At 53.6% G+C, this 55412-nt stretch overlaps 4 protein-coding genes across 4 annotated transcripts; all 4 read right to left on the bottom strand.

The window, feature by feature from the left end:
• Nucleotides 1–23782: 23782 nt before the first annotated feature.
• On the bottom strand, nt 23783–24733 carry LOC128147333 (olfactory receptor 10K2-like). The gene has a single exon (XM_052799798.1). The coding sequence runs from the start codon at nt 24731–24733 to the stop codon at nt 23783–23785; it is 951 nt and encodes a 316-aa protein (XP_052655758.1).
• A 5176-nt stretch (nt 24734–29909) lies between these two features.
• On the bottom strand, nt 29910–30845 carry LOC128147216 (olfactory receptor 14C36-like). The gene has a single exon (XM_052799624.1). It carries the CDS (start codon nt 30834–30836, stop codon nt 29910–29912), a length of 927 nt encoding a protein of 308 aa, XP_052655584.1. The 5' UTR covers nt 30837–30845.
• Nucleotides 30846–48640: 17795 nt separating this feature from the next.
• Nucleotides 48641–49591, bottom strand: LOC128147331 (olfactory receptor 10K2-like). Its single transcript, XM_052799794.1, has one exon. The coding sequence runs from the start codon at nt 49589–49591 to the stop codon at nt 48641–48643; it is 951 nt and encodes a 316-aa protein (XP_052655754.1).
• A 4003-nt stretch (nt 49592–53594) lies between these two features.
• Nucleotides 53595–54530, bottom strand: LOC128147215 (olfactory receptor 14C36-like). The gene has a single exon (XM_052799623.1). The coding sequence runs from the start codon at nt 54519–54521 to the stop codon at nt 53595–53597; it is 927 nt and encodes a 308-aa protein (XP_052655583.1). The 5' UTR covers nt 54522–54530.
• Between the last annotated feature and the right edge of the window lie 882 nt (nt 54531–55412).

The raw sequence follows: 55412 nt of genomic DNA, 5'->3' as shown, positions 1-55412 counted from the left end.
GCTGACAAATGACCTGATCAGCCAGTCAATGATGTTCACAGCCTTCTCACGTTCGTCTGGTCTCTGGGACTCTGTGAAGGGCAGCAGGACCTGCGAGAAGAAAAGCCGATGCTCTGCCCTGGGCTCTGGCAGCTGTTCCAGGAGGGGCAGCTCTGCTAAGTGCCTGGCAGGGATCAGACCATTTGCCAAGGCTTCCCGGGAACAGCAGCAAAGCCTGTCACTCGTTTCATGTCCCTAGAGCCCCTCCCAGCCCCAGGCAAGAGTCCCCACACCACCCTTCTGCCATGTCCAGGGAGGTAGCCAGAGTCTGTTCCCACTGCAGCCTCCGCTCCTTTCTATGCTGTCTTCCAAAAGGGGCCTTCTGTACCCCTCAAGGTGCAGAGGACTTTGGGGCAGAAACCTCCCTGGGGGTTTGCACTGGGGAAGCTGTGACCTGCTCTGGAAATGCCAGACCTGCAAGAAATTCTGCCGCTCCAAGAGGCTGGAGGATGAAGGGTTGACTAGAAAATCCTTCAGCCAGTTGTCCAGAATGCTCAGGTCCTGCAAAGAGAAGAGAAGGTTATGGGGCTCCTTCACGGATCCCTCTTACCCACAGGAACTTGGTGTCTCCCCCCCCCCCCCGCAGCTTTGCACACACAGCAGCCCTCCAGGAAGTGATCTTTGAGCATGGGAGGAGCTGCAAGGAGATGCAGGCAAAAGACAGATGGCAGTCTCTGTAGGTACCTCTCCTGACTCTTTGAGAGCGTCCTTGACGTTCTCTTGGACGTCTTTCTCCTCACTTGGTGGCAGATCCAGATGGATGCAGGAATCAGACTTGGGATCTGGTAAAGCAAGGGGGGAAGGTGAGCTGAAGGTGCTGGCAGGAGAGATTAAACAGCGATACCCTGCATCTAGCCACATGCCAGCTCCCGAGGACAAAGCAAGCCCTGGGCTGGTGGTCTGAAACAGGGGACTGACATCGTGTTTCCCCCATGCTGGTCAGGCCTGGGATGGGCCCAGCAGCCGGCTGCCATGCAGAAGCACGGCAAAGCAGCAAAACGTCCCTCACTCACCAGTCTGCAGCAGCGGGACCATGCACACCTCATCAGAGGTCAGTGGAAGGCTGTCTTCCTCTTCCTCTGCCTCCCAGGCCAGCCGGGGCTGGCTGGGGGGTCTCTGCTCAATCCTGGGGAAAGAGGAGAGGCCATGTGGGGTGGGCATGGGGCAAGGCCATGCCGCCTGGCCCCAACTCTGCACTGCCTGCAGGGAGAGCCTGGGGGGCCAATGGGGCTGTGCGGGAACCGGGAGATGCGTGGGACAAGCTTTTCAAGGAGCAGCAAATCTGGGGATGGAGGTTTGTGGGCAGGCTGTGAATATTCACAGCCTCACAGGGGGCTGGGCAGAGGCTCATGCCAGAGAAATCACAAAGGGCTTTCATGTTCCTGCACATTTCCCCCCACAGGGTGCCCACCCGGCCCCAGCCCCTCCCTCTTACCCATGTTGGGGACTAGGCGACTTCAGGGAATTGCCTTGGTCCCGCGGGGATGCCGGGGGTGACGGGGAAAGACGAGACATCGCTCAGGGCTCCTTGCCAGCCCTGTGCTCCTGCCCTATCCCGTTGCCGTCCTCCCGGACACTGAAGGGCCGGAGCCACACTGGCACTAGGCAGCACCCACAGTGTCACAGAGGAGGTCACAAAGGGCTCCATTGTCACCTGCCACCCGGGCTGCGTGTGTCCACTAGCACATCCACGCTGTGGCATATAAGCTACACATGAGCACGGCACCCACGGTGCTGCATGCACAAGCTCCTTGGCTTGAACATCTAGGAAGAGGTATCTTTGCATTTGGGAGGAGGCAGCATAAAGGAGGAAACGCGGTCCCCACAATACCATCACTGGTGCAGCAGCTCGTGATTCTGCAGCCATCTACACCAGCCTCAAGCTTTCCCTTCCTGACAGGGTCAGTCACATTCATTCCCTGTCATCTTGCCGAACACCCTGTCACTTTACATTCTTGCCCCCTGCTGCAAGTAGAGGAGGAGCAAACATCCCACTGCTAGTGTAGGCTGCAAAACCTGAACTGTAGATTTCTCTCAGTCCTTCTCCAGACCCTCCTCCTATATTTGAGACAGAAAGTTGTAGCTTTGTCTCTTCTACACCTCTACTTCCTATAGAGCTTTGGTTTTCATTTTCCAAATGGCGGGGGTGGGACAGAGCCACCCTCAGCAAGGTGTGGGGTGCCCAGGCAAAGTGGGGCAAGAGACAGAGACACAAAGACACAAATGGTACAAGATCCAAAGTCACAACAGGCAACACAGGCACAGGGTACAGGGCTTATCCGCCAGGTAGGGGTGCTGCCAGCCAGGGGGACCTGCGAAATGGGCAGAGGAACCACTTGGGGGTCACCAAAGGGACCTGCCAAGTCCTGGGGAGGAACAACCCTGTGCTCTCGAGCGAGCTGGGGGGGTGACCAGCTGGAAAGCAGCTTGGCAGGACAAGGTCTGGGAAAGACGTGGACCTTTGCAGGAAAAGACCTTTGCTTCCCAGCCCAGTCCAAGGGCAGGTGAGCAACCGTCGCTCTGCGAGGACATCCATGGCACTTCTTGGATGCTAGCTCATACCCATGTCACCTGATCTGGAAGCAGCTGAAGATCAGACCTACTAGTCAGAAAGCGAGCTGGACACTGTTTTGCTGAGGATTAGCTATGACCTGGACTGCCTGCCATTGTGGAGGGCACATCTGGGCCATCAGGCTGGAGATTGCACAGGCTGTTGCCATCCACATGAGACCTGCACCTTCACCGAAAGATTAGGCAGATGAGGGACAAAGGCGATGTCATTTGGTCAGGCACTCTGAGGCTGCAGAGAGGACAAATGGACGTTCTTACTCCCTAGGAGGTGCTAGTGTTATCTACAAAAACTGAAATGACTCAGAAAGGTCAAGAACAGACTAGCCAAAAGGATGCAAAACCCCTCCTTTGTGTTCACGGGGACAGGACATAGCATATATGGCAATACTATCCTCACCCGTCCTTTGTGTTCATGGCCCAGGACATACCATACAAGGCAATATTCGCCACTCTGCTGCTGGGTCGATGACACTGCTATGCTCGACGGTGGCTCAGCAGAGCTTGCGCAGCCTCAATACCCCTTCCTTTCCCCATGCAGCAGCAAGTGGGCTGCGGGGCACAAAGCCAGGAGGGAACATGGCTGGGATAACTGACCCAGGCTGTCCCTGGGGACAGCCGACACTGCCTGACATCGTGCTCAGCAAGAGAATCTGGGGACAGGAGGATGAAGGGGGACGTTTAGGGTGACGGGACATTTGTCTTCCCAAGTCACCACTACGTGTGATGGAGCCCTGCTTCCCAGGAAGCATCTGGACATCTGCCTGCCAAGGGAAGGGGTGACTGAGCTCCTCGTTTGGCTTGCGTTGTTCATACAGCTTTGCTTCACTTATTAAACCGCCCTTTCGACCCATGAGTTTATCTCCCTTTACTGGAACTAAGCACATTTGGGAGACATATGTGGAATGACTGCTGGTGGTAACTTATTCGTATGTGTCCCCTCCTCTTAAGGGGAGATAAACCTCCAGGGTGGAATGCAGTGGCTATGCAAGGAATCTGTTCCATAACTATTTCCTAAGCAACACAACCTGCAACCTTAGATGTTAGTAACACCAAGGGAGCTTGGTGTGCTGACCCTAAGAGAAGCAACACGGAGGGCGGAGCAGAGTGGAGACACCGCGGCCAGGCTCTGTGACATCACCGCAGGGGCAGGGAACTGGAACTACTGGAACAAGAATGGAAGGTCCCTGCATTGAATCCACTGAAGCAAGGAGGTGAAATAATGGGGGTTCTGTCAACCTACTGCCCTACTTCTGGTTTATATCATAAGTGCCCCGTTCTGGAGTACTGACACGGAACTTTGCTCATTATAATCTCATTATAATACCAAAACACACCTCCAACCCCAAAACTACCCGCCTCCAAGGGGCGATCACCCCTCACTGAGCATGCACTCTGAATTTTCTGTAGCATGTACCTTTAAAAGTAAAGCGAGGAGATTTTACACCACTCAGAATAAAGGTATGTATGAATAGAGTCACTCAAGCTCCACCTAAAAAATAAGAAAAGGGCTTATGAGAGGAGGGATGTTGGGGAAGACACGATCACAGACAAGCTGGAGGACATCGCTGACTTCTGGAATCAGTCGACGGGCTGAACCTCTCTTCCCCCCCAGAGGGACGATACTTGGGTGAGATGTGAACACTCAGCTGTACCGAGTGCTTCCCCGGGAAACTCAGAAATCCCTGTAGAGTTTTTCCATAATTTAGTGCGCTTGTAGTCGACTGTATTATTATTTGCACATACTTTGCAGAGAGTGTATTTATCACCGGCAATCCGAAAGAACCTGTACTCCTGTTGCTTTAATAAACTGTACTATCCATTAAAATCTAGCCATGATAGTTCGTTCGTGGGGGTTCATTTCTTCTGTTCTGCAGACCATACCGAGGGGTGTTCCCCACCCCTGAACGCACCCTGCACCACGCGCTGCCTGCACAGTTGGGCTGTGGGGCTGGACGGGTGCAGGGACAGGAAGGCAAACAGGAGCCGCGGTGCTCCAGGAAGCTCCCACACTGCCGCGACGTCAAAATTACCTTCACCCGGGGCCACTCAGGTGACTCTGGGAACCCCAGACATACCATGAGCGGGAACCGCTCTGACCCTGCTTGCGGGGCTGTCCCTGGGGCCGAGCACGCGGGCCCGGGGCTGGCGAACTGGGCCACGGCAGGGCCCGTGGGTGATGACTGAGGTCTCCAGGTTTTCCCCCCAGGACCCAGCCGCCCTGGGAGATACATACCTGCGGCTGTTCCTGCAGCTCCCCTGGCCCTTTCCCTGGCCCTTTCCCTGGCCCCCCCCTCGCCCTGGCTGCCCCCAGCCCACCTCTCCCCCATTTCTCCTCAGGCCGCTGGGGCTCTGCCCCCTCCGGCCCTGCCCCAGGCCGGCTGTGACTGACAGGCCGCCTCCGGCTCCGCTGATTGGCTCGGCCATGGCCAATGGCACAGCTGTTGCCGGGCGGGCAGGGGCTGCCTCTCCTCACCGAGCCCGCCCCCCTGCAGCTGCTGCTCGGCCAGCCGGGGCAGTGGGCCTGCAGAGAGAGGGCAGGAGGGGAGCTGCCCTGCATTTGCTCGGGGTCAGCACGTCTTTCCCAAAACGCGGGTCTGTCTGTGCTGCCAGCCACAGCCCTGGGCAGGAGGAGCTGCCTGACGGAAGCCACTCGCATCGGCCAGGCCGGCACCCGGCCGGAGACGGGGCTCTGCCCCCGCTGACACCGACCGTGCTGAGCCCAGCGCCCAGGGCCTTCCTCAGGCCTCGCCTTCCCCCGGGCGGTGAGGAGGAGAGACGCCCTGTCCTGGCGTGGCCCAGAAGGAAGGACAGAAGAAGCATTGCGCTCCCTCAACGGGCCCCCGCTGGGAGCAGTGACTCTTGCGGGCACTGGTGTCATTCTTGGCCAAAGGCTGGTGGGAAGAGGTATGAGGTGTTGGCCTTGGCTGATAACTAGCGTGGAGTCGGTCTAGAGGCGTGGGTTTTCTTCTGCTTCGGTGGGTCTGGGGCATGAAGAAAATGCCGGTGTCGTTAGCTGCAGTCTGGAAGGCTGTGAAGCATCATTCCAGGGGTATTTAGCTCTGCTGCAGATCAGTCTTCCCCTAACCTGCTGTGATTGGAGAGTTCTTGGGGTTTCTGGCGGTGGTGCTATTTGGACTTGTTTTGTTTGATTGGGTTGGTTTATTTTGCGTTTTGTTTCTTTTGCCAGGGTTTTCCTTTCAGCTCTAGAGTTGGTGCTGGGCAAATGCATGGCGCAGAAATGGATGCAGCTGCTCGTGAATTGGGCAGTGTGGGCTCGCCTGGAAGACCCCCTGGCTCACCCTGAGGGGGTGTGTCTCCTGAGCAGGTAAGAGCCCCAGGGATGCATCTGGCCAACTCCTGCAGGGCTGTGCCCAGGGAAATGGCCGCTGGGACCCTCCCGGCGTGCCCGGGAAGCCGTCGGGAGCTGAAGAATAGTGTCTGCATCGGCGCAAGTGAATTTTGGAGGCCCGGCCTGTGGCCTTCCTGGGTAACTGTGTGTCCCTCGCTTGTGACCCCTGCGCAGGGTCCTGCTCCACGCTGGGCTCGTCTCCCCCCGTCTGGTGAAGAACCTCTTGCCGTGGCTGGATTCCTGCTCAGTTAAACTGCGGGTGACAGCTACAGCTTTCTTTGCTGAGGTAAGGCAGGAGATGGGGAAGGAAGGGTTCAGAGGGCTTTTACTGAGATACTGCTGCTTGGGCTGTCTTTTTTTGTGGGAAGATCCCTGGCGAACGGCTCCCTGGAGCAGGGAGGCCAGGGGAGCACCTGGCCGGGACCAGGTCCCCACGGCGCTGCCTGTGGTGTTGTTCCAGATCTCTCGGGACCGCAGGACGACAGGGACCTCCGAGTGAGGCAGGCGCTAGAGGAATCCCTCCGCAATGCCTGGCCCCAGCCAGCACCACGGAGTTAATTAAAGCTCATCAAAAGACACCGAAAGGGGAGCGTATCTGTTCTTTCCCTAATAGCACCCCCGCGGTTGGTGAGACAACGTGTGGGTGACACCCAGGCTGGGGGCTGCCAGCTGTGGGGCCCCTCTCAGATCTTCCCGGGCTGGGGACAATGGAGTCATGCCGGGACAGACCCCAGAGCAGGGGTCTCCCCGTGGGGTCCTGGGGCCTTGCCGTGCCCTCCCACTGCCCATGGGGATCTCCTCGCCACCCCTCCCACCGCGGCATGACCACCTCCAGCACCAGCCCGCGCTGGTGCAGGGAACAGCCCAGGACAGCCCCGACCGTATCACCAGCATCTGGCTGGCCCATCGGACCCCTGCCCGTTAACCCAGGCCCCACCGGTGCTGTTCCTCACCCCCAGCGAGCCTCTGCACATCTGCAGGGGACAGGGGCAGCTCCACACAGGGAGACCACCAGCAGAGACGGGGCTTTGTCCCTTGGGCTGCTGTGCACGCTGGCCCGGCTGCGAGCCCCTGTGAGCCTCAGCCCCCTGTCCCGCGGGTCCCACCCCACGTGTGATCCAAACTGAACGCCTGTCCTTTGTAGTGCCCAGAGCCTCATGTTTCGGGCCGAAATCCCCAGGTTTAGGGTCCAAACCCGCCTTTGATGACCCCCAGCCTTTCCTCAGGGCCCACAGCTCCATCCTGAGGCTCTCAGCCCTAAAGGTGGAGTTGGTTGCCTGGCAACCTCCCCCCAGCAGTCCCTGGGGAGTCAGTGGACCCAGGACAGCCAATCGCATTTGAGGAGGCGGGGGCAAGGCATCTGATCGATAGGTAACCCACCAGTCAAGGTTCGAGGCCTGCAGGAAAGGTGGCAAGAGTGCAAAAAGCCAGGCACAGTACTGGGGGGGGGGGGGGGCGGTGATGGTTGGAGGCGGGGCATGCCAGCTCCACCAATCAGAGCTGGCAATAGCAAAGCACACCGGTGACTGATAAGCCGCCTGCCCCATCACGGGATGGGAGGAGCAAGGGAGCAATCTCATGCAGCCAATCGGAGGAAACATCGCCTCAGGGGAGGGCGGGCAGCACACCGCAGCAGGTGGCCAATCACAGAGAGCATCACCTCAGGTGCACCTGGGCAGCCTGAGGCCTGGGGCCAGTCAGAGGCCGCCCTGAGGGAAGGGCGGGCCCCAAACCAGGGCACAGTGACAGCCGAGGGGACCAATCCGAGGCAGCACCGCCTCAAGGGAGGAGACTGACAGCCCTCCCCACCTGTGCTGCCCCATGGGAGAAGAAGGTGGGCTACGCCGGCCACCAGGCCTGGTGCTGGGGCCAGGAGTTTCCTTTAGGCACCTGCAGTGCCGAGGGCTCCGGCAGTCCTGGGAGCTGAGTGTGCCAGGCACAGGGCAAGCGACTGAGCTGGACGTTCTCCAACGGCAGGCATTTGTAGGAGGGGGGCTCGGAGGGAACCCATCTTGCCCTACCGCTGCAGGGGGTCGGGTCCAGGCACGCGGGAGCCCTGGCCCCCTGCACGTCGGGCTTTGCAGTGCCCTCACATGGCCTGAGCCTCCTCCCAACCGCACAGAGCTGCTCAGACCTGCTGCTAACTCCTGGTTCCCCGCCGCTGACTTGCTGCTCGCACGGGTCGGACGCGTTGGTTCAGCTGCATGTCGTGAAAGAAAGCAAAGGACCGAGAAGCCAGAGAGACAGGGAGAGAGGTTGCTGCAGAGTGGAGTCCCTGGAGAGAAATGTCTTTCGGGGAGGCTTCTCATGTCAGGCCAGGCCAGGCAAACAGATGAAACTGTGGAGTGGGAAGGCTCCCGTAGGCAGTAGCTCAAAGGGGCTGAGCTCTGCCTGCCAGCCTGTTGTATTAGCAGGGACAACATCAAGAGCAACCACGGCAGCTGCTGAAGACAGGCTATTTAGAGAGCATACTCTCCTCTGAGCAAGTACAAGCCTAACTCTTGACAGCCCGGTTCCCCCAGCAGCCCCCTCCTGCCCCACTCGTGGGAGAGGAGCAAGCTCTGGGCCAGGCGAGGGGCTGGTGGGAAGCTTGTGACACTGGTCAGGAGGTGAGGACCAGCTCCCACAGGGGCACAGTGCCCCCAGGAGCCCCAGGCCAGCACGGCCCTACTCCTACAGCCGTGGTCCCCCAGGGCATGGCCAGGCTGCACCGTCCCACTGTGCCAGCCCACCTCCGTGGGAGGTGAGGGGTCCCCAGGCTCTGCCTGTGCATGGAGGGCTGGGAGGGGGCCAAGCTTTTGTGGTGCTGGGACCCAGAGCTTGGGCTGTGGGACGTTCCCTGCTCTGGGAGCAGAACAGGCACCATGGGCGACTCACTGCGATGTGGCTGTCCCTGTTGCTGCTCTCAAAACTTCAGGCAGAAATCCCTCCAGAGGCCAGGACAAACCCCACCTCACTTGGGGTGTCCCCGCAATGGCCGGCAGATTTCCCTGCCTTCCTGCCATGGTCTGGCCCCATCGCCCTGCGCCCCAGGGAGCAGAGATGGGTGGGGGCCTTCCAGCAAGGAAGGAGGGCTGAGGGGAAGTCTGCTCATCCAAGGGCCGAAGGCTCTGGGACGCACGGGGGCTTCCTCACCCATTGCACCTCAAGGTGAAGGGTGAGGGGCAGAGCACAGCTGGAGCCAGAGGAGCACAGCTGGAGCTGGGGCTGCCTGACTAGTCCGGGGGGTGGAGGGAGGAGAAGGAGTGGGGAGGGATGTCCATGACTGTTTCTGGGAATGCTGTCTCAGGCCCCAGCCTTCACCAGGGCCATGCCTCCCCGTACCCCTTGCCTAAACTTCCCACCCCTTGTTATTGCCCACGACGCTGCTAGCTGGTTTCCAAGGCTGGGCCTGGCAGAGGAGGGAGGAGAGTTGTGGTCGACCCTTTTCGCTCCTCAGGCTGGAGAATGACATCCTTAGCTGAATCAAGAGGGCAGACGCTGAGAGAGGGATGATACTGAAACGAGTTTGGAGAACTGTCTAAACTCAAGGTCTGCAAGCAAGACTAGGGCAAGGCCTGCCTCTGGTGACTTGGCTTCCCAGGTCACTATGGGATGGAAGGGGACCTTCTGCTGAAGATCTCTCATGGACGGACGTCCCCACCGCAGACATGTAGAGCTCCTCCAAGGGGGTTACTCCGGGTGCCTCGGTGGAGGGCAGAGGTGGCCCTAGGCCTGAAAGAGCAGCTGTACTGAGGTCTGGTACCCTTGAGTGCTGCTGCCCGTGGGATTCCCACCAAAAGTCCCCTGAAGAGGCAAGAATCTTCACCCACTGTTTCATGGTCACTACAGCCAAGGCTGACAATGGTTTTTCCATCCCTGTCATCCCTTCCAATGTCAGGGAAGGTGTCGATATGATCCCAAGGGCAAGATTAAGACACAAGCAAGGTCAAATGCCGTATACCCAAAAGAGCTTTTATTATCAAAAGTAGAAAATAGTAGCACTAGGATAGAATGGAAGAAAAGGCAGAAATCAAGCAAGCAGTCGGGATACAGTTGCAAGAATAGTCACCACCTGTCGCGTCCCAAAGTTGGAGCAACTCAGGTTCGTGGGTTTCCTTTGTCAGAATTAAGGTGAAATGACACCAGGGGAGTTCAAACAACAATCAACATTTTTTCAACCTAGCTAACCTTGCCCAGTACAAGTGAACTTATGAATATGAACCTTGCAACGTGTCATTAAGCCGCTGTTTGAAAAGAGAAGGGAGGTGTAGAAAAAGAAATGGAAAAAGGAACATGAAATGTACCAGAAGGAGAGCCCTCCCGTTGAGTCACGAGGTTCAGAGCAGACCCCCTTGCTTTCTGGACTCCTTCTCAAAGAGGAGCCAGGGGCGGCTAGATCCCCTCCTAGTCTCAGATTTGGTCAACGATTTATGTTTAAAAGGATGAGGTGTAGGGACTGTGGAAAAGAGGGAGAAAGAGAAAGAAAGAGAGAAGGAAAGGGTTTCACCAGTCCTGGGTCCAGCATTGGTCCAGCCAGCGTAGAGATCCAGTTCCGGAGGGCGCACACTGAGAACTCGTTCTGCCTTCTTTTATAGTGCGTTAGTCGATGGTTTTGACAGGCGCAGTTCCCATTCCCGGGGTTCTCTGGAATTGGTCGGTGAGCTTTGGGGGGCAGTTCATTGCGGAGTTGCCTCTCTTTTTCTGCTGGCATGACCGCTTAAGATAGAAGCACAGTCCCATCTTCCGTGGGGCCTCCTCCTCCAGGCACATATGCTGTGCTCCTTCTCCTGGACACTTAAGATAAGGAATTGTGACTTTGGAGAAGTGTGGTCCCACCCTCTGTGGGGCCCTCTCCTCTGGCCACATTGTCCTGTTCACAAAAGTCCAGCATTTTTACAGAGGCCATTTTCTCCACCAAAGCTCTTTAACGAATGTTTGAAACATTGACTATAATTTGTCAGACCATCACACCACCATGGATCCAGCAGTGTCCCATTGGTCCTCAGTCATCAATTCTTCGGTGATGGGTGCATACCACTGCTTGTCTCCACGTTTTTTTGTAGGGCATAGTCCGATGCACGCGCATACATACTGTTCATGAACTGTTCACGTGCTGCAGGTTTCATCTATCACACAACCTTTGCGTGATCAATGCCAGAAACCAGTACCTTATCTCAAAGACTGCAGTTTCCATGACAACGATAGCCTCCACATTCCTGCAGGCTTTGCCGGCTCCGGCCTGTCTCCTCCCCTGGATGCCTCAGTGGCCTGATAATCGTCTTTATGGACAGAGAAGTGCCCTGCTTAAACAAGCCATCTCTGGGATAAGTGGCCCATCACAGCAAACAATCCTTGAGATGAATGGCTTGAGATGACAGTCCACTCTCTCACAACAAACAATCTTTGAGACAGATAGCTCAAGAGAACAACTCGGTCTCTCACACCCTGATCAGCACTCCCTCTTCTGCAAGGACCAGAGTCAGGTGAGCATCACCTTTGTTGGCCTACCTGGCACCTGTGTGAAGAAGTGGTCCCAAGACACCCTAGAAACCTGCTGGACCCTCAGAGGGTGTCGGTGATTTCCATCCTTGGAGGCCTTCAGCTTTCACTCTGGAGCGTTGCAGCCAACCTGATCCCAGGGGGGGTGATCGTTTCCTGCTGGGCAGGAGGCTCAGCTAGAGACCCCCAGCCAGGCCCTTCCAGCCACTTCCATGAGCTTGTGTTGCAAGCTCCTGCAGTGTTCCTTAGGAAAAGGGATTCAGTGGGAGGTGAAGACATCTAAATACATACCTACTTCTCGAAATAGATGGCATCTAAGTCATCGCCTCATGGGACAATTCAGGGTGGAGGGGAGCTTCAGAGGCCCCTAGTGCAACCTAGGGCTCAAAGCAGGGTCAGCTCTGACATCAGACCAGGTTGCTGAACGCATTTCAGCATCCACAGAGTGCGCACACGAGCCAGGCATCTCAGACACCATCAGGGAAATGCAGACAGGTCATTTGACCAGTTCCCTGAACAAAGGGAGCTATCGGCATGCCGAGCCTCCTGAGATTCCTAGGAACACCGAAGCTTTTGCTCCAGAGGAGCGTGATCCCTCCTGAGGTGTCCTGGTGTAGCCCCTGCTCCGTGTGGTGCTTTAGGCTGTAAAGAACATCAAAACAACGCCTCTGACGGGGGTAATTTCACCTCCAGTGCCAAAATGCAGAGCAGAGGGAGGGATCTCAGAGCTCCCAGGCTCTCTGCTGCAGGGTTAGGACTTCAGAGGTGTTCCCAAAGTGGATTTGTTTGCATTTTTTTCTTCACTTCTAGTTCGTGTGCCGGTACCGGAAAGAAGGCAGCAGAAGTGCACACTAGTTGTAACCCCTTTTTAGTGCCGGCAATGAAGGTGCCTCTCGGCTGGGAGCGTGAGGAGGACCCCGTGTTACAGCTCTTGAGTCCTTATACGCAACCCTAAAACTACTCACGTGTTCCTATTTACAATTTACACAAACTGTTGGCTTTGGCCATGATATCGCCTGTTACCATTCGCTTTTGAGCATTTGTACACGCGACCCTGCCCATGCAAGCACGCTTAATGCATGTTTATTAGCTGAGTTTGCCCAATTTTGTTGCCGCTTTCAGCCAGTTTGGTCTGGTTTCTTCTAGTAGCAAACCCACTTCTACGGAAGAGCTCCGTGGGTCAAGATCTCTTGCCCATGTCTTGGGAGACATCTTTGTCTTTTGGCATTTTCTTACGTAAAATGCCGCACCCCTCCTTTGTGAGCAGGGGCCAGGACATGCCATAGAGGGCCATACTGCCCCACCCCTTATTGTGAGCAGGGGGGCAGGACATACCATAGAAGGCCATACTGCCCCACCCCTCATTGTGAGCAGGGGGGCAGGACAGGTATATAAGGCCACGCTCAGCCACCCGGCCGTGGCAGTTGCTGTCTTTGCTTCTGCACAGGGAAGGGAGGCGGCAGCTGCAATGGGGTCGGGGGGCTGCCGCCCCTCGCAGACCCAGGGAACGCAACCGTTGGTGACCTTTGGCAGCAGCGCTTGGTGGCCGACGCCATGGCGTGGGGCGTTGCGGGACGGGGGCCGGCGGCACCGCAGGAAAGACCGCCGGAAAGCCGCAGCGCTGGGCAGCAAACAACATGCAAGGCTGTGGCAGATGCTCAGCTCCAGGTGCCAGAGGGGGCAGACCTGGTGCTCCTGAAGCAGAGCAGCCGCCTGCGGCACCTTCTAGAAGACCTGGGGAGGCAACAGAGTGCCCTGGAGATGGAGAACCGCCTCCTGAAAAAGGAAGGCTCTCCAGAAGCACGCAAGGAGGCAGAGAGGCTGCAGCAGATAAATGCTCGCCTAGCTGCCCTCACCTCGCGGCTGGGAGAAAGATCCAGGCAACTGCAGGCGACCATTGATTGCCTGATCAACTCTCAAGTGCCACTGCCCATCCAAAGCCCCACTGAGGAACTGTGCACGGCATCGCTTCCTCAGCAGAGGGGTGGAGAAATGGGAGAGTCTGCTGGAGCTTTGCTGGCACAAGACAAGCAGCATGACTTCTCAGAGAAGGCAGCTGAGGAGCTTCAGGCCCAAGTGGCTGCAGGTGAAGAGGCCTCTGATCATGTGGGCACCCACAGCCAAACTGGTGAGGAGTTAGAGGTGCAGCTCTCAGAGGTGACAAATGAAAACACCCGCCTGGCTGAAGAAAATGCTCGCCTCTGTGGGCAGGTGGGTTTGACAGAACACGTTCGAGCTGAAAATGCCGACCTGAAAGGGCAACTGGCGCGAGTGGCAGCGGAGCGAGATGCTGCCATCCAAATGAAGGTCTGTCTTCAAACCCAGCTGGAAGAGGCAGAGCGCAAACTGGAAGCCATGAGAGAAATGGCAGAAAGGAGTCAACAGCTGGGGAAGGAACTTGAGGAGACAAAGTTAGCACTCCAGAGGAAAGAAGAGCAAGGCAAGTGTTTGCCGAAGGCTCAGGCAGAAGCACATGGGGAACACCAAGAAACCCTGCAGCTGTTTCGAGCCCAGCTGGCTTGGTTTCAGAAGCTAAACGAGCAACACCAGCAGCTACTTCAGGAACTTGAATGGCTGAAAAGAGAAAGATCCAACCGTAGCATTTCCAGGCCGCGCCAGGCTGAACGGGGCTGCAGACAAGGAGGCCATCCTCCTGGCAGCTATGAGAAAACAACTGGCGGAGCTGCGAGCGTTCATAGCTCGATACAGCTATGATGCTTTCAATGGTCCCAACGAGCGGCCTGAACTAGAGCTTCCTCTAGTTGCTGGACGATACGTGTACATCTTTGGAGACGTGGGTGAAGATGGTTGGTACGTGGGAGAGCTGACCGATGGCACAAGAGGCTTCGTCCCCTCTAATCTTGTTGAAGAAGTTTCAGATGACGGACAGCCTGATGACACCGGAGTCTGTCCAGAGACAAGTGACTGGTAGCAGGACACAGATGATGTCTGTCCTGTCTTCTTCTATGTTCTTATTAAATCTTTTCCTAATGATCTCTCTGCACAGTCTCACTCTCTATCCTGTGTGGATGTGTACTGAAAGGACTATGTGCCAGCTACTGGGGGGGTTGGCGTGGGTGGACTGGGTGCCAGCTGCTGGAGTCAACCGGGGGGTGTAGGCACCCCTGGCTTGTGGTGCCAGCTACTGGCGTGGGTCCCAGTGCAGCTGGGCCCTGGCTGGGATATCAGGTGGGCAGAGGGTCTGTGCTGGGTGGCTGTGTGGTTCCTGCAGCACAAATGTGTGAGTGCTGCACGTTTGCAGGGAGCACCAAGACGGACCAGTCAGCAAGTAGGCGACTCGTGGGGTGGGTCAGAGGGCCGGAATCCGGGCAGGGGTACTGGCAGGGCAGAGAGGCTGTGCCAGTACTCTGGGGATCCATGAACATGCGTGTGCTTGTGAACTTATAGTGTGTTGTGTGTGTGCCTGCACTAGTGACCTCCTGTCTCTGGCAGCCCAAGAGGAGGAGGGGACATGGCTGTCTCTGTGTTTTATGTGAGTCCTCCATGTGGGTACTGTTGACGGCAGCGCCTCGTCTGTGTGACTGGCCGTGTGAGTGTCCTCTCTGCAGGTGTGTGTGTGTGTGTGCATCTCTGGGATGCGTGCTCAGCTTCCCTAGATTTTGCACCTGCAAGCGGAAAAGTGGCAGCTGCATCCCTCAGCCTGGGCAAAGACTCCAGATCCCCAGGCACCGGGCTGGGCTCCAGCAGCCAGGCAGGACTGTACTGGTGGTACTGGTCTGGGCTCCAGGGGCATGGTAGGAGGGGTCATTGGCTGCAGTGCCTGGAAGCGGTGGCCAGTCTTGACATCCCCTAACACTGTGGGTCTGTGGGATGCATGGGGGGATCTGAATCCTGCTTCATCCCCAGGGCTTCCAGCTGGGGATGAGATGTCTGCATTGCTTCAGCTGAATCCCTGCCCAGCCAGAGCATTTAACCAACACCTCCCTGTCACTGCCTGTGTGTCCTTTTTGTTATGGGCCAAGAATATCAGTGCCCAGAGGGGAACGTCTACACCTCTCATAGACATCTGCGCTCTGGTAGCACAAACCATGCTTTTGGAATCGCTCTCTCTCCACACTTTAGAGAGGGACAATTGGCGATTACTGCAGTCAGCTAAAAAGTCCATTCCCCGAGGGTGACTCCGCTGCCTTTCAGGAGCTGAGACATCTCCAGGGAGCCCAGAAGAGGCAGAGAAAGTGAAGCCTTGGGCTGGTCCTCTGCTCCTGAGCTGGGCCGGGCTCCTGGGATGGAGGAGCTCCCAGCAAGCGGGCAGCGCTTGTGAGAGACAGCTCTGCCCAGCAGCAGCTCCCCTGCGAAGCGCAGCAGGGCTGAAGGCACTGCCTGCAGGTAGTGAGGGGAGACGGGCGAGGCAGAGAGAGGTCAGTGGGAGGACAGCTGAGCTCCCCGTGTGGGAGAAGGACTTCTGGGAAGACTCCGGCTGCAGGGCAGTGCACATGCGTGAGTTTCCTGGAGGAGTCTCCAAAACCTGGCACATCCAAAGCATCTGTCAGAACAACCCTCACAGTTTGTCCAGTTTGTAGGAAGACATGCTGCTGAGGAAGGCTTCCCTGCTGCATTGTCAGAGGGACAGGACACGATGGCTGCCTTCTCCCAGGTACGGCTGCAGAGCATCAGTGTGGTTAGTGACAAAAGAATGTATATCAAGAAAAGATAGATAGTAGAGATACTAATGAACATTCTTTTGCATAAGTTGTATCAAACCTGTAGTGTCCAACCACGCAGAATCACTAGAAAAGGGTCAACTAGTGGACAAGTGAGGAAGACTATCAAAGACCACCAGAGGACCCCTGAAGATCACCAAAGATCTCAAGTGCGCCTGCACCAAGGACATTTACATATATTAATGAGTTCCTGGAATTCAGATGAATGTGTTAATTGTTTCCAGGAAAAATCATGAATATGTATGTCCATTTTGTATATAATCTCAACTGTTGAAAGAATTGGTATGCGTGATAGGTGGAACGATCCCCCGTGCATCCAGCGATGCAATGAAGAATGCCTGCTTTCTAAAACTCCAGAACTGAGTCTCAGAGAGTTTCTGAAGTGCCGACTTCTGGTAACACTTGAAAGGTCCCTTCCAAGCCAAACTATTCTATGATTCTAGAATTCTATTATGTGGCTTCTTGTGGCACTTTGCATGTTAACGAGGCCTTTGGTGCCAAGTTCCTGAACTGCAGATATTGAAAGAATGAACCAGCCTAGAAGGAAGCAAAAGGCTTCCTGTGGTCCATCCAAGTGGGGGGAGTGAAAGGGAGGATGAGAGGCAGGTCAGCTCATGGAGCATGTTGAGCACTGCCTAGCCACGCCACAGCAGAGGGCATTCCCCATCTCCCCGGGTGAGGCACGCGCACATGATGGAAACCCCAGTTGAGGAAGCACATCTTGTGGAGGGGAGAACCTCCCCGAGGCCCCTTTGTGCCTCTTGAGGTCTAAGCACTTGTGCAAGGCTCCAGGAGGAGTTAATCTGGTGCCCGCCTTTGCTTTGCAGATGGGTGGTCTGCGGTGGGCAGGGAATGGGACAGGACTGCGACCAGGAATGCCGTGGGAGGGGAGGTCCGTCACTCAGGGAGACAAGGATGAAGGGTGGGCAGTGAGGGTTGTGGTGTTTCTCTTCCCAAGTCACCATTACGCGTGAGGAAGCTCCGCTTCCCTGGCAATGGCCAAACATCTGCCTGCCGTTGGGAAGCCCCAGGGAGCTCCCTTCGGGAGTCTCTGTGGCGCAATCGGTTAGCGCGTTCGGCTGTTAACCGAAAGGTTGGTGCTTCGAGCCCACCCAGGGACGCCTCTCCCCTCTTGCCTGCCTATGCCACAGCCTTCTAACATTTAAAGTCCCTTCCAACCCAAAGCGTCCTACGGCTCTAGAAAAAAAACACAGGCTCTTCAGTCATAGAATCATAGAATCATTTCGGTTGGAAAAGACCTTCAAGATCATCGAGTCCAAGCATTAACCATGCCCAGGAGTACCCTGTCCACTCGCTTTTTGAATACCTCCAGGGATGGTGACTCAGCCACTTCCCTGGGCAGCCCATTCCAATGTTTGATAACCCTCTCAGTAAAAAAATTTTTCCTAATATCTAACCTAAATCTCCCTTGCCTCAACTTGAGGCCATTTCCTCTTGTCCTATCTCCAGACACCTGACAGAAGAGACCAACACCCACCTCACTACAACCCCCTTTCAGGTAGTTGTAGAGAGCGATAAGGTCTCCCCTCAGCCTCCTCTTTTCTAGACTGAACAACCCCGGATCCCTCAGCCGCTCCTCATAAGACTTGTGCTCAAGGCCCCCCTCAGCAAAGCCAGAGGAAGGAAAGAAAACTGATAGCAGCAGTTCCTTATTCTGATTTGCCTGCCCAGCTTGGGCAGCAGGGCTTAGCTCCCACCTGGGCTCAACCCAGCACATAATTTGCCTTAGTTCTACTTTCACTAAAGACACTAACAGTAACATGCTACCAAAACCTTGCCACACAAACCCAATACAAACCCACATCTCCAAAGGCATGATCTCACTTTGCCTGTGTCCTGGTTTCAGCTGGGATCGAGTTAATTTTCTTCTTAGCAGCTGGTGCAGTGTGTTTTGGATTTAGTGTGAGAATAATGTTGTTAAAGCACTGATGGTTTAGTTGTTGCTAAGTAGCGCTTATCCTAAGTTAAGGATTTTTTAGTTTCCCATGCTCTGCCAGCAAGCAGGTGTACAAGAAGTTGGGAGGGACCATAGCCAGGACAGCTGGCCCCCACTAGCCAAAGGGATATTCCATACCATAGAACATCATGCTCAGTATATAAACTGGGGGAATTGGCTGGGAGGGGTGGATCGCTGCTCAGGCATTGGTCAGCACGTGGTGAGCAATTGCATTGTGCATCACTTGTCATTTCTTGGGGTTTATTTTTCTATTTTTTTAAATTTTTTTTTAAAAATTATAGTCGTTGTTGTTATATTTATTATTGTTGTTGTTGTTAGTAGTAGTAGTATTGTTAGTATTACATTTTATTTTACCTGAGTTTTTAAATCGTTCTTATCTCAAACCCACGAGTTTTACTTTTTCTTTCTGATTCTCCTCCCCATCCCACTGGGTGGGGGGGGAGTAAGTGAGCAGCTGCATGGTGCTTACTTGCTGGCTGGGCTTAAACCACACCACCTTCCTTGCTGTCAGGCCACATGGCTGCCTCCTGTCCAGCTCACTGGCCACCAAGACCATTCCCAGCAGCCCCCAGCCTGTGCCATTGCCAGGGTTAGTCCCCTTCCAGGGCAAAAACTGGCATTTGTCCTTACCGGATTTCATGAGCTTCCTGCCAGTATGTGCTCTCCTCCTCCTTGAACCCTTTCACTGGGCACAGAGTCCTAGAGACCTTTTCAGTAAAGACTCAGGCAAAGAAGGAATTTAGTCCCTCGGCCCCATCTAAATCACCCTCCCCGTTCCGGAGCAGCCCTGCATTTTCCTTCTTCAGCCTTGGTCTCCAGCGCAATGGTCAACGCTCTTCTTTTTCCTTTTGACTCCCCTTGCAACCACCAGCAATCTCAAGCTTTCCCAAAAATCACACCTGCGCGATGAAGGCAATGCAGCTAAATGCCTTGTTTGTATCCGTCGCTGCTGTCACTCCCTGGCAGCTGCTTCGTGGCCCCTGCCATTACCCTGTCCCTGTGCTGGCCCACCCCGCTGCCCCACACAGGGTCCCACGGCCCTGCTGCGCGGGCACAGCATGCCTGGGACAGGGTATGTTTGGGGGTGTGGAATGGTCCCCCCGGCATGATGCCCAGGACAGCCCGTGGTGCCCTGTCCCCCCCATGGACCTCCTGTTAGGCAGCGTCTCCCAGCTCCCAGTCCCTGCCTTGCTCAGGACGTGCCCCACAGGAGGCTTCGCAGACAATCCTGCTCTGGGGTCTGGGACAGGAGAGAAGCTGGGAGGCCTGGCCGGTCCCCCGATGTAGGCACTGATCCAGCAGGAGGATGGAGGTGGCTGCACAGACAAAACTAACCCATTAACTTTGGCATTTTCCTCTGCCAGGCACTTTCTAGCCCAGCCCTGCTTCTCCATTGCTCTCCACCACAACCTCTCCCCAGCGTGGGCTGACCCCATGGCAGCGCCCACCACAGGGTGCTGCAGAGCTCTGGGCACTCACACGACAACACCGTCCCGTCTGAAGGGCACAGCAGGTCCTGGAGGGCAGAGAGGTGGGTTGTCTTCTGCATCAGCCCCAGCACTGGGGGCCAGCCATGGCATGAGGAGACAGAGGCCAGTGTCTCCCTGTGCATTGAGAAATAGGTTTCTCTTGGTGATTCTTTACCCCCTGGAAGCACAGAGTTGCTCCTCTGCTCTTCTCTGGGGACATCCCTGCCCCAGGAGAGCCTTTCCCCATGGGACTGTGTCCATGCTGGCCTGGCCAGCCATTCCCACCCCCTCCCCATGCTCCCCGCAGGGCCCCGAGCTGGTGGGGTTGCTGTGCAGAGTGAGCAGGCTGTGATGCCTGAAAGCCACGGGAAGGCAGTCCCAGGCAGATCCCTTCTCCAGGGGAAATGGGCACCCAGCTTCTCAAGGGTTGTCTTAGCGAGGTCCACGACCACGCGACCTGCAAGACCATCTCAGCATGTGGTTCTTGAAAGGTGCCTTCATCGCCGCAGCACCGGCTCCGGCATAGACTCCGCAGTACAGGTGATATTATTTCTCTGTGAAACCTCTCTTCCTGCATGTACCTGCAGGATGGAGATGACCGGGGCAGCTGGGGCTCCCTGTGCGAAGAGGGAGGTGTAGGATCTGGGCTGAGCCTCCAGGTACAGCCACAGCGAGGTCTGGCTTCACGCCAGGGCCATCCAGCCGGCTTCGGGGAGACTTGTGGGTGAACCCTGCACCCAGAGAAACGCTTCCCCGTGTCTGTGTGCTGCCCACGCAGCTCCTGGTTTGCCTCCCTATGTGCCAGTGTCTTTGGAGGGGTGTTGAGCACCCAGCCCCTGTATGTCTTTCCCACGTGGCTCCTGACTTCACGGACCTCCAACCTGCCTCCTGCCCAGTCTATCCCTTGCACCGAAACCCTTCCCCACCCTTGCTGCCTTTTACCTGCCCCAGATCAGTCAGACCGTGCTTGACGGCAGCTTTGGGGGAGCAACGCAGAGACAAAGGCCAATGAGGATTTGAAGTGCCAGGGCAGGGATTTTCCTCAGGGAGCATGGGAGACAGGCTCCAGGATCTCCCACGGGCAAGGAGAAGGGACCCAGTAGAAGCAGCTGCCTCAGGAGACAGCAAGGACAATGACGGTGGGATCTGGGGAGCTGCTGGCACCGTGCAGCAGTGGCCACAGCCCTCTGCAAGAGATGGAAATGCCCTTCCCTGCTGAAAGGCTGATCTGCTGGAGCACGGCTTTCCCACGTGGCCGTGGCATCACCCTGCTCTGCTTGCTGCAATGGGCAGTATTTGGGCTTCTTCAGGGAGACTTCAAGACCCCCCACACACACCTCCCCCACCTGTGTCCCTAAAAATGCCAAGCCAAGAGCCTTTCCAATGTCAGATCCAGGATCCCCCCCCCATGCCAGAGTCCCCCCTGCCCTTTGCAAGTCACAGGTAGAGGGCAAGGTTGCCAGTGCCATGGGCAGAGGGAAGCCTGGATAGCTAGGTCCTGGGAGACGCCTGGTCTCAGGGGGCTCCGACACGATTGCTGGGGCAGTCTGGCATTTCCAAACTCTGTGCCAAGAGGAGCCAAGCCTCTCATCCAACATTTCGCAGATTTTTCCTGCAGCCATTCCTGCAAAGCAATTGTCCAAAGGCCCTGGAGAACTGGGTCTGCCTTTGAAGCTGGTGATGTTCTGAACAGGGCTTGGGAAGGCCCTTCCAGCTTCAGTTTCTCCACTCTTCTTCATGATGGTGGCACCACAGACAGGACACCGCAGGGTGGCACAGGTAGCCCCAGCCTGTTCCTCGCTGGCACCACCACTGCCGGGTGGGAGCTGAACCCTGCAAATGAGCCAAGGACCACGAGAGGTCTGCAAACAGCCCCTGCAAAAACAAACTTCCTTGGGGAACTGCTCTGCAACTCCTTTATTGAAACCATTAACAGCATCATACCAGGAATTAATGAAGAAGGACATAAAGCAAGGGAAGGACTCGCCTGGTTTAGTTTCAATTAACAGAAAGGAGAGGGTTTTCCTCCTGCCGTCTGTCAGGTTCTCACTGTTTGGGTGAAATGCTGATTCCTTCACCATCTCTTGCTTGGAGCATTTTTGCAGAGGCTTCTTCCTCCCACAATCCATTTTTTGCATGAAAATGGGCTCAAGTCACTGCTGGTGGTGCCTAATTTACCCAGTGTCATGTGTAAAGCACTCCGCTAAAGGCTATGAAAAGTCCCCAGGTGCCTTTTGGGGTTGCAGCACCCTCTCTTCCATTCTCTGCTCCATCCCCTACCTGCTGCATGGGCTCAGGGCAGTATCCCTCTGGAGTCTCCTAATCCTAGACCTCCTCACCCCACAATAAATAGTGCATGTTTGCAATGAAAATAATGTGCCAAAAGAACCCAACCTGTGATCAGAGCTCAGGGAGTAGCTGTCAAAAGCAGAACCATCCCTGAACCGAACTGAACTGCTGCAGCCAAGGCTTTAGAGAGGACATTGAGACCAAAGAGTTTAGATCTATTTAACTTAACAGGAAGTGGACTGATGTTAACACCAAACCAATTGGATTACATACAAGAATACCTGGGGAAACACTGACCCCAAAAGGGCTCTTTACTCTGAGCGGCTGCAATTCCACCAGACTAAAGTCAGTCAAATTGCAATGCGGCATATGAAGCTTTGGAGGAAACTTGACTCTCTCTGGTATTTTGAAACCCCCTAGAAATAAAGACTGCAACAGTGGGAGCTAAAAGAAATGCTGCATCCAAGAGTCTGCAGAGGATGTTAAAAAAACAGAATGAGTGGGAAAGGAGCAATACACACTGCCTCAGAGCAGAGGAAACACCTCATACTGAAACACCAAAAAGCGGCAGTCTAGTCTGCTTAACGGAAAGAGCACTGCTGTTCAGAGCGAAGAGACATGATTAGAAATGTGAATGTCTCTGTCTAGGGAAATACTGACCCCCCCAAAGTCTCTTCATTCTGCAGAGAGGAAATTCTGCTGGGTTTAAGCCAGAGAAATTGCAATGTGACACACAAAGTTTTAGAGGAAATGTGATTGTATCTCTGACGTGGTAAAACCCCCTAGAAATAAAGTTTCAGGTGACTTTTAGTTTTTCTGGTTTGTTGCCTTCTACCATTTCATTCTGTCCAGAAAACAAAGTCTGCTTCTTTTGTCATTCCTCAAGAACTCTGTTGGAGAGATCATTGGTGGCTCAGTGCTGGACATTGCGCGTGTGCTGCCCACCGCCCTGGGTTGGGAAGGGCGAGCTCAGCACAGGACTGTGCTGAGACACTTGGGCAATCTCACGGGCGAAGGGAGGGAAGCACTTGACTGTGCATGACAGAAGTTCTGAAAGATGATGGAGCATGGTTTTAAAAATGAGTATTTCTGCAGAACACTACCACAGGGTCTTTTCCTCCGGAAAATATTTCCCTTCCTAGTTTTCCTAATTTCACTTTCCCAGGTGGCTCCATTGATTTAAGGAAAACCCCACTATTGTGGAGGAAAACCATGCACCTATGGAGGTCCCATTCAGTCATTTTTCTAAGAGCACTGTTCCTGAAGAGCCACTCTGTAGGTCCATCTCAACAGATGTTCTCATCCTCACTCAAGCTGGTGGACACATGCTTTGCAAGTGTCTAAGATCTTAGGGTTGTGGTCAGCTTCCCACAGGTCAGCAAGTGAACATATCAGCTGAGGTTTGGTTTATGGCTGTGTGGATAAGTTTAGCCCACAGCAGGCTGATACAAGCTGAAGTAGTTTAGTGGCCCTGCAGGCTTTGTTGATGGGCACTACAATACCATGCAGATGGGCAGGTGTCAGAGTTCAGTGGTATCATGATACACAATACAAACATGGTCCTGAGTTTGCCATCTTAAAACCCAGGAGTTTCACTGTGAAATTATTTCAACATCTATTCTTTTTATTTAGTAAATGGCTCATGTGAAAAAGTTGTACCTAAGAAACTACTGTCACTGGAGTGAAACTGTGGGTTTCTAAATTTAAAAAAAAATTGTGTTTCACTGAAAGTCATGTTTCCAGTCTCACTGTGACTCGAATTTGTTGATTGTTAATGTCAGGTTCTTAGCAGCCATGATTAGCTGTCATGTCATTCCTGAAAGCTTCTCCGTGAGCAAAAAAGGATGTAGGGAAAAGGGGTGATGGTTTTTTGGAAGTTGTTGGCTGAAAATACCTGGTCAGGAAGCAGCTCATCTTAACCTCTTCACTGGAAAACTTTCTGAGATAGTATGTTTTTCCTGATTGCTTTTTGAAGAGCCATTTTGACATCCTTGTTCCTTAGGCTGTAAATCATAGGGTCGAGCAGGGGAGTGAGGATGGTATAAGTGACAGAGATCAATGCATCCTGATCCGACGAGTAGCTGGAGTCGGGTCTCAGGTAGATGAAGGAGGCACAGCCGTAATGAACAATCACTACTATCAGGTGAGCACTGCAGGTGGAGAAGGCTTTGTGCCTCCCTGCAGCTGAAGGGATCTGCAGGATGGCTAGGACAACAAAGAGGTATGAAATAAGGATCAGCATCAGTGGGATTGTAAGGACAGAGATACCCAGGGTGAAGATAATGGCCTCACTGAGGTTTGTGTGAGTAAAGGCCACTCGGAGGACAGGGGAGATGTCACAGAAGAAATGGTTGAGTTTCCTGGATGTATGGAAAGGCAAACAAAATATCAAGGGGGTAACCACCTGGGCAACCAGAAAGCCGCTCAGAGCAGAAGCAACCACCAGCTGAGCACACACTCGCCAAGTCATGATTCTGTTGTAGTGCAGGGGGTGGCAGATGGCAACGCAGCGGTCGTAGCCCATGGCTGCCAGGAGGAAAGAGTGGGAGCACCCCAAGAAAAGGAAGAAGTACATTTGTACAGCACAGCCTAGGAAGGAAATGGTTTTTCTCTCTGCTATCAAGTCTACCAGCATCTTGGGGACAATGACGAAGGTGTAGCAAGTCTCGGAAAATGACAAGACGCAAAGGAAAAAGTACATGGGTGTGTGAAGGCTCCGATCAGCCCATATGATAATCATTATAGTGGTATTCATGCTCAGAGTGACCAGGTACAGCAGCAAAAACACCACAAGAAGCAGCTTCTGCAGTTCCGCGAGGCTGGAGAAACCCAGGAAGATGAAGTCTGTGGCGAGGGTTTGGTTGTTGTTCCCCATGGAAATGAAAGGTTTTCTCCAGACATCAGGCAGCAAGAAAAACAGCACCCGGGTCACAGAAAGTACAAGGTGGCCTGCTGCTGTGACAAAGAGAATTTTTGCTCGAGTGTGCCTCACAAAACCCCTTTCGTGGCCTCTGTGCTTGCAGTGTTGGTTGTCCTCCTGGGACAACAACAGTGTTGTGCGTTGGCTTGGGACACGCAACGGCTGGTGGGCGCTGTGGGCAGTTCCTGGTCTTGCTGCAGCTCCCGAGAGCGCACAGGTAGCTCAAGGACACATGGCTCCTTCTCTGTGATCTGGGGAGCTCTGATGGCACAGTGGCTGGAGCTCACCTAGAAAGCACCGTCCCCTTTGGGGAAGTCCCATTTCTCATCTTCACAGTGGAGAAAGTGGCAACACCTACCTACGTGCAAGCACGCTGCAGGCAATCAGTGCAAGGGCAGGAAAGTTACAGCCTGGAGATAGAGGGGTGGAGGAGGGTCTGTGAAGTCTTTCTTGTAAGCTGTGATTTTGGGAACGTGACTGAAAGACCTCCTGAGACCTGCAAGGAAGGAAACATCATTTCAGAGCCTCTCACTCATACAAGGGGTGTGTTAGCTCTCAGTGACATGTGAAAAGCTGTATAAGCTGAAGCGCTGGAGCTGCTGGCAATGCTGTGCTGAGTGGATGGAGAAGAAAAGCAGGTAAAACAGGGTTTGAGCAGCACAGCTAACTCCCACTGCAAACCCATGGCAATCCTTGACCCCAAGTCGGGGTTATTCCAGCAAGGGGAGCATGTGTAAACAGCTGCCGGTGCTGCAGTAGTTTCCAAGAGGAGACACGTGGAGAAGAGTCTTAGCTCTCCCCAGGAACGAGGGAACCATTTGCCCTGGGATAGTGGTGGACATAGATGGCATGTTTCCTTCCTCATACAAAGGGCAGTGATGCAAAGGGGTTTTGTATGAAGGCAACTCAGACCTTCTTCCTTCTGCAAGGGTTAATGCATGCCAGCACAGCAGGGCTGTGTGCAGGGTCCTGCTACAGGACCTCTCCCTCTCCTCCCCTCCAGTCCCCAGCACTGGAAAATAAGGATGCAGAAAGGAAAACTGTGGAGCCAGGGGAAAAATGAGCCAGAAACCATACCTGCACTGGCCAGAAGGATATTCAGGTGTGGAGCAGGCTTGCAGCCCTTGTGGCTGGAGGCATCACCAGCCTCTCTGATAGTCCTAGCCCTCCTGTCCCTTTGGGCAAGGGGACAGCAGCTACCAGCTCTTATGGAGGGGGCGGTGCATATTCATTAATCCACCTAAGGACTGCTGTGTCCACACCAGTGATAGGCATTGTTAAGTGGTTGCAATGGACATAATTAAGAGCTGATCTATTTCTCTTAGGCATGCCAAAAATACCATTGGCAATTCTCAGTAATGGATGTGTGCTGAACTCAAGACTCAAGGATTTTTCCTAAGCAATGACTAGGATCAATCAGGCACTTTTAGTTATTTCTTCCTTGCAGAGACTGAGGGAAAAAAAATATCTCTTCCTCTTCTGTTATCATTTACCGTTGCAGACAAAGTCCTCATCTGCCTTGGACTCAGTGGGCTTGCAGCACCCTCCACTGCGATCCTTTGCCCCTGCTGTGGGAAGGGACAGTCAGGCTCAGGCTTTTTTGGAGGGATGGGTTTTGTGGCTATACCCCAAATCTTATAAAAGAATAATCGAATCATAGAATATCCTGAGTTGCAAGGAAAGCATGAGGATCATTAAGTCCAACTCCCAACTCCACACAGGGCAACCTAAAGGTTAAACTACATATCCAAGAGCATTGTCCAAACACTTCTTGAACACCAACAGACTTGGGGCCATCACCACTTCCCTGGGGAGCTTGTTCCAGTGCTTGACCACCCTCTCAGTGAAGAACTTTTTTCCTAATATCCAGTCTGAACTTTCCCTGATGCAGTGTTAAGGCACTCCCTCGTGTCTTATCACTGGACACCAGAGAGAAGAAATCAGCACCTCTCTCTCCATCTCCCTCATGAGGAAGTTGTAGACAGCAATGAGGACACCCCTCAGTCTCCTCTTCTCTAATCTGAACAAACTTGGTATCCTCAGCCACTCGTCATAAGTCATGCCCTCTAGTCCTTTCACCATCTTTGTTGCCCTCCTTTGGACACATGCTAATATTTTTATACCCTTCTTATATTGTGGAGCCCAAAACTGCACGTAGGACTTGAGGTGAGGCCACACTGATGCTGAGTATAGGGGGACAATCACTTCTTTTGACTGCTTAGCTATACAGTGCTTAATGCACCCCAGGACATGGTTGGCCCTTTTGGCCACCAGGGCACATTGTTGACTTATATTGAGCTTACCATCCATCAAAAGCCCCGGATCCCTTTCTACAGGGATGCATTCCAGCCTCTTGTCCCCCAGACTATATGCACCTCCAGTATTACACCATTCCAGGTGCAGAATTGAGCATTTGCCCTTGTTGAATGCCATATGGTTGGTGATTGCCGAGCACTCTAATCTATCGAGATGTCTCTGTAAGGCCTCTCTACCACTGAGGGAATCAACGACTCTTCCTGCTTGCTGCCTCTCCTGGGATTGCAGAGTCCTCAATTCCTGTTGCACACTCGCATTTAGTGCTTTCCCTTTTTAAGACTACACTTTGGATGGTTTCTCATTTTGTGAAGCTCCCTGCTCACCCCTGGGCTCACACGGTCCCTGCAGAGCCCCTGAGCTCTCGCGGTTCCTCTCCAGAAGGATGAGTGTCTGCGATTAGCTCTAGAGCACGTGTGGCAGCTCAAGGCAGGTAACTATGAGACAATTGTCCACCTCTGTTTGCACTAGGCACTGACACCTGAGCCCTGGATCCAGACCTGGGTCCCCATCATATCACTCTAGGATGCTGAGCTCATCCTTCAGGCCACTGGGGAACCAAAGCCAAGCCAGAGGATCTTTTTGGGTGCCATTTATTCCCTGTATTCTTTGCATGATCTTTTGAATTATAGCCCGGTCTTCAGGACCTGCCCTGAAGATCTCTGCAGTGAGATGACATTTTTTAACGAGATAGTACTGGGGAGTCAGCTGTGACAATGTTGTAAACATACGCAACATGCTTCAAGGTCAGACACAACAGGTTTATGCATTAGCAGAGTTGGGATGAATCCAGACATTTCTCTATGAACATGAGGATCACATAGACAACAATAGCAATGAACACCAAGCAGAATGCAGAACTGACCTGAGATACCACGGGTGTCATGACTACACAGGGCTTAGCAAGTTATTACAGGTGAAAAATGGCTATGAAATCCATTTGCTCAGTGCCTCCTTGAGCTCCTTCTCCAAAGAGCAGAGAGCAGCTAATTCCAGCAGTGTGATTTGGCTTATCAGAGAATGGGTACCAAAGAGAGGTGGAGATTCTTCCTCTGTTAACCCCTACTTCTTTTACTTTTCTTGGCTGGACACCTAGGCAGTGGCAGCCAGAGGTACATTTTCCCCTGTGTAGGTGTTGTGGTTTAACCCCAGCCAGCAACTAAGCACCACGCAGCCACTCACTCACTCCCCCCCCACCCAGAGGGATGGGGAGGGAATCGGGGAAAAAAAAGGTAAGACGAAAACAAAGGTAAGACTTGTGGGTTGAGATAAGAACAGTTTAATAGAACAGAAAGGAAGAAACTAATAATAACAATAATAAAATGACTATAATAATAAAAGGATTGGAATATGCAAGTGATGCACAATGCAATTGCTCCCCACCCGCCAACCGATGCCCAATTAGTCCCTAAGCGGTGATCCCCCCACCCCCACTCCCCCCAGTTTATATACTGGGCATGACGTCACATGGTATGGAATATCCCTTTGGCCAGCTGGGGTCAGCTGCCCTGGCTGCGTCCTGTGCCAACTTCTTGTGCCCCTCCAGCTTTCTCACTGGCTGGGCATGAGAAGCTGAAAACTCCTTGACTTTAGACTAAACGCTACTTTAGCAACAACTGAAAACATCAGTGTGTTATCAATATTCTTCTCATACTGAACCCAAACCACAACACTCTACCAGCTACTAGAAAGAAAATTAACTCTGTCCCAGCTGAAACCAGGACAGTAGGGCAGTGATTCAGCTGAGCCAAGGCAGATATCCTACCACTGGTTAGAAACCCTTGGCCTGGATGGGTATTCAACTCCCCCCACGCACCCCACAGGCCCACAGGAGCTGGGATTCCTCCTGCCACAGTTCAAGAGTGCACAAAAGAGGTGCTTGTATGTGAGCCCCTGGTCTGAATATCCTCTTTAATCAGTGGGGAGGGAGGGTGGCAGTTAGCTGCTTATGCTAAAGACCTGGAGGCTTTTGAGGTGCCGGGGTGGTCCAAGACATGTACAAGTGTCTGCAAGCCCTGATGGAATGATTCTGAGGGACCCAAGTCCTTCTTGTGCATTAACACTACACGTGAGTGGGCCTCCGCTGCATAAGGGTGACATTAATCGTTCTCCAGCCTACCTTCGCCAAACTGCCGGGTCCCTGCTGCCTCCCCTGGGATTGCAGAGTTCTTCTTTCCCCAGGGATACCTCAGTTCCACACTTTACCTGTGGGTGTCTCCACCTTCGGTGATCTCTCAATTCGTGGGGCTCTACTCACTGCCTACTGGAGGCATGCACTGTCCCTGGAGATCCCTCAGGCTCTCCAGGCAGCTCCAGTTACCCTCGAGAATGATGTCGTCTGCCAAGTCAATAGGGGAGAACCCCAAGTATGAAACACAGTGACCAGTCATTGCCTCCACTGTCACCAGACACTGATGGGTGAGTCTGAAATCCCTTCCTCAGTTGCTAACGGGTAACAGCGTGACTGACAGGTTTCTGCTCCTGCAGCCATGCAGAATCCTGACCAACGTCCTTCTGGGGGTGCAATCGCTCATGCCTACTCCTGACACCAGCATTGGAAGAAAAGCCCATGGCACACAGGAGATCCCATTCTGTTAGATGCTATGAGGGATTCAACTCTGACCCAGTGGTCGACACCTTTATACCGGCTCCAGGTGACAGAGAGCAAGTTCACGCCTCAGTAGAAGAAAACAAACATTGCTGTAGTCACATTCTAAAGAGAAATTATAATGAGAAGAAGAAGAAGAAGAAGAAGGTCAAGACTTCTATGGGATAGCCTGCAAGACATTTCTGGAGAGAGATGGGAAATTTATCACTACTACAAAGGTGTTGATGAAATCAGTTTCCTAATGGCATCCTTGAGCTCCCGGTTCCTCATGCTGTAGATGAGGGGGTTCACTGCTGGGGGCACCACAGAGTACAGATCTGCCATGACCAGGTCCAGGGATGGGGAAGAGATGGAGGGGGGCTTCAGGTAGGCAAACATGCCAGTGCTGAGAAAAAGAGAGACCACGGCCAGGTGAGGCAGGCACGTGGAAAAGGCTTTGTGGCGTCCCTGCTCAGAGGGGATCCTCAGCACAGCCCTGAAGATCTGCACATAGGACAGCACAATGAAAACAAAACAGCCCCAAAATACGAGAGCACTAACCACAAGAAGCCCAACTTCCCTGAGGTAGGAGTCTGAGCAGGAGAGCTTGAGGATCTGGGGGATTTCACAGAAGAACTGGTTCACGGCATTGCCTTGGCAGAGCAGCAGTGAAAATGTATTGGCAGTGTGCAGCACGGCATAGAGGAAACCACTGCCCCAGGCAGCTGCTGCCATGTTGGCACAAGCTCTGCTGCCCAGGAGGGTCCCATAGTGCAGGGGTTTGCAGATGGTAATGAAGCGGTCATAGGCCATGACAGTGAGGAGAGAAAACTCTGAGGACATCACAAAGACAAACAGAAAGACCTGGGCAGAACATCCTGCATAGGAAATGGCCCTGGTATCCAAAAGGGCATTGGCCATGGATTTGGGAAGAGTGGTGGAGATAGAGCCCAGGTCGAGGAGGGAGAGGTTGAGGAGGAAGAAGTACATGGGGGTGTGGAGGTGCTGGTCGCAGGCTACAGCGATGATGATGAGCCCATTGCCCAGGAGAGCAGCCAGGTAGATGCCCAGGAAGAGCCCAAAGTGCAAGAGCTGCAGCTCCCGCGTGTCTGCGAACGCCAGGAGGAGGAACTGGGTGATGGAGCTGCTGTTGGACATTTGCTGCCTTTGGGATTTGCGTGCCGTACCAGGAGAAAAATACATGGACAAGTCAATGCAGGCTTCTCTGAGGAAAACCTGTTCTGTTTCTCAGAGAAACCGCCCACATTGTTTCTGCCCTTCTCAAGAGGAACTTCATGCTGCTCCCCCCAGTCACAGAATCATAGAATCATTTAGGTTGGAAAAGATCCTTAAGATCACTGACTCCAACCGTAAACCTAACACTGCCAAGTCCATCAGTAAACCAGGTCCCTAAGCACCACATCTACACATCTTTTAAATACATCCAGGGATGGTGACTCAACTACTTCCCTGGTGAGCCTGCTCCAATGCTTGACAACACTTTCAGTGAATAAATTTTTCCTAATATCCAATCTAAACCTCCCCTGGTCCAACTTCAGGCTGTTTCCTCTTGTCCTATCACTTATTTCCTGGGAAAAGAGAATGACCCCCACCTTGCTACAACCTCCTTTCAGGTAGTTGTAGAGAGCGATAAGGTCTCCCCTCAGCATCCTCTTCTCCAGACTAAAAAATCCCAGTTCCCTCAGCTGATCCTCATAAGAATTGTTCTCTAGACCCTTCACCAGCTTCGTTGCCCTTCTCTGGACGCACTCCAGCACCGCAATGTCTTTCTTGTATTGAGGCACCCAAAACTCAACACAGTATTGGAGGTGTGGTCTCACCAGTGCCGAGTACAAAGGGACGGCAGTTCTGATTTTGTTCTGATTTACTCTGGCTGACTGTGCCATGAGGAGGAGGAGCCTCATCCGATGGGCTCCTCAGGAGTCAGACCCGCTCTACAGCAGCTGGCAGACAGAAGCAGCAAAAAGCCCCGTATTTCAAGGTGGTCACTGACAAGAGACACCCTGGGCTGAGTGCAGGAGCCTGGATGAAATGCCCCTGTGGGAACAGTCTCTACGTCCTGAAGGGAGAAATGACATTAGCACTTGGGCCACCTGCCTCTGGAAATGTGCCCTGGGAGGGATTTCCTTTTTCTGGTTTTACCCTTTTGAACAGAGGTGACCGGGTCTGAATGAGTCACCACTGGGACAGAACCTGCCTTCCAAACTATTGCCCTCCATCTGCCCTTCGGCTGCAGACGTGGTCACGACAGAGGGGCAGGGGGGACTATCACTACATGCACATCCTCACTCACCTGAGAGGCACCTGTCACAGGGGAAGGCTGCTCAGCATCTTCCTGCTCCGTGACTCTGTGATCTCCTTTCCCATTTCTCTCCTCTCCCCAACCCTCAGCAGCAGTGGGAAATTGAAAGTGGAAACTCAGGAAAGCTCTTTGTCTTTATAATAAATGCTGCATCGACAACTCTTGTGAAAACTCCCCTCAGAAATGTCCTAGGGCTGATCTGGATCTGTGAACAGACCTGATCCCTGCAGCACCCTCCCAACAGCACAAGGACCCTGCCCTGCCGGGGGTTGCTCCTACCACCCACAGCTTCTCCCCAGAGTGCCGTGGGGAGCAGAGCCCCGGCACACAGAGCCCTGGGGTGCAGGGACCCTGCTCTGAAGGACAGCCCTGGGCACCCCTGGGTGCACGCCCGGCTTCACAGCCCTGCAGTCAACCCTGGGAAAAGGGACCTGTGATGCCCTGTCCCTCAGAGGCTGCAGCAGGGAAGCCCTGCTCTGCTGCACATCCTCCTCCACGCGAAAGAAACCCTGAGAGCCATCCTGCCAGATCCTATCTGCTCTGGGATGTGCCAGCTGTAGGAGACCCCTCCAGGAAACTCCGGTATATTGCCCTGCAGCCAGAGACTTACTGGGTTATGAGCTGTGGTGGTTTCTCTCAACAGCGGAGAGGGACTGATTCCTGCGGCAGAAATTGTCCTAACAGTGCGTGGTTGTCTGCGAGAGGCATCGACGTTCCCCTCTGGACACCGCCGTTCCTGTCCCGTAACAAAAAGGACACTCAGGCAGGGAGGGTTTGGCTTCCCCTTTGCAGAGCTGTTGTTCAGCTGAGGCAATGCAGGCATGTCATCCCCAGCTGGAAGAAGCAGGATTCAGCTCCCCCCATACACCCCACACAGCCAGAGGAGCTGGGATTCCTCTTGCTTCAATTCCGGGGGCACAAAAGCATTGCCTGCAGGTGAGCCCCTGCTCTGATTCTCTGGTCTTTGTACTGTGGGCACTCGATTGTTCACCCACAGACACTTGCTGATGACTGAGGGGCCAGGGTTTGTCCAAGACGTATGCAACCGTTTGCAAGCTCCGGTGGAAAATCTCTGAGAATACCCACATCCTTCCTGAGCGTCAGCTGAGGTCCGGAGGGGGAATGGGGATATCCTTGGCCATCCTGCATGACACCGGACCTGTACGTTCAGGGCACCTGAATGCACCTTGTCACATATATCTCTGGAGCACACGGAGCTCTTGGGCTGACCAAGCACAGGGGCGCACCAGAAGGAGACCCAGGAGTCTCTCTCTCTCCACTGCATTTACTAGAGTACCAGTCATGGCAAAGTTAAGACACATCCACATCCCTGTGCTGAAGACACCTTATTTATTTTCATTTACTTAATGGCATTAAGAAAAAAGCCTCCAGTGCCACGCCAGGTGCCTAGAGTGCCAAATACACCTGCACTCAGCAGGCAAACACAGCACAGGACCTCCAGGGGAGCCGTGCCCTGGTGGAGCTGGTGTGGGGCAGGCACCCCAGGGCCTCCCAAAGGGGTCCGGTGCCTGTCTGCCATCGCCTGAACAGCAACACCATGCCACAGACGCAAGGTCCATCCCTTGGTGGTGCCGCAGGACAAGGAGGCAGGCCACAGCAGGGTGCCCAGCCCTGTGCTTGTGTTCTCCACCCTGGACTGTTCTCCTCTCTCTGAACCTCTCCTCCCATGCCTGATGGCGTGCAGAAGGAAGATGATGATGGTAATGTCCACAGTCACAGTGGGGACGGACCAGAAGGTGTCCACCTCCAAACACTTTCTCTGCAGCACTCTCTCCTTCCTGGAGTTTGTCCTACAAGGCCCACAGCCCTGCAGAGTTTCTGCAGAGTCACCAAACGCCTCTCTGGACACGGTGTCATTCCCCAGCCGCGCTTCTCTGGCCTTGCAGACAGCAGGGCAGTCTGTGGGCAGCTCAGTTCCTTGTTGCATGAACATCTGTCAAACACTCGAGCGTGTGAAGCAGCGTGGGGTCCTTGGGTCCCTGTTACTGTACCTGCCTGCAAGGAGTCTGTGCCCAGCCCCGGTGCCACGGCTGAGATGCTGCAGCCCAAACGTGCCCAGGCAGGAGGAGCTGGAGCCTCACAGCATTGTGAAGGTTTTGGATGAAATTAGACGTGGTGGGACAGCTTGCTCACCTGGGGTGCTGCAAAAGAGGGATAGAGGCTCTGCAGAAGAGAGTGCCAGGGAAGGTGAGCGTGGGGCTGGCCCTGTGTGAAGGGGCAGCTCAGATGTATGGAGCTCTTCCAGGATGGGTTAGCTTCTGTCACTGAGGATTAGAGGAAGCAGTAAGGGTGACATCATGCTGGCAGTTCTGAACCTCTCCATGCGGGTGAGGAAGCAGGAAAAGTCTTCTGTCAGCAGCCCAAGGAAGACTGCAGGTCAATGAGCCAGTTCCTGTTGGGGACTGTAATTGCCCTGGCATTCATGGACCGGGTCGAACAGGGTGCAAACAGTCTGGAGGATCTCGGGACAACTTCTTCAGACAGCTCCTAGGTGGGCCAGCAAGGGCCCTGGGTGCTTCACCTGGCTCCAGTACTGGCAAACAAGGAAGATGTGGACAGGGATGTGATAATCAGTGTCATCCTTGGCTGTAGTGACCATGAGATGGTGGGGTCCCAGATGCCGGGGGGGTGAGGAGAGCAAGTGGCGGAGCCTTGAGCTCCAGAGGAGAAGACTTTTCCTTAGGCAGGGGACTGATACTGGTGGGGTGTCCCAGGCCCTTGTGCCTGAAGGCAGGAGTCTGGAGAAGAACAAGCAGCAGTGGGTGGGGATCAAGTCAGGTGAAAGGCAGAACATTAAAGCCATTAAGTTTACTAAGAGTAGAGAAATGAGTCTTATGACCATCAAGAAGAAGAAATGTTTTTAGAGCACGCTACTGTTACTGTCTTTAGTGAAAGTAGAACTAAGGCAAATTATGTGGTGGGTTGAGCCCAGGTGGGAGCTAAGCCCTGCTCCCCAAGCTGGGCAGGCAAATCAGAATAAGGAACTGCTGCCATCAGTTTTCTTTCCCTCCTCTGGCTTTGCTGAGGGGACTGAAGAGCCTGTGTTTTTTTCTAGAGCCATAGGACGCTTTGGGTTGGAAGGGACCTTAAATGTTAGAAGGCTGTGGCATAGGCAAGCAAGAGGGGAGAGGCGTCCCTGGGTGGGCTCGAAGCACCAACCTTTCGGTTAACAGCCGAACGCGCTAACCGATTGCGCCACAGAGACTCCCGAAGGGAGCTCCCTGGGGCTTCCCAACGGCAGGCAGATGTTTGGCCATTGCCAGGGAAGCGGAGCTTCCTCACGCGTAATGGTGACTTGGGAAGAGAAACACCACAACCCTCACTGCCCACCCTTCATCTAGGTCTTTCAGGCCTAGAGCCACCTCTGCCCTCCACCGAGGCACCCGGAGTAACCCCCTTGGAGGAGCTCTACATGTCTGCGGTGGGGACGTCCGTCCATGAGAGATCTTCAGCAGAAGGTCCCCTTCCATCCCATAGTGACCTGGGAAGCCAAGTCACCAGAGGCAGGCCTTGCCCTAGTCTTGCTTGCAGACCTTGGGCTTAGACAGCTCTCTCCAAACTCCTTGTTTCAGTATCATCCCTCTCTCTGCGTCTGCCCTCTTGATTCAGCTAAGGATGTCATTCTCCAGCCTGAGGAGCGAAAAGGGTCGACCACAACTCTCCTCCCTCCTCTGCCAGGCCCAGCCTTGGAAACCAGCTAGCAGCGTCGTGGGCAATAACAAGGGGTGGGAAGTTTAGGCAAGGGGTACGGGGAGGCATGGCCCTGGTGAAGGCTGGGGCCTGAGACAGCATTCCCAGAAACAGTCATGGACATCCCTCCCCACTCCTTCTCCTCCCTCCACCCCCCGGACTAGTCAGGCAGCCCCAGCTCCAGCTGTGCTCCTCTGGCTCCAGCTGTGCTCTGCCCCTCACCCTTCACCTTGAGGTGCAATGGGTGAGGAAGCCCCCGTGCGTCCCAGAGCCTTCGGCCCTTGGATGAGCAGACTTCCCCTCAGCCCTCCTTCCTTGCTGGAAGGCCCCCACCCATCTCTGCTCCCTGGGGCGCAGGGCGATGGGGCCAGACCATGGCAGGAAGGCAGGGAAATCTGCCGGCCATTGCGGGGACACCCCAAGTGAGGTGGGGTTTGTCCTGGCCTCTGGAGGGATTTCTGCCTGAAGTTTTGAGAGCAGCAACAGGGACAGCCACATCGCAGTGAGTCGCCCATGGTGCCTGTTCTGCTCCCAGAGCAGGGAACGTCCCACAGCCCAAGCTCTGGGTCCCAGCACCACAAAAGCTTGGCCCCCTCCCAGCCCTCCATGCACAGGCAGAGCCTGGGGACCCCTCACCTCCCACGGAGGTGGGCTGGCACAGTGGGACGGTGCAGCCTGGCCATGCCCTGGGGGACCACGGCTGTAGGAGTAGGGCCGTGCTGGCCTGGGGCTCCTGGGGGCACTGTGCCCCTGTGGGAGCTGGTCCTCACCTCCTGACCAGTGTCACAAGCTTCCCACCAGCCCCTCGCCTGGCCCAGAGCTTGCTCCTCTCCCACGAGTGGGGCAGGAGGGGGCTGCTGGGGGAACCGGGCTGTCAAGAGTTAGGCTTGTACTTGCTCAGAGGAGAGTATGCTCTCTAAATAGCCTGTCTTCAGCAGCTGCCGTGGTTGCTCTTGATGTTGTCCCTGCTAATACAACAGGCTGGCAGGCAGAGCTCAGCCCCTTTGAGCTACTGCCTACGGGAGCCTTCCCACTCCACAGTTTCATCTGTTTGCCTGGCCTGGCCTGACATGAGAAGCCTCCCCCAAAGACATTTCTCTCCAGGGACTCCACTCTGCAGCAACCTCTCTCCCTGTCTCTCTGGCTTCTCGGTCCTTTGCTTTCTTTCATGACATACAGCTGAACCAATGCGTCCGACCCGTGCGAGCAGCAAGTCAGCGGCGGGGAACCAGGAGTTAGCAGCAGGTCTGAGCAGCTCTGTGCGGTTGGGAGGAGGCTCAGGCCATGTGAGGGCACTGCAAAGCCTGACGTGCAGGGGGCCAGGGCTCCCGCGTGCCTGGACCCGACCCCCTGCAGCGGTAGGGCAAGATGGGTTCCCTCCGAGCCCCCCTCCTACAAATGCCTGCCGTTGGAGAACGTCCAGCTCAGTCGCTTGCCCTGTGCCTGGCACACTCAGCTCCCAGGACTGCCGGAGCCCTCGGCACTGCAGGTGCCTAAAGGAAACTCCTGGCCCCAGCACCAGGCCTGGTGGCCGGCGTAGCCCACCTTCTTCTCCCATGGGGCAGCACAGGTGGGGAGGGCTGTCAGTCTCCTCCCTTGAGGCGGTGCTGCCTCGGATTGGTCCCCTCGGCTGTCACTGTGCCCTGGTTTGGGGCCCGCCCTTCCCTCAGGGCGGCCTCTGACTGGCCCCAGGCCTCAGGCTGCCCAGGTGCACCTGAGGTGATGCTCTCTGTGATTGGCCACCTGCTGAGGTGTGCTGCCCGCCCTCCCCTGAGGCGATGTTTCCTCCGATTGGCTGCATGAGATTGCTCCCTTGCTCCTCCCATCCCGTGATGGGGCAGGCGGCTTATCAGTCACCGGTGTGCTTTGCTATTGCCAGCTCTGATTGGTGGAGCTGGCATGCCCCGCCTCCAACCAACACCGCCCCCCCCCCAGCACTGTGCCCAGCTTTTTGCACTCTTGCCACCTTTCCTGCAGGCCTCGAACCTTGACTGGTGGGTTACCTATCGATCACATGCCTTGCCCCCGCCTCCTCAAATGTGATTGGCTGTCCTGGGTCCACTGACTCCCCAGGGACTGCTGGGGTGAGGTTGCCAGGCAACCAACTCCACCTTTAGGGCTGAGAGCCTCAGGATGGAGCTGTGGGCCCTGAGGAAAGGCTGGGGGTCATCAAAGGTGGGTTTGGACCCTAAACCTGGGGATTTCGGCCCGAAACATGAGGCTCTGGGCACTACAAAGGACAGGCATTCAGTTTGGATCACACGTGGGGTGGGACCCGCGGGACAGGGGGCTGAGGCTCACAGGGGCTCGCAGCCGGGCCAGCGTGCACAGCAGCCCAAGGGACAAAGCCCCGTCTCTGCTGGTGGTCTCCCTGTGTGGAGCTGCCCCTGCCCCCTGCAGATGTGCAGAGGCTCGCTGGTGCAGGGAACAGCCCAGGACAGCCCCAACCGTATCACCAGCATCTGGCTGGCCCATCGGAACCCTGCCCGTTAACCCAGGCCCGACTGGTGCTGTTCCTCACCCCCAAAGCCCCACTGAGGAACTGTGCACGGCATCGCTTCCTCAGCAGAGGGGTGGAGAAATGGGAGAGTCTGCTGGAGCTTTGCTGGCACAAGACAAGCAGCATGACTTCTCAGAGAAGGCAGCTGAGGAGCTTCAGGCCCAAGAGGCTGCAGGTGAAGAGGCCTCTGATCATGTGGGCACCCACAGCCAAACTGGTGAGGAGTTAGAGGTGCAGCTCTCAGAGGTGACAAATGAAAACACCCGCCTGGCTGAAGAAAATGCTCGCCTCTGTGGGCAGGTGGGTTTGACAGAACACGTTCGAGCTGAAAATGCCGACCTGAAAGGGCAACTGGCGCGAGTGGCAGCGGAGCGAGATGCTGCCATCCAAATGAAGGTCTGTCTTCAAACCCAGCTGGAAGAGGCAGAGCGCAAACTGGAAGCCATGAGAGAAATGGCAGAAAGGAGTCAACAGCTGGGGAAGGAACTTGAGGAGACAAAGTTAGCACTCCAGAGGAAAGAAGAGCAAGGCAAGTGTTTGCCGAAGGCTCAGGCAGAAGCACATGGGGAACACCAAGAAACCCTGCAGCTGTTTCGAGCCCAGCTGGCTTGGTTTCAGAAGCTAAACGAGCAACACCAGCAGCTACTTCAGGAACTTGAATGGCTGAAAAGAGAAAGATCCAACCGTAGCATTTCCAGGCCGCGCCAGGCTGAACGGGGCTGCAGACAAGGAGGCCATCCTCCTGGCAGCTATGAGAAAACAACTGGCGGAGCTGCGAGCGTTCATAGCTCGATACAGCTATGATGCTTTCAATGGTCCCAACGAGCGGCCTGAACTAGAGCTTCCTCTAGTTGCTGGACGATACGTGTACATCTTTGGAGACGTGGGTGAAGATGGTTGGTACGTGGGAGAGCTGACCGATGGCACAAGAGGCTTCGTCCCCTCTAATCTTGTTGAAGAAGTTTCAGATGACGGACAGCCTGATGACACCGGAGTCTGTCCAGAGACAAGTGACTGGTAGCAGGACACAGATGATGTCTGTCCTGTCTTCTTCTATGTTCTTATTAAATCTTTTCCTAATGATCTCTCTGCACAGTCTCACTCTCTATCCTGTGTGGATGTGTACTGAAAGGACTATGTGCCAGCTACTGGGGGGGTTGGCGTGGGTGGACTGGGTGCCAGCTGCTGGAGTCAACCGGGGGGTGTAGGCACCCCTGGCTTGTGGTGCCAGCTACTGGCGTGGGTCCCAGTGCAGCTGGGCCCTGGCTGGGATATCAGGTGGGCAGAGGGTCTGTGCTGGGTGGCTGTGTGGTTCCTGCAGCACAAATGTGTGAGTGCTGCACGTTTGCAGGGAGCACCAAGACGGACCAGTCAGCAAGTAGGCGACTCGTGGGGTGGGTCAGAGGGCCGGAATCCGGGCAGGGGTACTGGCAGGGCAGAGAGGCTGTGCCAGTACTCTGGGGATCCATGAACATGCGTGTGCTTGTGAACTTATAGTGTGTTGTGTGTGTGCCTGCACTAGTGACCTCCTGTCTCTGGCAGCCCAAGAGGAGGAGGGGACATGGCTGTCTCTGTGTTTTATGTGAGTCCTCCATGTGGGTACTGTTGACGGCAGCGCCTCGTCTGTGTGACTGGCCGTGTGAGTGTCCTCTCTGCAGGTGTGTGTGTGTGTGTGCATCTCTGGGATGCGTGCTCAGCTTCCCTAGATTTTGCACCTGCAAGCGGAAAAGTGGCAGCTGCATCCCTCAGCCTGGGCAAAGACTCCAGATCCCCAGGCACCGGGCTGGGCTCCAGCAGCCAGGCAGGACTGTACTGGTGGTACTGGTCTGGGCTCCAGGGGCATGGTAGGAGGGGTCATTGGCTGCAGTGCCTGGAAGCGGTGGCCAGTCTTGACATCCCCTAACACTGTGGGTCTGTGGGATGCATGGGGGGATCTGAATCCTGCTTCATCCCCAGGGCTTCCAGCTGGGGATGAGATGTCTGCATTGCTTCAGCTGAATCCCTGCCCAGCCAGAGCATTTAACCAACACCTCCCTGTCACTGCCTGTGTGTCCTTTTTGTTATGGGCCAAGAATATCAGTGCCCAGAGGGGAACGTCTACACCTCTCATAGACATCTGCGCTCTGGTAGCACAAACCATGCTTTTGGAATCGCTCTCTCTCCACACTTTAGAGAGGGACAATTGGCGATTACTGCAGTCAGCTAAAAAGTCCATTCCCCGAGGGTGACTCCGCTGCCTTTCAGGAGCTGAGACATCTCCAGGGAGCCCAGAAGAGGCAGAGAAAGTGAAGCCTTGGGCTGGTCCTCTGCTCCTGAGCTGGGCCGGGCTCCTGGGATGGAGGAGCTCCCAGCAAGCGGGCAGCGCTTGTGAGAGACAGCTCTGCCCAGCAGCAGCTCCCCTGCGAAGCGCAGCAGGGCTGAAGGCACTGCCTGCAGGTAGTGAGGGGAGACGGGCGAGGCAGAGAGAGGTCAGTGGGAGGACAGCTGAGCTCCCCGTGTGGGAGAAGGACTTCTGGGAAGACTCCGGCTGCAGGGCAGTGCACATGCGTGAGTTTCCTGGAGGAGTCTCCAAAACCTGGCACATCCAAAGCATCTGTCAGAACAACCCTCACAGTTTGTCCAGTTTGTAGGAAGACATGCTGCTGAGGAAGGCTTCCCTGCTGCATTGTCAGAGGGACAGGACACGATGGCTGCCTTCTCCCAGGTACGGCTGCAGAGCATCAGTGTGGTTAGTGACAAAAGAATGTATATCAAGAAAAGATAGATAGTAGAGATACTAATGAACATTCTTTTGCATAAGTTGTATCAAACCTGTAGTGTCCAACCACGCAGAATCACTAGAAAAGGGTCAACTAGTGGACAAGTGAGGAAGACTATCAAAGACCACCAGAGGACCCCTGAAGATCACCAAAGATCTCAAGTGCGCCTGCACCAAGGACATTTACATATATTAATGAGTTCCTGGAATTCAGATGAATGTGTTAATTGTTTCCAGGAAAAATCATGAATATGTATGTCCATTTTGTATATAATCTCAACTGTTGAAAGAATTGGTATGCGTGATAGGTGGAACGATCCCCCGTGCATCCAGCGATGCAATGAAGAATGCCTGCTTTCTAAAACTCCAGAACTGAGTCTCAGAGAGTTTCTGAAGTGCCGACTTCTGGTAACACTTGAAAGGTCCCTTCCAAGCCAAACTATTCTATGATTCTAGAATTCTATTATGTGGCTTCTTGTGGCACTTTGCATGTTAACGAGGCCTTTGGTGCCAAGTTCCTGAACTGCAGATATTGAAAGAATGAACCAGCCTAGAAGGAAGCAAAAGGCTTCCTGAGGTCCATCCAAGTGGGGGGAGTGAAAGGGAGGATGAGAGGCAGGTCAGCTCATGGAGCATGTTGAGCACTGCCTAGCCACGCCACAGCAGAGGGCATTCCCCATCTCCCCGGGTGAGGCACGCGCACATGATGGAAACCCCAGTTGAGGAAGCACATCTTGTGGAGGGGAGAACCTCCCCGAGGCCCCTTTGTGCCTCTTGAGGTCTAAGCACTTGTGCAAGGCTCCAGGAGGAGTTAATCTGGTGCCCGCCTTTGCTTTGCAGATGGGTGGTCTGCGGTGGGCAGGGAATGGGACAGGACTGCGACCAGGAATGCCGTGGGAGGGGAGGTCCGTCACTCAGGGAGACAAGGATGAAGGGTGGGCAGTGAGGGTTGTGGTGTTTCTCTTCCCAAGTCACCATTACGCGTGAGGAAGCTCCGCTTCCCTGGCAATGGCCAAACATCTGCCTGCCGTTGGGAAGCCCCAGGGAGCTCCCTTCGGGAGTCTCTGTGGCGCAATCGGTTAGCGCGTTCGGCTGTTAACCGAAAGGTTGGTGCTTCGAGCCCACCCAGGGACGCCTCTCCCCTCTTGCCTGCCTATGCCACAGCCTTCTAACATTTAAAGTCCCTTCCAACCCAAAGCGTCCTACGGCTCTAGAAAAAAAACACAGGCTCTTCAGTCATAGAATCATAGAATCATTTCGGTTGGAAAAGACCTTCAAGATCATCGAGTCCAAGCATTAACCATGCCCAGGAGTACCCTGTCCACTCGCTTTTTGAATACCTCCAGGGATGGTGACTCAGCCACTTCCCTGGGCAGCCCATTCCAATGTTTGATAACCCTCTCAGTAAAAAAATTTTTCCTAATATCTAACCTAAATCTCCCTTTCCTCAACTTGAGGCCATTTCCTCTTGTCCTATCTCCAGACACCTGACAGAAGAGACCAACACCCACCTCACTACAACCCCCTTTCAGGTAGTTGTAGAGAGCGATAAGGTCTCCCCTCAGCCTCCTCTTTTCTAGACTGAACAACCCCGGATCCCTCAGCCGCTCCTCATAAGACTTGTGCTCAAGGCCCCCCTCAGCAAAGCCAGAGGAAGGAAAGAAAACTGATAGCAGCAGTTCCTTATTCTGATTTGCCTGCCCAGCTTGGGCAGCAGGGCTTAGCTCCCACCTGGGCTCAACCCAGCACATAATTTGCCTTAGTTCTACTTTCACTAAAGACACTAACAGTAACATGCTACCAAAACCTTGCCACACAAACCCAATACAAACCCACATCTCCAAAGGCATGATCTCACTTTGCCTGTGTCCTGGTTTCAGCTGGGATCGAGTTAATTTTCTTCTTAGCAGCTGGTGCAGTGTGTTTTGGATTTAGTGTGAGAATAATGTTGTTAAAGCACTGATGGTTTAGTTGTTGCTAAGTAGCGCTTATCCTAAGTTAAGGATTTTTTAGTTTCCCATGCTCTGCCAGCAAGCAGGTGTACAAGAAGTTGGGAGGGACCATAGCCAGGACAGCTGGCCCCCACTAGCCAAAGGGATATTCCATACCATAGAACATCATGCTCAGTATATAAACTGGGGGAATTGGCTGGGAGGGGTGGATCGCTGCTCAGGCATTGGTCAGCACGTGGTGAGCAATTGCATTGTGCATCACTTGTCATTTCTTGGGGTTTATTTTTCTATTTTTTTAAATTTTTTTTTAAAAATTATAGTCGTTGTTATATTTATTATTGTTGTTGTTGTTAGTAGTAGTAGTATTGTTAGTATTACATTTTATTTTACCTGAGTTTTTAAATCGTTCTTATCTCAAACCCACGAGTTTTACTTTTTCTTTCTGATTCTCCTCCCCATCCCACTGGGTGGGGGGGGAGTAAGTGAGCAGCTGCATGGTGCTTACTTGCTGGCTGGGCTTAAACCACACCACCTTCCTTGCTGTCAGGCCACATGGCTGCCTCCTGTCCAGCTCACTGGCCACCAAGACCATTCCCAGCAGCCCCCAGCCTGTGCCATTGCCAGGGTTAGTCCCCTTCCAGGGCAAAAACTGGCATTTGTCCTTACCGGATTTCATGAGCTTCCTGCCAGTATGTGCTCTCCTCCTCCTTGAACCCTTTCACTGGGCACAGAGTCCTAGAGACCTTTTCAGTAAAGACTCAGGCAAAGAAGGAATTTAGTCCCTCGGCCCCATCTAAATCACCCTCCCCGTTCCGGAGCAGCCCTGCATTTTCCTTCTTCAGCCTTGGTCTCCAGCGCAATGGTCAACGCTCTTCTTTTTCCTTTTGACTCCCCTTGCAACCACCAGCAATCTCAAGCTTTCCCAAAAATCACACCTGCGCGATGAAGGCAATGCAGCTAAATGCCTTGTTTGTATCCGTCGCTGCTGTCACTCCCTGGCAGCTGCTTCGTGGCCCCTGCCATTACCCTGTCCCTGTGCTGGCCCACCCCGCTGCCCCACACAGGGTCCCACGGCCCTGCTGCGCGGGCACAGCATGCCTGGGACAGGGTATGTTTGGGGGTGTGGAATGGTCCCCCCGGCATGATGCCCAGGACAGCCCGTGGTGCCCTGTCCCCCCCATGGACCTCCTGTTAGGCAGCGTCTCCCAGCTCCCAGTCCCTGCCTTGCTCAGGACGTGCCCCACAGGAGGCTTCGCAGACAATCCTGCTCTGGGGTCTGGGACAGGAGAGAAGCTGGGAGGCCTGGCCGGTCCCCCGATGTAGGCACTGATCCAGCAGGAGGATGGAGGTGGCTGCACAGACAAAACTAACCCATTAACTTTGGCATTTTCCTCTGCCAGGCACTTTCTAGCCCAGCCCTGCTTCTCCATTGCTCTCCACCACAACCTCTCCCCAGCGTGGGCTGACCCCATGGCAGCGCCCACCACAGGGTGCTGCAGAGCTCTGGGCACTCACACGACAACACCGTCCCGTCTGAAGGGCACAGCAGGTCCTGGAGGGCAGAGAGGTGGGTTGTCTTCTGCATCAGCCCCAGCACTGGGGGCCAGCCATGGCATGAGGAGACAGAGGCCAGTGTCTCCCTGTGCATTGAGAAATAGGTTTCTCTTGGTGATTCTTTACCCCCTGGAAGCACAGAGTTGCTCCTCTGCTCTTCTCTGGGGACATCCCTGCCCCAGGAGAGCCTTTCCCCATGGGAGTGTGTCCATGCTGGCCTGGCCAGCCATTCCCACCCCCTCCCCATGCTCCCCGCAGGGCCCCGAGCTGGTGGGGTTGCTGTGCAGAGTGAGCAGGCTGTGATGCCTGAAAGCCACGGGAAGGCAGTCCCAGGCAGATCCCTTCTCCAGGGGAAATGGGCACCCAGCTTCTCAAGGGTTGTCTTAGCGAGGTCCACGACCACGCGACCTGCAAGACCATCTCAGCATGTGGTTCTTGAAAGGTGCCTTCATCGCCGCAGCACCGGCTCCGGCATAGACTCCGCAGTACAGGTGATATTATTTCTCTGTGAAACCTCTCTTCCTGCATGTACCTGCAGGATGGAGATGACCGGGGCAGCTGGGGCTCCCTGTGCGAAGAGGGAGGTGTAGGATCTGGGCTGAGCCTCCAGGTACAGCCACAGCGAGGTCTGGCTTCACGCCAGGGCCATCCAGCCAGCTTCGGGGAGACTTGTGGGTGAACCCTGCACCCAGAGAAACGCTTCCCCGTGTCTGTGTGCTGCCCACGCAGCTCCTGGTTTGCCTCCCTATGTGCCAGTGTCTTTGGAGGGGTGTTGAGCACCCAGCCCCTGTATGTCTTTCCCACGTGGCTCCTGACTTCACGGACCTCCAACCTGCCTCCTGCCCAGTCTATCCCTTGCACCGAAACCCTTCCCCACCCTTGCTGCCTTTTACCTGCCCCAGATCAGTCAGACCGTGCTTGACGGCAGCTTTGGGGGAGCAACGCAGAGACAAAGGCCAATGAGGATTTGAAGTGCCAGGGCAGGGATTTTCCTCGGGGAGCATGGGAGACAGGCTCCAGGATCTCCCACGGGCAAGGAGAAGGGACCCAGTAGAAGCAGCTGCCTCAGGAGACAGCAAGGACAATGACGGTGGGATCTGGGGAGCTGCTGGCACCGTGCAGCAGTGGCCACAGCCCTCTGCAAGAGATGGAAATGCCCTTCCCTGCTGAAAGGCTGATCTGCTGGAGCACGGCTTTCCCACGTGGCCGTGGCATCACCCTGCTCTGCTTGCTGCAATGGGCAGTATTTGGGCTTCTTCAGGGAGACTTCAAGACCCCCCACACACACCTCCCCCACCTGTGTCCCTAAAAATGCCAAGCCAAGAGCCTTTCCAATGTCAGATCCAGGATCCCCCCCCCATGCCAGAGTCCCCCCTGCCCTTTGCAAGTCACAGGTAGAGGGCAAGGTTGCCAGTGCCATGGGCAGAGGGAAGCCTGGATAGCTAGGTCCTGGGAGACGCCTGGTCTCAGGGGGCTCCGACACGATTGCTGGGGCAGGCTGGCATTTCCAAACTCTGTGCCAAGAGGAGCCAAGCCTCTCATCCAACATTTCGCAGATTTTTCCTGCAGCCATTCCTGCAAAGCAATTGTCCAAAGGCCCTGGAGAACTGGGTCTGCCTTTGAAGCTGGTGATGTTCTGAACAGGGCTTGGGAAGGCCCTTCCAGCTTCAGTTTCTCCACTCTTCTTCATGATGGTGGCACCACAGACAGGACACCGCAGGGTGGCACAGGTAGCCCCAGCCTGTTCCTCGCTGGCACCACCACTGCCGGGTGGGAGCTGAACCCTGCAAATGAGCCAAGGACCACGAGAGGTCTGCAAACAGCCCCTGCAAAAACAAACTTCCTTGGGGAACTGCTCTGCAACTCCTTTATTGAAACCATTAACAGCATCATACCAGGAATTAATGAAGAAGGACATAAAGCAAGGGAAGGACTCGCCTGGTTTAGTTTCAATTAACAGAAAGGAGAGGGTTTTCCTCCTGCCGTCTGTCAGGTTCTCACTGTTTGGGTGAAATGCTGATTCCTTCACCATCTCTTGCTTGGAGCATTTTTGCAGAGGCTTCTTCCTCCCACAATCCATTTTTTGCATGAAAATGGGCTCAACTCACTGCTGGTGGTGCCTAATTTACCCAGTGTCATGTGTAAAGCACTCCGCTAAAGGCTATGAAAAGTCCCCAGGTGCCTTTTGGGGTTGCAGCACCCTCTCTTCCATTCTCTGCTCCATCCCCTACCTGCTGCATGGGCTCAGGGCAGTATCCCTCTGGAGTCTCCTAATCCTAGACCTACTCACCCCACAATAAATAGTGCATGTTTGCAATGAAAATAATGTGCCAAAAGAACACAACCTGTGATCAGAGCTCAGGGAGTAGCTGTCAAAAGCAGAACCATCCCTGAACCGAACTGAACTGCTGCAGCCAAGGCTTTAGAGAGGACATTGAGACCAAAGAGTTTAGATCTATTTAACTTAACAGGAAGTGGACTGATGTTAACACCAAACCAATTGGATTACATACAAGAATACCTGGGGAAACACTGACCCCAAAAGGGCTCTTTACTCTGAGCGGCTGCAATTCCACCAGACTAAAGTCAGTCAAATTGCAATGCGGCATATGAAGCTTTGGAGGAAACTTGACTCTCTCTGGTATTTTGAAACCCCCTAGAAATAAAGACTGCAACAGTGGGAGCTAAAAGAAATGCTGCATCCAAGAGTCTGCAGAGGATGTTAAAAAAACAGAATGAGTGGGAAAGGAGCAATACACACTGCCTCGGAGCAGAGGAAACACCTCATACTGAAACACCAAAAAGCGGCAGTCTAGTCTGCTTAACGGAAAGAGCACTGCTGTTCAGAGCGAAGAGACATGATTAGAAATGTGAATGTCTCTGTCTAGGGAAATACTGACCCCCCCAAAGTCTCTTCATTCTGCAGAGAGGAAATTCTGCTGGGTTTAAGCCAGAGAAATTGCAATGTGACACACAAAGTTTTAGAGGAAATGTGATTGTATCTCTGACGTGGTAAAACCCCCTAGAAATAAAGTTTCAGGTGACTTTTAGTTTTTCTGGTTTGTTGCCTTCTACCATTTCATTCTGTCCAGAAAACAAAGTCTGCTTCTTTTGTCATTCCTCAAGAACTCTGTTGGAGAGATCATTGGTGGCTCAGTGCTGGACATTGCGCGTGTGCTGCCCACCGCCCTGGGTTGGGAAGGGCGAGCTCAGCACAGGACTGTGCTGAGACACTTGGGCAATCTCACGGGCGAAGGGAGGGAAGCACTTGACTGTGCATGACAGAAGTTCTGAAAGATGATGGAGCATGGTTTTAAAAATGAGTATTTCTGCAGAACACTACCACAGGGTCTTTTCCTCCGGAAAATATTTCCCTTCCTAGTTTTCCTAATTTCACTTTCCCAGGTGGCTCCATTGATTTAAGGAAAACCCCACTATTGTGGAGGAAAACCATGCACCTATGGAGGTCCCGTTCAGTCATTTTTCTAAGAGCACTGTTCCTGAAGAGCCACTCTGTAGGTCCATCTCAACAGATGTTCTCATCCTCACTCAAGCTGGTGGACACATGCTTTGCAAGTGTCTAAGATCTTAGGGTTGTGGTCAGCTTCCCACAGGTCAGCAAGTGAACATATCAGCTGAGGTTTGGTTTATGGCTGTGTGGATAAGTTTAGCCCACAGCAGGCTGATACAAGCTGAAGTAGTTTAGTGGCCCTGCAGGCTTTGTTGATGGGCACTACAATACCATGCAGATGGGCAGGTGTCAGAGTTCAGTGGTATCTTGATACACAATACAAACATGGTCCTGAGTTTGCCATCTTAAAACCCAGGAGTTTCACTGTGAAATTATTTCAACATCTATTCTTTTTATTTAGTAAATGGCTCATGTGAAAAAGTTGTACCTAAGAAACTACTGTCACTGGAGTGAAACTGTGGGTTTCTAAATTTAAAAAAAAATTGTGTTTCACTGAAAGTCATGTTTCCAGTCTCACTGTGACTCGAATTTGTTGATTGTTAATGTCAGGTTCTTAGCAGCCATGATTAGCTGTCATGTCATTCCTGAAAGCTTCTCCGTGAGCAAAAAAGGATGTAGGGAAAAGGGGTGATGGTTTTTTGGAAGTTGTTGGCTGAAAATACCTGGTCAGGAAGCAGCTCATCTTAACCTCTTCACTGGAAAACTTTCTGAGATAGTATGTTTTTCCTGATTGCTTTTTGAAGAGCCATTTTGACATCCTTGTTCCTTAGGCTGTAAATCATAGGGTTGAGCAGGGGAGTGAGGATGGTATAAGTGACAGAGATCAATGCATCCTGATCCGACGAGTAGCTGGAGTCGGGTCTCAGGTAGATGAAGGAGGCACAGCCGTAATGAACAATCACTACTATCAGGTGAGCACTGCAGGTGGAGAAGGCTTTGTGCCTCCCTGCAGCTGAAGGGATCTGCAGGATGGCTAGGACAACAAAGAGGTATGAAATAAGGATCAGCATCAGTGGGATTGTAAGGACAGAGATACCCAGGGTGAAGATAATGGCCTCACTGAGGTTTGTGTGAGTAAAGGCCACTTGGAGGACAGGGGAGATGTCACAGAAGAAATGGTTGAGTTTCCTGGATGTATGGAAAGGCAAACAAAATATCAAGGGGGTAACCACCTGGGCAACCAGAAAGCCGCTCAGAGCAGAAGCAACCACCAGCTGAGCACACACTCGCCAAGTCATGATTCTGTTGTAGTGCAGGGGGTGGCAGATGGCAACGCAGCGGTCGTAGCCCATGGCTGCCAGGAGGAAAGAGTGGGAGCACCCCAAGAAAAGGAAGAAGTACATTTGTACAGCACAGCCTAGGAAGGAAATGGTTTTTCTCTCTGCTATCAAGTCTACCAGCATCTTGGGGACAATGACGAAGGTGTAGCAAGTCTCGGAAAATGACAAGACGCAAAGGAAAAAGTACATGGGTGTGTGAAGGCTCCGATCAGCCCATATGATAATCATTATAGTGGTATTCATGCTCAGAGTGACCAGGTACAGCAGCAAAAACACCACAAGAAGCAGCTTCTGCAGTTCCGCAAGGCTGGAGAAACCCAGGAAGATGAAGTCTGTGGCGAGGGTTTGGTTGTTGTTCCCCATGGAAATGAAAGGTTTTCTCCAGACATCAGGCAGCAAGAAAAACAGCACCCGGGTCACAGAAAGTACAAGGTGGCCTGCTGCTGTGACAAAGAGAATTTTTGCTCGAGTGTGCCTCACAAAACCCCTTTCCTGGCCTCTGTGCTTGCAGTGTTGGTTGTCCTCCTGGGACAACAACAGTGTTGTGCGTTGGCTTGGGACACGCAACGGCTGGTGGGCGCTGTGGGCAGTTCCTGGTCTTGCTGCAGCTCCCGAGAGCGCACAGGTAGCTCAAGGACACATGGCTCCTTCTCTGTGATCTGGGGAGCTCTGATGGCACAGTGGCTGGAGCTCACCTAGAAAGCACCGTCCCCTTTGGGGAAGTCCCATTTCTCATCTTCACAGTGGAGAAAGTGGCAACACCTACCTACGTGCAAGCACGCTGCAGGCAATCACTGCAAGGGCAGGAAAGTTACAGCCTGGAGATAGAGGGGTGGAGGAGGGTCTGTGAAGTCTTTCTTGTAAGCTGTGATTTTGGGAACGTGACTGAAAGACCTCCTGAGACCTGCAAGGAAGGAAACATCATTTCAGAGCCTCTCACTCATACAAGGGGTGTGTTAGCTCTCAGTGACATGTGAAAAGCTGTATAAGCTGAAGCGCTGGAGCTGCTGGCAATGCTGTGCTGAGTGGATGGAGAAGAAAAGCAGGTAAAACAGGGTTTGAGCAGCACAGCTAACTCCCACTGCAAACCCATGGCAATCCTTGACCCCAAGTCGGGGTTATTCCAGCAAGGGGAGCATGTGTAAACAGCTGCCGGTGCTGCAGTAGTTTCCAAGAGGAGACACGTGGAGAAGAGTCTTAGCTCTCCCCAGGAACGAGGGAACCATTTGCCCTGGGATAGTGGTGGCCATAGATGGCATGTTTCCTTCCTCATACAAAGGGCAGTGATGCAAAGGGGTTTTGTATGAAGGCAACTCAGACCTTCTTCCTTCTGCAAGGGTTAATGCATGCCAGGACAGCAGGGCTGTGTGCAGGGTCCTGCTACAGGACCTCTCCCTCTCCTCCCCTCCAGTCCCCAGCACTGGAAAATAAGGATGCAGAAAGGAAAACTGTGGAGCCAGGGGAAAAATGAGCCAGAAACCATACCTGCACTGGCCAGAAGGATATTCAGGTGTGGAGCAGGCTTGCAGCCCTTGTGGCTGGAGGCATCACCAGCCTCTCTGATAGTCCTAGCCCTCCTGTCCCTTTGGGCAAGGGGACAGCAGCTACCAGCTCTTATGGAGGGGGCGGTGCATATTCATTAATCCACCTAAGGACTGCTGTGTCCACACCAGTGATAGGCATTGTTAATTGGTTGCAATGGACATAATTAAGAGCTGATCTATTTCTCTTAGGCATGCCAAAAATACCATTGGCAATTCTCAGTAATGGATGTGTGCTGAACTCAAGACTCAAGGATTTTTCCTAAGCAATGACTAGGATCAATCAGGCACTTTTAGTTATTTCTTCCTTGCAGAGACTGAGGGAAAAAAAATATCTCTTCCTCTTCTGTTATCATTTACCGTTGCAGACAAAGTCCTCATCTGCCTTGGACTCAGTGGGCTTGCAGCACCCTCCACTGCTATCCTTTGCCCCTGCTGTGGGAAGGGACAGTCAGGCTCAGGCTTTTTTGGAGGGATGGGTTTTGTGGCTATACCCCAAATCTTATAAAAGAATAATCGAATCATAGAATATCCTGAGTTGCAAGGAAAGCATGAGGATCATTAAGTCCAACTCCCAACTCCACACAGGGCAACCTAAAGGTTAAACTACATATCCAAGAGCATTGTCCAAACACTTCTTGAACACCAACAGACTTGGGGCCATCACCACTTCCCTGGGGAGCTTGTTCCAGTGCTTGACCACCCTCTCAGTGAAGAACTTTTTTCCTAATATCCAGTCTGAACTTTCCCTGATGCAGTGTTAAGGCACTCCCTCGTGTCTTATCACTGGACACCAGAGAGAAGAAATCAGCACCTCTCTCTCCATCTCCCTCATGAGGAAGTTGTAGACAGCAATGAGGACACCCCTCAGTCTCCTCTTCTCTAATCTGAACAAACTTGGTATCCTCAGCCACTCGTCATAAGTCATGCCCTCTAGTCCTTTCACCATCTTTGTTGCCCTCCTTTGGACACATGCTAATATTTTTATACCCTTCTTATATTGTGGAGCCCAAAACTGCACGTAGGACTTGAGGTGAGGCCACACTGATGCTGAGTATAGGGGGACAATCACTTCTTTTGACTGCTTAGCTATACAGTGCTTAATGCACCCCAGGACATGGTTGGCCCTTTTGGCCACCAGGGCACATTGTTGACTTATATTGAGCTTACCATCCATCAAAAGCCCCGGATCCCTTTCTACAGGGATGCATTCCAGCCTCTTGTCCCCCAGACTATATGCACCTCCAGTATTACACCATTCCAGGTGCAGAATTGAGCATTTGCCCTTGTTGAATGTCATATGGTTGGTGATTGCCGAGCACTCTAATCTATCGAGATGTCTCTGTAAGGCCTCTCTACCACTGAGGGAATCAACGACTCTTCCTGCTTGCTGCCTCTCCTGGGATTGCAGAGTCCTCAATTCACGTTGCACACTCGCATTTAGTGCTTTCCCTTTTTAAGACTACACTTTGGATGGTTTCTCATTTTGTGAAGCTCCCTGCTCACCCCTGGGCTCACACGGTCCCTGCAGAGCCCCTGAGCTCTCGCGGTTCCTCTCCAGAAGGATGGGCATGAGAAGCTGAAAACTCCTTGACTTTAGACTAAACGCTACTTTAGCAACAACTGAAAACATCAGTGTGTTATCAATATTCTTCTCATACTGAACCCAAACCACAACACTCTACCAGCTACTAGAAAGAAAATTAACTCTGTCCCAGCTGAAACCAGGACAGTAGGGCAGTGATTCAGCTGAGCCAAGGCAGATATCCTACCACTGGTTAGAAACCCTTGGCCTGGATGGGTATTCAACTCCCCCCACGCACCCCACAGGCCCACAGGAGCTGGGATTCCTCCTGCCACAGTTCAAGAGTGCACAAAAGAGGTGCTTGTATGTGAGCCCCTGGTCTGAATATCCTCTTTAATCAGTGGGGAGGGAGGGTGGCAGTTAGCTGCTTATGCTAAAGACCTGGAGGCTTTTGAGGTGCCGGGGTGGTCCAAGACATGTACAAGTGTCTGCAAGCCCTGATGGAATGATTCTGAGGGACCCAAGTCCTTCTTGTGCATTAACACTACACGTGAGTGGGCCTCCGCTGCATAAGGGTGACATTAATCGTTCTCCAGCCTACCTTCGCCAAACTGCCGGGTCCCTGCTGCCTCCCCTGGGATTGCAGAGTTCTTCTTTCCCCAGGGATACCTCAGTTCCACACTTTACCTGTGGGTGTCTCCACCTTCGGTGCTCTCTCAATTCGTGGGGCTCTACTCACTGCCTACTGGAGGCATGCACTGTCCCTGGAGATCCCTCAGGCTCTCCAGGCAGCTCCAGTTACCCTCGAGAATGATGTCGTCTGCCAAGTCAATAGGGGAGAACCCCAAGTATGAAACACAGTGACCAGTCATTGCCTCCACTGTCACCAGACACTGATGGGTGAGTCTGAAATCCCTTCCTCAGTTGCTAACGGGTAACAGCGTGACTGACAGGTTTCTGCTCCTGCAGCCATGCAGAATCCTGACCAACGTCCTTCTGGGGGTGCAATCGCTCATGCCTACTCCTGACACCAGCATTGGAAGAAAAGCCCATGGCACACAGGAGATCCCATTCTGTTAGATGCTATGAGGGATTCAACTCTGACCCAGTGGTCGACACCTTTATACCGGCTCCAGGTGACAGAGAGCAAGTTCACGCCTCAGTAGAAGAAAACAAACATTGCTGTAGTCACATTCTAAAGAGAAATTATAATGAGAAGAAGAAGAAGAAGAAGAAGGTCAAGACTTCTATGGGATAGCCTGCAAGACATTTCTGGAGAGAGATGGGAAGTTTATCACTACTACAAAGGTGTTGATGAAATCAGTTTCCTAATGGCATCCTTGAGCTCCCGGTTCCTCATGCTGTAGATGAGGGGGTTCACTGCTGGGGGCACCACGGAGTACAGATCTGCCATGACCAGGTCCAGGGATGGGGAAGAGATGGAGGGGGGCTTCAGGTAGGCAAACATGCCAGTGCTGAGAAAAAGAGAGACCACGGCCAGGTGAGGCAGGCACGTGGAAAAGGCTTTGTGGCGTCCCTGCTCAGAGGGGATCCTCAGCACAGCCCTGAAGATCTGCACATAGGACAGCACAATGAAAACAAAACAGCCCCAAAATACGAGAGCACTAACCACAAGAAGCCCAACTTCCCTGAGGTAGGAGTCTGAGCAGGAGAGCTTGAGGATCTGGGGAATTTCACAGAAGAACTGGTTCACGGCATTGCCTTGGCAGAGCAGCAGTGAAAATGTATTGGCAGTGTGCAGCACGGCATAGAGGAAACCACTGCCCCAGGCAGCTGCTGCCATGTTGGCACAAGCTCTGCTGCCCAGGAGGGTCCCATAGTGCAGGGGTTTGCAGATGGTAATGAAGCGGTCATAGGCCATGACAGTGAGGAGAGAAAACTCTGAGGACATCACAAAGACAAACAGAAAGACCTGGGCAGAACATCCTGCATAGGAAATGGCCCTGGTATCCAAAAGGGCATTGGCCATGGATTTGGGAAGAGTGGTGGAGATAGAGCCCAGGTCGAGGAGGGAGAGGTTGAGGAGGAAGAAGTACATGGGGGTGTGGAGGTGCTGGTCGCAGGCTACAGCGATGATGATGAGCCCATTGCCCAGGAGAGCAGCCAGGTAGATGCCCAGGAAGAGCCCAAAGTGCAAGAGCTGCAGCTCCCGCGTGTCTGCGAATGCCAGGAGGAGGAACTGGGTGATGGAGCTGCTGTTGGACATTTGCTGCCTTTGGGATTTGCGTGCCGTACCAGGAGAAAAATACATGGACAAGTCAATGCAGGCTTCTCTGAGGAAAACCTGTTCTGTTTCTCAGAGAAACCGCCCACATTGTTTCTGCCCTTCTCAAGAGGAACTTCATGCTGCTCCCCCCAGTCACAGAATCATAGAATCATTTAGGTTGGAAAAGATCCTTAAGATCACTGACTCCAACCGTAAACCTAACACTGCCAAGTCCATCAGTAAACCAGGTCCCTAAGCACCACATCTACACATCTTTTAAATACATCCAGGGATGGTGACTCAACTACTTCCCTGGTGAGCCTGCTCCAATGCTTGACAACACTTTCAGTGAATAAATTTTTCCTAATATCCAATCTAAACCTCCCCTGGTCCAACTTCAGGCTGTTTCCTCTTGTCCTATCACTTATTTCCTGGGAAAAGAGAATGACCCCCACCTTGCTACAACCTCCTTTCAGGTAGTTGTAGAGAGCGATAAGGTCTCCCCTCAGCATCCTCTTCTCCAGACTAAAAAATCCCAGTTCCCTCAGCTGATCCTCATAAGAATTGTTCTCTAGACCCTTCACCAGCTTCGTTGCCCTTCTCTGGACGCACTCCAGCACCGCAATGTCTTTCTTGTATTGAGGCACCCAAAACTCAACACAGTATTGGAGGTGTGGTCTCACCAGTGCCGAGTACAAAGGGACGGCAGTTCTGATTTTGTTCTGATTTACTCTGGCTGACTGTGCCATGAGGAGGAGGAGCCTCATCCAATGGGCTCCTCAGGAGTCAGACCCGCTCTACAGCAGCTGGCAGACAGAAGCAGCAAAAAGCCCCGTATTTCAAGGTGGTCACTGACAAGAGACACCCTGGGCTGAGTGCAGGAGCCTGGAT

The sequence above is a fragment of the Harpia harpyja genome, chromosome 10 (assembly GCF_026419915.1).
Source record: "Harpia harpyja isolate bHarHar1 chromosome 10, bHarHar1 primary haplotype, whole genome shotgun sequence".
In the NCBI taxonomy this organism is placed as follows: domain Eukaryota; kingdom Metazoa; phylum Chordata; class Aves; order Accipitriformes; family Accipitridae; genus Harpia; species Harpia harpyja.
This window is presented reverse-complemented; position numbering and strand designations above follow the sequence as displayed.

Bases quoted from the DNA above. Each gene is read 5' to 3' on its own strand.
- LOC128147333 (XM_052799798.1), bottom strand. From the start codon at position 24,733: ATGGGGAACAACAACCAAACCCTCGCCACAGACTTCATCTTCCTGGGT.
- LOC128147216 (XM_052799624.1), bottom strand. From the start codon at position 30,836: ATGTCCAACAGCAGCTCCATCACCCAGTTCCTCCTCCTGGCGTTCGCA.
- LOC128147331 (XM_052799794.1), bottom strand. From the start codon at position 49,591: ATGGGGAACAACAACCAAACCCTCGCCACAGACTTCATCTTCCTGGGT.
- LOC128147215 (XM_052799623.1), bottom strand. From the start codon at position 54,521: ATGTCCAACAGCAGCTCCATCACCCAGTTCCTCCTCCTGGCATTCGCA.